At 44.4% G+C, this 70,818-nt stretch overlaps 1 protein-coding gene across 1 annotated transcript; it reads left to right on the top strand.

The window, feature by feature from the left end:
- The first annotated feature begins 26,730 nt into the window (after positions 1–26,730).
- Positions 26,731–62,390, top strand: LOC115457338 (transient receptor potential cation channel subfamily V member 6-like). The gene is made up of 15 exons (XM_030186754.1): positions 26,731–26,849; positions 49,796–49,893; positions 50,022–50,144; positions 51,226–51,366; positions 51,488–51,586; positions 51,797–51,969; positions 55,168–55,314; positions 55,822–56,034; positions 56,180–56,266; positions 56,362–56,438; positions 56,670–56,835; positions 57,020–57,086; positions 57,192–57,460; positions 59,561–59,667; positions 59,997–62,390. The coding sequence occupies exons 1-15, from the start codon at positions 26,731–26,733 to the stop codon at positions 60,319–60,321; spliced, it is 2,211 nt and encodes a 736-aa protein (XP_030042614.1). The 3' UTR covers positions 60,322–62,390.
- The last annotated feature ends 8,428 nt before the right edge of the window (positions 62,391–70,818 follow it).

Here is a 70,818-nt window from a genome sequence, read left to right as displayed (position 1 = left end):
TTTAGATTGTGAGCTCTTTGAGCAGGGACTATCTTTTCGTGTATGGTGTACAGCGCTGCGTATGCCTTGTAGCGCTATAGAAGTGATAAGTAGTAGTAGCAGCAGTCTTCCGCTTCTTAGAATAGGACCAGAAGAACTCAAAATCTGGGTTGGTTCCTTAAGGGAGCTGCGTCACTGGGGGACTTTGCTTAGTTAAAATTTGCCTCGTAGCTCCATAAAATATGCAGGGCTTCAAATTTTAGAATTTAACAGATCCAAAAAAAATGTTGAAATAGCGGGTCGATATTCAGCCAGCAGGTGCTCAAAATGACTGGTTAAGCCCCTAACAAATGATTTAACTGGCCAGGAGCCATTTCAGTCTGGTTAAATTGCTTTATTGCTTTGAATATTGACCCCGAAGTGTTTATTGTGTATAAACAGTAACCCCCCCCCCACACACACACACATAAACACACTTCCCCTAGTATCCTCTCACCCCTCCCCAGCTTATTTTGTTGCATCCACTCATTTCTTTTGTGCCTTATGTGCATTGATGAGTCTAAAGTGGCTCAAAATGGACCGGATTCCCCTGAAAATCTGCAAAACAAATAACAACCTCTTGAATGAAGGCGCTGATAAATACCAATGTTTTACACCCTCAAGGAACACCTAATTATCTGGAAAGCAAACATCCAGGTGTGTAATTTGTAAACAGCTAAGAATAGAAGCCCAAGACGTAAGGTGCCAATTTAGCTAATCCTGAATTCACCACTGTTGCATCTCTGAGACTCGGGAGTTCCAGCTCTTCTAGAGAAATTAGAACTCTTACTTTTAATTATTTCTGTAGCGCTACTAGATGTGTGCAGCGCCGTACACATTATACGCAGGTACTTTCTCACAATCAAAGTTTTTGTACCTGGGGCAATAGAAAGATCAGGGCTCTTCAGCTTGGAAAAAAGACGGCTGAGGGGAGATATGATAGAGGTCTATAAAATAATGAGTGGAGTTGAACGGGTAGATGTGAAGCATCTGTTCACGCTTTCCAAAAAATACTAGGACTAGGGGGCATGCGATGAAGCTACAATGTAGTAAATTTAAAACAAATCTGAGAAAATGTTTCTTCACTCAACGTGTAATTAAACTCTGGAATTCGTTGCCAGAGAATGTGGTAAAGGCGGTTAGCTTAGCGGAGTTTAAAGAAGGTTTGGATGGCTTCCTAAAGGACAAGTCCATAGACCGTTATTAAATGGACTTGGGGAAAATCCACTATTTCTGGGATAAGCAGTATAAAATGTTTTGTATATTTTTGGGATCTTGCCGGTTATTTGTGACCTGGATTGGCCACTGTTGGAAACAGGATGCTGGGCTTGATGGACCTTTGGTCTGTCCCAGTATGGCAACACTTATGTACTTATGTACAGTGAAACCTCGGTTTTCGTTGATAATCCATCCAAAAATAATAGGCGAAAACTGAAACCGACGAAAACCGAGGCAATAAGAAATTTTTTCTTTTACATGGGACAAACGACAAAATTCTTATTTGCAATCTGTTGTCTAAGAGCAGGCAGTGATCACACAACGAGAAACAACGCCGCAGAAGAACGCAAAATTAGCAGCATGGGCACGATGATGAAATCCGAAGCAACCAACGAAAACCGAGACAAATGTTTCGCTAATAAATTTGACGAAAACCGAAAGGGACGAAATCCGAAGTCAACGAAAACCGAGGTTTCACTGTACTTATGACTTGCCCAAGATCACAAGCAGCTTTGGTTGGAATACAAACCCAGGTTTGCCAGGATCAAAGCCTGCTGCACTAACCATTAGGCTAGACCTCAACTCTACTATGGACTATTGCAATTTACTTCTCACTGGTCTTCCGCTCAGCCATCTCTCTCCTCTCCAATCTGTCCAAAATTCTGCGGCACGACTTATTTTCTGCCAGAATCGCTATACCCACACTAGCCCACTCCTCAAGTCACTTCACTGGCTCCCTGTCCGCTTCCACATACAGTTCAAACTTCTCTTACTGACCTTTAAATGCATCCACTCTGCAGCCCCCCATTACCTCTCCACTCTCATCTCTCCCTACATTCCTCCCCGTGAACTCCGCTCACTGGACAAATCTCTCTTGTCGTCCCCCTTCTTCTCCACTGCTAACTCCAGGCTTCGTTCCTTTTCTCTCGCGGCACCTTATGCCTGGAATCGACTTCCTGGACCTATATGTCTAGCTCCGTCTCTACCTGTTTTCAAATCTATGCTGAAAACCCACCTTTTCACTGCTGCTTTTAGCTACTAGTCACAATTGCCCTCCCCTTGTCCCTTCCTCCCTTCTCACCCATTACTTCCCTCACCCGTAACTGTCTTGTCTGTCTGTATTATTTAGATTGTAAGCTCTTTTGAGCAGGGACTGTCTCTTTGCATCAGGTGTTCAGCGCTGCGTGCATCTGGTAGTGCTATATCCTCAGGAGCTTAACCGAGATTGGATAGCAGAGCCGGTAGTGGGAGGCGGGGCTGGAGGTTGGGAGGCGGGGATAGTGCGGGGCAGACTTATACGGTCTGTGCCAGAGCCGGTGGTGGGAGGCGGGGATAGTGCTGGGCAGACTTATACGGTCTATGCCAGAGCCGGTGGTTGGGAGGCGGGGCTAGTGCTGGGCAGACTTATACGGTCTGTGCCCTGAAGAGCACAGGTACAAATCAAAGTAGGGTATACACAAAAGTAGCACACATGAGTTGTCTTGTTGGGCAGACTGGATGGACCGTGCAGGTCTTTTTCTGCCATCATCTACTATGTTACTATATGTTACTATGTTACTATATACAAATGCTAATAATAATAATATGAGTGCACTGATGCAGTGGGGAAATCAAGGACTAGATCCACCCTTCCATGTGACGTGGAACCAGAGCCTACCGTAATGGTGCATTCTACAATAGTGCACACAGTAATGGTACATCCTATAACGGGGTACAGTAATGTCACGTTCTACCACAAAACATGCAGTAATAGCACACCCCAAACAGGGTAGAGTAATGGCACACTCTATCACACAGCACACCCTAGTGGTATCCTACGAAAGTGCATACAGTAATAGTATGAGCACGCTCAGTGTGCAAAATGCTTCCAAATAAGATGGAAGGGCAGGGAGTGCAAAGTGATGCATGTGGGAAAGAGGAGCCCGAATTATAGCTATGTCATGCAAGGCTCCACGTTAGGAGTCACGGACCAAGAAAGGGATCTAGGTGTCGTCGTTGATGATACGTTCAAACCTTCAGCTCAGTGTGCTGCTGCAGCTAAGAAAGCAAATAGAATGTTAGGTATTATTAGGAAAGGAATGGAAAACAAAAATGAGGATGTTATAATGCCTTTGTATTGCTACATGGTGCGACCGCACCTCGAATATTGTGTTCAATTCTGGTCGCCGCATCTCAAAAAAGATATAGTGGAATTAGAAAAGGTGCAGAGAAGGGCGACAAAAATGATAAAGGGGATGGGATGACTTCCTTATGAGGAAAGGCTAAAGCGGCTGGGGCTCTTCAGCTTGGAGAAAAGGCGGCTTAGGGGAGATATGATAGAGGTCTCTAAAATAATGAGTGGAGTTGAACGGGTAGATGTGAAGCGTCTGTTCATGCTTTCCAAAAATACTAGGACTAGGGGGCATGCGATGAAGCTACAATGTAGTAAATTTAAAACGAATCGGAGAAAATGTTTCTTCACTCAACGTGTAATTGAACTCTGGAATTCGTTGCCAGAGAATGTGGTAAAGGCAGTTAGCTTAGCGGAGTTTTAAAATGGTTTGGACAGCTTCCTAAAGGAAAAGTCCATAGACCGTTATTAAATGGACTTTGGGAAAATCCACTATTTCTGGGATAAGCAGTATCAAAAGTTTTGTACTTTTTTGGGATCTTGCCGGGTATTTGTGACCTGGATTGGCCACAGTTGGAAACAGGATGCTGGGCTCGATGGACCTTTGATCTTTCCCAGTATGGCAAAACTTATGTACTTAACAAGAAATTCCGCTTTCTTTTTCTTAGCACCTTCCTCACATCCGTTCAGAATGTTCATCGACAAAATTGCAAAAAAACTCATTTGAAAGCCCACTTTTTCCAGCTTGCTTTTGGATCCCCTGGACTATGATGCATGGTTGACTTGTGTAGTGGTGATGCAACTGCAGGTTTGTGGTACGTTGTGTTATCTATCTCTTACTGGTGAGTGATTGTGTTATTTTATATCTTAAATGGATTTCCTGTTTTTGTTTTATGATTACTGCTTTTTTTTTATAGATGTAAACTGCTGTGACCTGTGATTACAAATAGCAGTGTATCAAATCACGTAAATACACAGAAACATAAGAAGCTTTTGAAGACTCCTTCTTACTGTATAGATGTTTTCAGATGGCAATATAAAGAAGATTAAGGAGGCGGTAGGGATTTTGTTTGGTTTGTTTTATTATGTGTGTTTTTTTTTTTGTAATGCATCTAGGTTGTAAGAGGGCTATAACTTTTTTAAAATAAATAAATGCAGGCTATACAGAGTGAGGAAAATCCCCCTAGAGTTTTTTGCTGTTTTCTCAGCAACCGCTTGAAATTTCAATGCGAAATTTCACAGCTTTATTTGTTGTAACTATCTACGTTTTTGTGCCAAGTGGCATGAAATTAACTTGAAGTGCGTCAAAGTTACAGACTTTTTAGCGTTTACCACCCAGTGATTTTTGCATGTTCAAAAATGTTTGCACTGTAAAACTACTGTAACCAGGGTTATTAAAATATTAATTAAAAGCTTGTTCGGCTGGGCTGCCAGTCTGATGTTTCAGGGAGCTCAGAAGGCTGTGGCTGGAGTGATTGAGAAGTGTGTTTTATTAACTTCTGGAAACAGAATATTTTTTAGGGCGAATTCGTATTTTGATGTGCAAAAGCTGTATGCCTGGCTCTGCCGCTTTGGGAATTCTGTGCTGTTCACGTCCTATGCATAATCTTGGGCAGTGCAGTTCTGAAGTGACCAGAAACTACTGTTTTAATTAAAAAGTTCAGTTAGAGCAACGGCTTTAGAGGGTAAGGCAGCAGAAGAGCCCGGCTGTGTTTGAGAGGCTGGATTTGTGGAGTTCTTAAAAAATAGTCTTTGGAAAGACTTTAGATAGAGTGAAAGTGTTATTGTGCTTAGGAATTCTAAGGGAGAAAGGCTATTTTTTTAAAGTATGACTCAGTGACTTTAATTTTGTCTCTGAGAAAGAGTCTACAGCTCTCAGTTGGTTAAAATTAATTCAATCTATCCTAAAACAAAAACAGGTTATGGCCTTTGAAGACTGGGGCTCTTCAGCCTGGAGAAGAGGCAACTGAGGGGAGATACGATAGAGGTCTGTAAATGACTGAGTGGAGTGGGAACAGATAGATGGAAATCACTTGTTTACTCTTTCCCAAAATACTAGGACTAGGGGGGCACGCAATGAAGCTACCAAGCAGTAAATTTAAAACAAACTGGAGAAAATATTTCTTCACTCAACGTGTAATTAAACTCTGGAATTCGTTGCTAGAGAATGTGGTAAAAGCAGTTAAGAGTCACTGGCTGCCATGTACTCAGTATCAGACCTGTTAATATAAATACTTGGACATACCTTCACAAAGAATTTTTGTGCAAAGGGTGGAGGAACAGCAAAATCTGCCAGTTCTTAAGTGCTTCACTTGGTTAAAAGAGTTTTATTTTTAAATCTTTAAAAGTACTGACAATGAACTGCAGCAAAAAAGGAAATAAACTGTTTCTATCAAATTCTACAAGGAAAATGTGCATGGTGTTAGCAATTCTCCAGGGCAAATTGTTCCTCATGTTATATCACTATCATGTATTCCATTACCATGTAACCCAAAATACTTCTGTAACACCAAACGTCAATTCTCCTCTCATTTCCACTATCCATGATGTATTGTAAGCCAGATTGAGCCTGCAAAGAGGTGGGATAATGTGGGATACAAATGCAATAAATAAATAAATAAACAGGCAAAATGTCGACTTTGCTTTGGAAAAGGTTTATTATGAATTGGTAGAAGAGCCTTGAAAGAACAATGGCTCCCATCATTCAGGTACAAAATACCACGGAGAGAGGCAATGAAGGAAGCAGAGAATGCCACATGAGCGAAACACTGAGGGAAGCGGAGAACGCAACACGTGAAGCACTGAGGGAAGCGGAGAATGCAACACGTGAAGCACTGAGGGAAGCGGAGAATGCACCACGAGCAAAACACTGAGGGGAGCGGAGAATGCAACACGAATGAAGGACTGAAGGAAGCGGAGAATGCAACATGAGTGAAGCACCGAGGGAAGCGGAGAATGCCACATGAGAGAAGCACTGAGGGAAGCAGAGAATGCAACATGAGAGAAGCACTGAGGGAAGCAGAGAATGCACCATGAGCAAAACACTGAGGGGAGCGGAGAATGCAACACGAATGAAGGACTGAAGGAAGCGGAGAATGCAACATGAGCGAAGCAGTGAGGGAAACAGAGAATGCAACATGAGCGAAGCAGTGAGGGAAGCGGAGAATGCAACATGAGTGAAGCACTCAGGGAAGCGGAGAATGCACCACAAGCAAAACACTGAGGGGAGCGGAGAATGCAACACGAATGAAGGACTGAAGGAAGCGGAGAATGCAACATGAGTGAAGCACCGAGGGAAGCGGAGAATGCCACACGAGCGAAGCAGTGAGGGAAGCAGAGAATGCAACATGAGAGAAGCACTGAGGGAAGCAGAGAATGCACCATGAGCAAAACACTGAGGGGAGCGGAGAATGCAACACGAATGAAGGACTGAAGGAAGCGGAGAATGCAACATGAGCGAAGCAGTGAGGGAAGCAGAGAATGCAACATGAGCGAAGCAGTGAGGGAAGCGGAGAATGCAACATGAGTGAAGCACTCAGGAAGCGGAGAATGCACCACAAGCAAAACACTGAGGGGAGCGGAGAATGCAACACGAATGAAGGACTGAAGGAAGTGGAGAATGCAATATGAGGGAAGCACTGAGGGAAGCGGAGAATGCAACACGAGCGAAGCACTGAGGGAAGCGGAGAATGCCACACGAGCGAAGCACTGAGGGAGTCGGAGAATGCCACATGAGTTGTGCATACAAGCACCCCGGTCCCTAGAGAAAGGAGAAACTGGAGCAGAATGCCTCTCTCTCTCCCTCGGTACCCTCCCATCTTGACTTCACCACCCACCAGCCTCATATTTTGACAGTCTCCTTTGTCTCTGAGCTCAGGGATGGGCACCTTTTCTTATTTTGGAATCCACGAACCCGTTGACTCTAGTGGGTGTAGCCCTGGATGCATCACAGGTAGAAAATGGATGAATAATGTGCAAAGGTCTGCAGAGCAATAGCATAAGCCCAGAAGATCCTGCATTGCCAGGATGCTTAGGCCTATGTGTAGCAGTCTCCATGCAGCTTCTATCTTGGGGGGGGGGGGGGGGAGAGCTCCTGAGAATCTGTTAGTATGTGTGGGGAAAACTGGGAGAGAGTGTATATACATATGAGGGAGGGGGAAGCATGCATTTGCTGTGCATGCCAAACTCATTCTGTGATGAGGCAGTATGTGCTTATGAGGTGCAGGGACCCTTTTCCGATGCAGCCCAGCGCGGGCTTAACGTGCGCCAATCCAGAACTACCACCAGGCTAGCAGCGGTAGTTCCCACCCCTAGCATGCGACATGTCCGGCGCTACAAAAATATGTCCTATTTTTGTAGTGCCTGAACTTAACCGGTGGCAGCGACGATCCTAGGTCGGCTACCACCTGGGGCAAATCGCCTATGCGCACCCCTCCCCCCCCCCAGGTGCATTGGAGCAGCCGCGTGGCTCTCGGCTCCGCTGGCTCCCTCTGCCCCGGAACAGAAAGTAACCTGTTCCAGGGCAGAGGGAGCAGGGAACTAGCAGAGCCGATAGGTGCGCGGCTGCACCCCTCCAGCAGCGTGCACCTGGGGCGGACCCGCCCCCACCGCCCCATCCTTGGTACGCCGCTGACCGGCGGTAATCAGGCGTTGCTGCACATGCCTGGTTACGGCCAGGTTTAGTACAGGAGCCTTAGTGCCATCTCAACGGGTGGCGGTAAGGGGTCCCCCCGAAATGGTCACGTGGCAAGTGTTTCACTTACCGCAGGGCCGTTTCTTTTCCTCGAAAAAAAGAGAGTCTTTTACCTGCTGCGGTAAAAGGGGGCCTCGGCAATGCTTCAAAAACACGCACTGACGCTAACGCAGCCCCCCCCCCCTTTACCGCAGCTTAGTAAAAGGACCCCTAAGGAATTCTGCTGTCAGTGCTACAAAGATTCTCCTGTTTCCTTTTCCTCCAGGGTACAGGCTGCAATGAAACATGAAACTTTCCTGAGAGGAGCTGTCTTAAATTGTCTGTGAAAAGCGACCTAGTCAGGCCTCTCTTTTTTTTTTTTTTTACTTCACAATTTTTTGTTAGTTTTATGCAAAAATTAAATATCCAGCAGTTAAGCAATATTTAAAACATTTGAACAATAAAGTTTTGAAAACATGTAAAACACAGGGCCTCTTTTACCAAACCGCGCTAGCGAATCCCACGCGGTTAAGCCAACGCATTGCTACGGCGGGAATCGCTAGCACAGTTTAGCAAACGGGGTCGTCAAGTATTTAAACGCTGGAGGGAGAGCAGTAAAATATAATATCGATGTAAGAAACAAATATAGAATACTATCAATAATATGGAAAATTATTCTGCAGTCACAAAAAGTAAAATGTATTTCAAAGTAAAAAGAAATTACATTCGTAACGATGTTATCAGAACTAAGAGCCAACTGGGGCCCCTATTTTCTCTATTCCAGATTGTCTGTTGGACTATTCAGCGACTTAATATTTCAATTTATGAACCACGAGAATATTCATCCTCCAGAAAGTTAAATTTAAAAGGTTTACCCGACTTTCAATTGGCAAGAATCATTTGTAGTGTTAAAGCAATAGAAATCTTTACTATAATAAAAGGCACCTCCAACGTTGTGAAGCTGACTCCGTGGCTTCATTGAAGTGAAGGGTTCGTAAGGATCGTTAGGTTCGTCGCTCTGTAACCATCTCTCTCTGCCCCACCCTCGCGCCTCTGATAGGTCCGCCGTCCTCAACGTCATCACGTGTTGATGTCACGGACCTATCAGAGGCGCGAAGGCGGGGCCAAGAGATGGTAACAGACTGACGAATCTGATGAACCTTACGAACCCTTCACTTCAATGAAGCCACGGAGTCAGCTTCACAATGTTGCATTTGGGTGGCTGGAGGGGAAGGGGGGAAAGAGAGGGGGCAACTACCCTAGAACTGGGAGGGAGGGAGAGAGGGGGGGCAACGACCCTGGAACTGGGTGGGTAGGAGGGAGGGCGGACCCAGAAACTGGGAGAGAGGGGAAGGGGGGGGAAACGACCCTGGAACTGGGTGGGTGGTAGGGAGGGGGAGGCAGACCCTGAAACTGGGAGGGAGGGAGGGGACTCCCGGCACACAATCTCAATCTCTCACACACACACACTCGCACGCAGTCTCACTCTCTCTGTCACACACACTCACTCTCTCTCTCACACACTCACATATTCACTCTCTATCACACACTCACTCTCACACACACTCTGTAGAACACACACACTCCGAGGAAAACCTTGCTAGCGCCCGTTTCGTTTGTGTCAGAAATGGGCATTTTTTCCTAGTATTGAATAAAATAATGACCCGTTTGTTTAAACAGACTGGTAGAGCAAGAGAATTGGTATATAATAACGTTTGCTGCTAAACAAAACTGATTTAATTTCATCCCAAACTAAAGACCAGAAGTATTGATCTGTGGGCATAAATATATCCTGTGTAAAAGATCACCCATGAGTGAATTGCAGTGCCAAGTCGGGCCTCTTCTAAGCGACTGACGCAGTTCTAGGGGACACAAGTCCTGAAGAACCTCTTCCTAGCAATGAGAAGTTGGTTAACACCATCTCAGCTCTGCACTATGTCCGTGCAATGGAAAAGAGGCCACAACATCGTCCGGCTCCTCTGCCAGTTGACCTTCAGGGTGTGCCGCAAGGACTGCGGAGTCGTGGGGGGGGGGGGGTGAGGAGAGATCTGAGGTGAAAGTGGGACACACCTGACCTCATTAAAAGGGAATGGAAGGCATCTACAGGACAGTTCTTTTTGGCAAATGCAAGGCAGCTCTTGATCCCCCAGAAGGAGAATGGCAGGTGCTCTGCCCTCTTTGTAAACTCATTGACACCACTGGGTGTAGCACTGAAACCAGTTCAGACAGTACCTGGAAAAGTGCCACATGCACTCAACAGTATGCAGCGATGCTATGCTCAGGCATCTGAGGATTCATATGTGTAAGAAAAGTCTCTGAATACTAAAATTGTGCTCAACGTAATCATTATTAGACCCCCTTCCTCAGATGAGCAGTAAACAGACAGATCCAACACCTTCACTCTCCTGATTCTTCCTTTCCCCCCCCCCAAAAAAAAAGCCCAGTCATTGTAGTGATAGAGGCTACAGACCGCAAGTTTTTCTGCAACTCGGCCCCTGTGCACCCTAAGACTTGCCCAGTAGATGTCATCGGCATGGGATGTCTTGGTCTTTCTTCTATCCATGAGCCTACTGCATAAAAGGACACATCTACGCTGGACTATCAACATACAAATGGCCCAATTAAATGTCTAATGAATTTTGTTATTTTTTTTTATTTGATACTTATATTTTTCAACAAATAATCACAAAGAAACAATCAGTTGCTCAAAGTGAAATGCAGGTCTAGATAATGACTTATCTAATGTTGCACTAGGGCAACTTCTTTTTTAACTGTATAATTATTGTAAGTGGATGTTGTGATATATATATATATCCCTGTTGTATAATTGTACCTCAATTTTTATAAATAAAAAACTTCTAGGATATAAAAAAAAATAATAATAATTCCACCACAACCAAACATATAGGAAAACAAAACCAAAATATATAAATGAGAAACCAACATCAAGCAAATCCTTAAGAATTTTCAACGTACTGGAAATCACAGTGTCAACACCGCAAGTTTTGCAAAGAAAGAAAGAAAAAACAATTCCACAACGCTGTACTTCAAGTCCACAAATTGAGCGGGAGCAATTCACACAATTCCAAGAAATATAAAATAGAAAGAAAAGACAGAAGAACCTCTACATCCAATGTACAGAAGAAATTCTACGCAGTAGATGTCGCCACTTGGAGGTCAGACCTAGGCGGTGTTACAGGTATTTTGGAACTCAAAAAAGTTTTTAGGTGGTCGGGGGGGTCAAAGAAAATATATTTTATGGAATTCCACTTAACACATTTACACGGAAAATTCAACCAAAATAAAGCTCCCAGTTGTTGCACCCATGGTCTAAGAGGGAGGGATGGGGCTCGATATACCACCTTTCTGTGGGTTTTACAACCACATTCAAAGCGGTTTACATATATACAGGTACTTATTTTGTACTAGGGGCAATGGAGGGTTAAGTGACTTGCCCAGAGTCACAAGGAGCTGCAGTGGGAATCCAACCCAGTCCCCCAGGACCAAGGTCTGATGCACTAACCATTAAGCTACTCCTTCTCTGGGTGACCCCTACTTTTACAATTCAGAAATAAAGAACCTCTATGATGAAAAGGGAAGCTAACACCCAGTCACGATCTGGATCAAGTCTGAGTAAGATTTAAAACATTTAAAGAAACGTCTTCATCATTAGTTCCAGCCAAAGGTTCATCATTTTGCTATTTAAGGAAAGGTGGTATATAATATATCTGTGCCACGGGTAGATAAGATTGTTCTAGAATTCCTCTTAAAAGTTATTAATTGATGCCACAACCAAAACCTTTGGAAAGTTCATGAGCCGCAATCTCTCCTACCTAGCCAAATTTTCCGAGTTCTCAAGTTTCCTATGCCATCCTGTTAGAATATCAATGAAATGCTTTGATGTCCCCATGAATACCTCCTACCCACCCCCACCCTCCCACCCTGTCAGACTGTCAAAGTAATGCTTGGATGTCTCACTCATATATACTATCTGCTACCACATTTGCTTATTTCCGATCTGACTTAGAAACGCAACCTTCGAAAGCTAATCAAGAAATGTATTAAGTTATGTCCAATAAAAAAGGTATCTTATTTTCTTTTCCATGTTTTATTTTGTTTGATTTCTATTGATAACATGTAGAACCCCAAAGAGTAGCAAGATTCTAGAATTCTAAAGAATAACAAGATTCCATGCAGAATTTCAAGGAGTAGCAACGTTCCATGTAGAACCCGATCTGAGGAAGAAGGGCAACCTTCGAAAGCTAATCAAGAAATGTATTAAGTTATGTCCAATAAAAAAGGTATCATCGTATTTTCTTTTCCATGTTTTATTTTGTTTGATTTCTATTGATAACCTTAAGAGTGGACTAACACAGCTACCATACCTCTCTACCTATGCAAAAGCAAATTATCTTTCATCAGAGCCCAAGTTTCTCTTTAAGGCAGCTATATCACGCTCCACATCAGACGTTGTCCTAATCCATGACTCCAAAGTAGAAAAAGAATCCTTATAAAATTTAACCGTGGTTACTAGTTTAGTAGAAAAAGACACCTCCATTTTTTCCATGGTGTGCTGGAGCGATTGTTGAAGGTTTTTGAGGAAATGAGGACTTCATTAATTCTGTTTGTAGTTGAGGCAATCTCGTTACTCTGACCTTCTGGACTGCGTACTCTCCAGCCCTAATTCCTCTGGCAACAGAGACAGAAAAACTTCAAACTTCGAACTCAACGTTTCTTTCAGCTTCGCTGTTGCTGCTCAAGAACTCTCTACTTCCTGAGCGGTGGTTGAGGACCTCACCTGCGAGCAATCATCCCTCATCGCCAGCATCAGAGGAGGACTCCGCTGATCTGGGTTGAAAGTGACATCAGCCTTTAGCAGTAGGGTCTGCTCACCTCTCAGCAAGCGAGGAATCTTGCCCGGACATAATTGGTCCACCATTAAAGAGGGAAGTTATCAACGTGGGCTACCATTAAGACACAGTAACTAGATCTCATTGCATAAAATGGGACCTGTGGTAATATAGCACGTTAGTGGTAAAATAACCCATCTTTAAGCCTACATTGATAATTTCCCCCCTTAGTGTCTGGTAACCAGAGCTGATATTGCTGATGTCATAATGCCTCATTCCATCAATAAGAGCCAACCTCATCAGTGATGTCACAATGGTTTGATTGTCCTATACTTGGCTCACTTCTGATATTGTGATGTCATAATGCCTCATTCCGCCAATGAGCCAACCGCATCAGTGGTGTTACAATGGTTTGATTGTCCTAGTCTTGGCTCACTTTTATTACATATAGCAGTGATTTCCATTTCTAGAAACATGTATTTTTAGGGGAGAAATGAACAACATTGGCCTCCATTAAGACAGGATATTTTACCGTTAACCAGGGTTATTAGTAACTAGATCTCATTGTATAAGATGGGGCCTGTGCTAAAATGGCCTGAATTACTGGTACAATAACCTGTCTTAATGGTAGCCCATATTGATAATTACATTCCTAAAAGCAGAGAAAAAATATATAAATAAGAAATGAGCTTAAAGCAAATCCTGAATTCAGACCACCAATTGACGGCAACAAAAGAGGTATATGTACAGGGCTTTTTTTTGAGGGGGCACTTGGGGGTACTGAGTACCGGCTCCTTTTCCATTGTCTGCAAAAATTGACCCATGAACCCCAAGTTTTAATGAAAGAGTTCAGTCTCTACACACCAATTCTGCCTTGACATAGATTCTGTGACTAGTTGCAGGGGGGCCTGGCCATTGTGGGGTGGGTCCCTCAGTGATCACCCCGCCCCTGAAGGGTGGCCTAGCATTTCAGTACTGGCACCTTTTTTGGTAGAAAAAAAACGCACTGGTTATGTAACAGAGATTTATCAGGGAATGATCAGACCTCAAGCGCCCTGTATTTACGCTGAGATTGTACCATCTGGCCACAGAATTGTGAACGGTACTTCATGCCAAATGTGAAGCATCTCCTAACACCCATGTGAAGAATGGCATGTGGCCTGCTCTCTATAAACTCATTGACTTCAATGGGTGTAACACAAAAACCAGCTCAGACAGCAAATGAAAAAATGCCAAACGCACTCGACAATATGCAACGACTCTGTGTTTGGGCATCAGAGGGCAAGCGTGTGAGAAACAGTATGTTTAGGAGGGTGATACTATTCAAGTCTACGGAGGTGAACGATGTGGTTAGAAGGGTGATACCACTGACGACTATGGAGGCAAATGACATGTTTAGGAGGGCGATACCATTCAAGCCTGTAGAGGGGAATCATGTGGTTAGGAAGCTGATACCATTGAAGCCTATGGGGGTGAATGAATTGGTTAGGAAGATGAACCATTATAGTCTACAGAGGTGAACGAGATTTGACTTGATTTGCGCTGATGTAATTACTTAATATACCATTTAATACAGACAGGGTTTGAGGGTGAAACCACTGAAGTATAAGGAGTCATCAGGACTCAAACTAGAATCAGTTATCTGATCCTATATGTTTGCCTCTCTTTCCACTCATTCTCTTTTGAGAAGGGACCTCCAGTGTACCAGTATTAATATTTCTTTATATAGCAGTGTAATGGTTGAGGTTGAAGGCTGTCTGCCAATGCTGTCTGCTGTGTCTCTCGGGCATTTCTGGCTTATGGCTTCCATCCAACCACACCTACAACTACTGTACTTTTCATTTCCATGCTCACTGATGTCAATGAGTTTACAGAGCAAGATGGCTGACTGTAACCTCAGACTAAGGTGAGAAGTGTGTGGAAGGGAATATCACAGGCTCAGAGAGATTGAGAGAATGGAAGGAAGCTTTTTATCTCCTGGCAAGGCTCGGTACTGAGAGCTCAGGAATGCAATGTCATGGAGCTCAGTCGCCCTCTTGCCAGTCCATGCATTATCTCAGGTTTTTTTTCCTCAAAATGTCTGCAATGTGGAAGATGATTACCCTATGGGTCAAAGGCTTTGATTATCAAGAACTTTACACTCCATTGATAGATACTGTGCTATATGCCTCTTACAACTGACCCAGGCTCAGCCCATTCCTTCGATTATCCAGTCCTAGCAATGACAGGCTCTTTATCCCTTCACCCATCCCCTGAGCTCTCCAGTCCTAGAGGTGACAGACTGTCCATCCCCTGAACCCCTAGTCCTAGAGGTGACAGACTCTGTATCCTTGTGTCCATCCCTTGAGCCCTCCAGTCCTAGAGGTGACAGGCTCTGTATCCCTGTGTCCCTCCCTGAGCCCTCCAGTCCTAGAGGTGACAGGCTCTGTATCCCTGTGTCCATCTTCTGAGTCCTAGAGGTGGCAGACTCTGTATCCTTGTGTCCATCCCTTGAGCCCTCCAGTCCTAGAGGTGACAGGCTCTGTATCCCTGTGTCCCTCCCTGAGCCTTCCAGTCCTAGAGGTGACAGGCTCTGTATCCCTGTGTCCATCCCTGAGCCCTCCAGTCCTAGAGGTGACAGGCTCTGTATCCCTGTGTCCATCTTCTGAGTCCTAGAGGTGACAGGCTCTGTATCCCTGTGTCCATCCCCTGAGTCCTCCAGAATGTGTTTTAAATATGCTACCAGTTATAGGAGAGTGAGGAGTAAGAGCCTCAATAGCTGTTTACTTTTCCACTACACTCAGGATTTTATAGACCTTTATCATGTATCCCCTCAGCCATCTCTGTTCCATGCTAAAGATCCCTGGTCTCTGGAGGCTTTCTTCAAGGAGAGCCCTACCATCTCTTTATCGCTTCAGTCATTCTTCTCTGCACCTTTTCTATCTTTGCAAAACAAAATTTTTAGATGTGACGACTGAGTTGCTACAGAAAAATTCTGCTATTCTCCATTTTCCTTTCTGTTCCTAATTCCTAGCATTCTCGTTGCTTCTTTGAATTTCTGCCACGTACTAAGCTGAGGATTTCTTCTTGTCATATTCAGTGGTGATAAATCTCACAGCGTCCTCAGGAAACTCCTGAGATCAAAGCCTCTGCCTCCGGTGGAATGTGGTCAGGCAGCCCACTGAAGTGTTACATAAACCTGCCTAAGAACCTCATTCCACGATGGGTGGATGGGGTTGTAACTCCTGAAAGGGTTCCTGGGAGAAATGATCTTGCCATCCCTTCCTCTGCTGTCTTACACAAAAAAAATCTATCCCCTCCCCTGCCTTTCTGCTTGCATATACTTGTTGTTGTTTATAGATATATATATATAGTCTCAAATTCATTTTTATTCTTTCATAACTTTCTAGATCAGGGTTGGCCAACCTCGGTCCTCAAAGGCAACAATCCAGTTGGGTTTTCAGGATTTCTCCAATGAATATGCATTTACTATAAGAAAACAATATGGTGGTTACTAAACGGGGTATAAATGTGCTAAATAAATAAAAAATAAATATATTTAGATAAGTAACCAGTTTATATGTTGGAACTCAGAACTTAGTTTATTTCAATGAATATGCATGAGATCTATTTACATGCACTGTCTCCATCGTACACAAATAGATCTCATGCATATTTGTTGTGTCTTACTTCTAATGCCAGTCAGAAAATCACAAATTTCATTAAATTTTTATAATATTTTCCTCTTTACTGAAATATTTTATGCAATAAACACTTGTGGAAATATTTCCTGTTTATACTGCATAGACACAAATCAGCCTACATATGTATGTTATAGCATCATACTTACTAAACACCAAGCATTACCACCATTCATACTTCAATGGAGCTCATTGCCCCCACCCTTTCTTTTTACTAAAAATACAAACGCAATACAAAAAACCACCCTAAGCATAAACAAATGTCCTGAACCAATCTGTAACAAGGAGTCTTCTGAAAAACAGTGCTGCATTTGTAATCCCAAAAAGTAGGCTCCTTATTTTTCTATCGGCTTCATGGTTGGCTGAGGAACAGGGATAAGCCTCACAACCCAAGCTCTGTGATGTTGTAACACAGCCTTGTCTCTTTAACATAACCCTCTTCAGGGAATATTTCCACAAGAAAGTGTTTATTGCATAAAAGTTTTCAGTAAAGAGGGAAATATTATAAAGGTTTAATGAAATTTGTGATTTTCTGACTGGCATTAGAAGTAAGGTATAAATTGTATGCACAGTTTGGGTACGATAACTCATTTAGTATCGTATGCATATTCATTGGGGAAATGAATCCAACCTGCTGAGGGCCAAGGTTGGACACCCTTGTTCTAAATGACCCTGGGATCATAGGAGCCAACTTTTCAAAATTATTGGGGGTGCTAAGCCCAATGGAAATGACCTTCCCTGGACACATACAAGGAATTTTCTCAATATTGGGGGTGCTCAAGCACCCACAGAGTTGGCTCCAATGCCTGGGATTGAATTTTCAACAAAGGAGCCTCACTGCTCACACACAACATGATTTCACTCACTTGTGGGGGGGTAAAGGTTTGTACATGCTGGTGTTAACCTAATTCTTAGTTAGGGCAGGTGGCCTGAGAGCCAAGTTCATTTTCCACTGCATCTCCTTGTGACCCTGCTAAGTCACTTAACCTTCCAGGTAAGAGTAAGAGGATTTGCTATACTGCCTTTCCGAGGTAAAATTTTGTATTTATTAGATACCTTCTTTGTCCCTGGGCTCACAAGCTAAGTTTTGTACCTGGGGCAATGGAGGGTTAAACGATTTGTTGAAGCTTACAAAGAGCAGCAGTGGGAATTAAACCCACTTCCCCAGCTTCTCAACCCGCTACACTAACTATTAAGGTAGTCTTTCATCTATTCACCTTATTGTTCTCATATGTGTTGGGTGCTCAATACTGTTCTGAATCCCGGCCCTGTGTACGCTCAAAAGCTCATGTACTTGAATAGGATGGATAACGTTTAATAAACTTGTTACCCTGCCTTCCAGAAAACATCAATGTGGCAAATCTCATTCTCTGTGTCCCTCCCATATATTACTCCTCACTCCTCTAGGACTGAGGATATTCTGTGCTCAACCCAGGCTTTACCCCTCACCCCCCCCCCCCCCCAACACTGAGGAACCTCTGTGCTCAACCTTACCCCTCACTCCCCTACCATTGAGGATCCTCTATGCCTGTTCCAGTCTTTACCCCTCACTCTCCCACTGCTGAAGATCCTCTAAGCCTGTCCATGGCTTTACCCTTCACTTCCCCCCTCCCCTCCCCACTGAGGATATTCTGTGCTCAACCTTACCCCTCACTCCCCTACCATTGAGGATCCTCTATGCCTGTTCCAGTCTTTACCCCTCACTCTCCCACTGCTGAAGATCCTCTAAGCCTGTCCATGGCTTTACCCTTCACTTCCCCCCTCCCCTCCCCACTGAGGATATTCTGTACTCAACCCAGTCTTTACCCCTCACCCCCCCCCCCCAACACTGAGGAACCTCTGTGCTCAACCTTACCCCTCACTCCCCTACCATTGAGGATCCTCTATGCCTGTTCCAGTCTTTACCCCTCACTCTCCCACTGCTGAAGATCCTCTAAGCCTGTCCATGGCTTTACCCTTCACTCCCCCCCTCCCCTCCCCTCCCCACTGAGGATATTCTGTACTCAACCCAGTCTTTACCCCTCACTCCCCTACCATTGAGGATCCTCTATGCCTGTTCCAGTCTTTACCCCTCACTCTCCCACTGCTGAAGATCCTCTAAGCCTGTCCATGGCTTTACCCTTCACTTCCCCCCTCCCCTCCCCACTGAGGATATTCTGTACTCAACCCAGTCTTTACCCCTCACCCCCCCCCCCCAACACTGAGGAACCTCTGTGCTCAACCTTACCCCTCACTCCCCTACCATTGAGGATCCTCTATGCCTGTTCCAGTCTTTACCCCTCACTCTCCCACTGCTGAAGATCCTCTAAGCCTGTCCCTGGCTTTACCTCTTACTCCCCACCACTGAGAATCCTCCGCATATGTTACTATTACAGCTTTTGCCTTCACCCTAATCTCTGGGAGACCATTCTTTTACATCCATCAGCCTTTCTTGAAAAGTAGCATTTACTGCTCTTATACACTGACTAGTGCTTTACAGTTGCAAGTAGACCTGCCAAGATCCAGATTTGTCTGAGAGAGTTGATCCAGTCCTGGGTTTACCCCCCACTGCATGCAGGGAGCTGTAGTTCTGATTTCCCCACTGCATTCGCTAAGAAAAGCAAGACTACAAGTCTCTGCATGCTGTGTGTAAACCCAGGACTGGATCGACCCTGTTGGGTGACTCTGGATCCAGTTGGCAACCTTAGCTGCAAGAAGTGACTTTTCAAGGTTTAGCTTGAGCTGGTCTTTCATTCTACCTCGATGACTCTGGGAAGGAGCAAGAAGACCCCCCCTCCCCCAAGCTCTATAAGACTGGAGGCACAGAAATAAGGTGAGGACAGAGCTGCTAAGTTACCCATTCTACGAGGGAGACTTTCTGGCCATTCCTAGTTTTACACTTACATCCCAAAGCAGTGCAGTATTTGTAGTCCATGATTCTTTGAAATCAGTGCTCTAGGTCCCATAATGCACCAGGATGAGGTTGACAAAAATCTCCCTCCTGGAATGGGCAACTTGGCAGCTCTTGTGTTTAACCCAGAAGCTTCTGGAAGGCACAGAAGAGTTGAGCTTCAGTGAGCCAGGTGTTTGTCTATGTTCTGAAGCCGCCCTGTGGCCACCATGGGGTATTACACATGATGCCTATTCATCCCAAGCATTCGTGTTTATTGATTTTAATCTATATTTATGTTATGTTCTCTCTAAAGATGGAGTGTAAACTACTACTACTACTACTACTACTATTTATCATTTCTATAGCACTACAAGGCATACGCAGCACTGTACACCATACTAAAATTAAATTATCAGATCCTGGCACACTTTCCAAAATGCTAGACCTTAACCGCTTGAAAAATGAACATTAATCCTAATCTACAGTGGTTACCTAAATTCCAAAAATTCAATTCTTTTTTGTTTTTTCATTTAATTTTTTTTTAAAAATTTTATTTATTTTTGTCTTTACGTCATTCAAAACTAAATTTTGTGTATGTTGTTTAGAGATGAGATTTGAAGGAGGGAAAATGCCTCTGTAAGTCAGTGGTCTGTTTTGACAGATTCGCTGAACAGCCACTCTTCATTAGCAAAATAAAAAACCCTCTGTTTTCTTGTACCTCCTTCTCTTTATAATTCTTTACATATTTTTTTGCAGTGAGTATAGCTGAAGCAATAAATTCTATGGGCTTCTCTAAGTAAAGCATAAACAGTACAGAGGCATTTTCCCTCCTTCAAATCTCATCTCTTAACAACATAAACAAAATTTAGTTTTGAATGACGTAAAGAGACAAAAATCATTTAAAAAAATTAAGTAAAAAAAACACACTATCATTAGGTACCCACTGTAGCTTGGGATTAATGTACACTTATAGGCATAGCCAGGAGGAAGTGTCTAGGTTCTCCTTTTACTTATTTTATAAATAAATAGATTGGAGCTTCTATCTTGCTGCACCGTATGCCTGGAATAAATTTCATGAGCCGGTACGCCAAGCCTCATCTCTGGCCATCTTCAAATCTAAGCTAAAAAACCAACTCTTCGATGCTGCTTTTAACTCCTAAACCTAACCCTTCAACTGTCCCCTATCCCTGATATGTCCTGTCTGTCCTGACCCTTAATCCCTTACTTGTCCTGTCTGTCATAATTAGATTGTAAGCTCTATCGAGCAGGGACTGTCTCTCCATGTTCAAGTGTGAAGCGCTGCGTACGACCGGTAGCGCTATAGAAATGATAAGTAGTAGTAGTAATAGTAAAAGACAAATCTCATTTGTGACAAAATTTGTGTAAAGAAAAGCACTTACCTCTTGGCTTTGTTCCCAACGGGGGGACCTCTGTTTCACTTGTTCACAAGCTTCACCAGGGGACTTAAGTGCCCAGCTCATTATTATACTTAATACAACAGTAGCACCGGGGCTTCAATTATGACATCGTGTGTTTGCAAAGCCAGAGCTAAGTGCTTTTCTTTACACAAATGTTGCCGTGAATGAGATTTGTCTTATTTATAAAACGTTTGAGGGGTGCACAAGCAGAATATAAAAATTAACAGGAGGCTTTTTTTTTAAAGACCAATGAGAAAAATGGAGTCCAGCATACGAAGGCATTAATTCAATTATGAATATATAACAAGGGCATAGTCAGACAACAGATTTTGGGTGGGCCTAGGCAAGGCGTGGGTGGGCACCAAGTGTTCTCTCGTCCCCCCCTCCCCCCCAAAAATCTCTCAGCTGGCAGGAAAACACTTCTTTCCATTTTGGCAGTCTGCAGCAGGCATGCACTGAAAACTGAGCATGCGCCGATGCCGGTGTCATGGAGCGTAGCGTTTTCATTACCATCAGGGGGAAAACTTCAGCTGGCGGAGCTTGGGATCCCCACCAGCTACCTCTAAACGTGTGGTACTGTTGGGTGGGCCTGAACCCTAAGTGGGTGGGCCCCGGCCCACCCAGGCCCACCTGTAGCTACGCCACTGATATATAATGCCACAGTTGGTACATTTGAGGTCTTTTTTTTCCTCCTTTTTAATAATGTATAGAATAATAAGCATATATTGCTAATGTGAGATTTAATGAGAACTGCCTGTTGCTTCGGCTTAGAAGTGTGCACTACTGGCAACTTCAGTGTGTGGCCATTAATTTGGAAAACGGAAACGCGGCCATTTTTCAAGAGCAGTAAAAATGGCCTTAGCTCGCGGCAAGGACACTTTGGACCGCAGCTCTAAGAGACTAAAGTTGCAACAACCTTATCCCCCCCCCCCCCCCCCCGTATACGAAGCCACGCAAGCGGCTGCTGTGTGGCAATGCTGAGACACAGCTTAGTAAACAGGGGGGGGGGTGTTATTGAGGAAAGCATAAGAGGTGCCAGAACAGTCTCTGGCTGTCTTCAAGTCTAGGCTTAAAGCCCACCTCTTTGCTACTGCTTTGGACTCCTAACCATGACTCTCTTACTCAACACCCTCACTTATCACCCCTACTACCACTGCAATTTCCCCACCCCTAGCTGTCTGTTCGTCTGTCCGATTTAGATTGTAAGCTCTGTTCAGCAGGGACTGTCTTTTCATGTTAATTTGTACAGCGCTGCGTAAGTCTAGTAGCGCTATAGAAATGTTTAATAGTAGTAGTAGTAGTATGAGCCAAGTATAGGACAGTCAAGCCATTGTGACATCACTGATGAGGTTGGCTCGTAGGCATTATGACATCACAATGTCAGCTCTGGTTAAATCACCGCAGCTCCTCAGTACCTTTCCGCTCTCATCTCTCCCTACACTCCTCCCCGTGAACTCCGTTCGCTGGGTAAATGTCTCCTGTCGTCCCCCTTCTCCCCCACTGCTAACTCCCGGCTCCGTTCCTTCTATCTCGCTGCTCCCTATGCCTGGAATAGACTCCCTGAGCCGGTACGTCAGGCTCAGTCTCTGGCTGTCTTCAAGTCTAGGCTTAAAGCCCACCTCTTTGCTACTGCTTTCGACTCCTAACCATGACTCTCTTACTCAACACCCTCACTTATCACCCCTACCACTGCAATTTCCCCACCCCTAGCTGTCTGTTCGTCTGTCCAATTTAGATTGTAAGCTCTGTTGAGCAGGGACTGTCTTTTCATGTTCATTTGTACAGCGCTGCGTAAGTCTAGTAGCGCTATAGAAATGTTTAATAGTAGTAGTAGTAGTAGTAATATACCTCCTGCTTGGGGAAAAAAAATAAGCCAGACAGTCAGATCCCTACACAGAAACTACACAAAAGCAGATCCTCTCACCTCAGTCACTGGATACAGGATAAGGGTCTGCACATTAATATTTATTTACTTATTGCATTTGTTTCCCACATTTTCAATGTGGCTTACATATTGCTAAAAAGGCGGTCACAAAATTTAGATTTGTAGAAGTCTAGCACATAATACAGAAGTACAATAAACGCTTAGGTTGATATATTAGCATATTGTGAGAGAGGTTAATATTATTGTTTACGCCAACAGAAGGTAAGCGCTCCACTGAAGATCAAACGCCAAGTGAAAAAAATGGAGCCAAAAAACTTCTCTCAGATGGTGTCGATTTTACCGATTCGAATAAAGTCTTTGTTGTGGACACCATCTGAGAGAGGTTTTTTGGCTCCATTTTTTTTGCTTGGCATTTAATATTATTGTTTTCCATTTCTGAACTTTTCGTGATGTATGGTGTTGTGGGATTAGGCAGATCCGGGGGAGGGGGGGGAAGACGTCTTGAAAAGATGTGTTTTCAGGTTTTTTTCTGAATTGTAGGTAGTTTTCTGTGAGTTTCTGGTCTTTGGGTAGTGAGTTCCAAAGTTGTGTGCCTATTAACGAGATTTGTATTTTATATCTTTGCAATTGGGGTAGTGAAGAGTTAGGTAGGTTCTTGCTGTTCTCGTCACGTTTCTTAATGGTAGATCGATAAGTTCCATCATGTAATCTGGTGCGAGTCCGTAGATGATTCTGTGGACTATTGTGCATATTTTGAAAGTTACGCGAGCGAACAGGAAGCCAACGTAAGCTTCTTAGGAGGGGTTTCGAAGCGAATATTAGGCAAATAACATTTTTTAAGTACCTTAATGCATATGACTTCTGAATGCAAAATAATACGATACTTTAGGAATGTTTTTAAATGAAACATCAAGCATCAAATTGTCTTTGCTAAATTTATCCTGGTGGGGAAGACTAGATACAATGATAATGATATTAACCCCCAAAATCAACTATATATTAACAATTCTTCCTGATCAATTCTCTAAAAAATGTTATAAACAAATTGACTGTACATTATCTAAATTTCTCTGGAAAAGCCACTAGAGAAGCGGGTGGTATTAACGTCCCAGATTTTTGTTTCTTATCAAACTGCCTCTTTAATATATTCTGGTACTTCTTGGTTAACGTCTAACAGATAAGTTGGCTTCAACTTGAAAGAGAATCACTTTCTCTGAATCCATTAAGTTTTCTTCCAAATTGTATTTTGCCATCACACACCTTGGATCACAAATTAATTCTGGACACACACTCAGCTGTATATAACATTAGATAAACGTTTAAATATAGGTAGATAGAAAATCATTCAATATGTTGATTTGGTTGAACCCTAAATTTAAAATTGACCGTTCCATTACTTCTTGGCCATTGTGGCGATCTCATGGTATTTGGTCTTTAAAATAACTTCTAAATAAATTGTCTCAAAAATGTAATCTCCCATAGCACCTTTACCTGTCTCATACAGACCATTAGATAAAAGAATTGTTAAGTTCTTCAGCCCCTAAACGGAACCGTTCCCTGAGGGTTTTGCAGCTCAAATACATTACCCTACATTTTTAACATTAAACCTAAGCTGCCAAATTGCAGACCATTCTTCTACCTTCGCTAAGTCCTTCCTCATGTTATCCACACCATCAGGAACTGCAAGCACAAAACTATGCTTTCAAATGTGCATGACAGCACCCTTATATACGTTTTCTGAATGTCCAATTATTAATATATTTTGGCAGAAAAAAAGTCAGTCTATTAGACAACAGATTTCAGATATAAATTGCCAAATTTCATTACCAATTATCGTTTACAATGCCCTCTCTTCCTCCATTCAATCTTTCTGAATCCAGTGGATGTCTTGGTTTCTATCACTATTCAAATGATTCTTGGCTGCTGAAAGAATGCAAATCATTTAAATAATACCTTTTGGTGGCAAACCATATGTCAGATTGACAAATTTGAATTAGAAGCATTGGGGGGGAAAAAACAAGTACCAAAAAATATTTAAAATTTTGAACCCTCAAGACATTTTCCTAAGACAATCAGAAAACTGAACTATTCTTACATCCAATGAGAACATTTTGACCCTTGTTTTCTTAAATCTACTTTTAAAAAAACTTTTAAAAAACTAAAAGGAAATGAACTCTATTAAAAATAGGAAAGATTAATTCACACAAAGGCAGAGAAAACAGAGAGAGAGTCAGAATCAGCACACAGAAATAGACAAGGATTAACAGTGTTAAAGGTTCTCAAAGCTTATCTGAAGGCGCTGTAGTGGGAATCCCCAGGATCAAAGCCTGCTAAAAAAAAACATTAGGCTACTCCTCCACTCTTTTAAAAGTACTCAGCACTAAGGAAGAAAACCTCTGTTTTAGGGAGAAGCTCTCAGAACTTACATTTTTTTGTGAGGGTCTGCAAATTATGAGACAATGCTAGAGGCTTTCTGCTTCCTTAGCAAATTAATCAGGTTGGGATAAAGTTTCTGTGAAAGGCTGTGTTGTGTGTTTAAAAAGCAGAGCGGGAAGAGCTTGTGTGGAGTGAGGGGTAGCGCAATGGTTAAAGCTCAGAAGCAGGAGAGCCTAGTTCAAATCCCACTGCTGATCCTTAAATAAAATCATTTAGGGGGTCTTTTGCAAAGGCGCGCTGAAAAATGGGCAGGAGAACGTGTGGGTGGCCCTTTGTTTTTACAAAATTAGCAGCGCCGGTCACGTGGGCACGCTGACGAAATCTGAGGCAACCGACGAAATCCGAGACAAATTTTTTGCAGAAAAAAAATCGATGAAAACCAAAAGCAACGAAAACCGAGGTATTACTGTATCTACATTACCGTGCTCTGATTAATGCAGGATTAGCGCACTTCCAAAATGGGTGGCAGAAAGTGCTGACAAGCTAACTTTTATTAATGGTCATGCGCTAATCCCAACATAAGAACACGGCCGTTAACTCAACAAAAAAAAAATAGAAAACCAGCCATTTTCCAGCTGCAGGAAAAATTACCTTAGCACGTTCGAAAACCCCACATAAGGACGCACTAAGGCCGCAGTTTAGTAGGGACAGAGACAGTGCCTCATATCATAAATGTAAACTGTTTTAGTTGTACCACAGAAAGGCGGGATATCAAATCCACGACCCTTTACCCTTTGCTTACTATGTCTGAACGTACACCACTTTGATAGCTTTTGGGATTGCAGGTGATATATATCATATAAGCATTTTGGGATACAGTTTGTGTGAGAGGCTCTGTATCTGTACATAAAGCATTTTGGGTTAGGGCTGGTGTGAAAGACCCCTCTCTCTGCCTCAGTGTATCTCTTTGGTAGAAGGTTTCCTGGCCAGCAGCTGGGGGTGGGGCTGTCAGAACCCCTCTTCTTGGTGAGCTGGGTAGGGGGGTTGGAGGTGAGACCTGGAAATATTTGGCTTTCTTGTAGAAACCCACTGATTGGAAGTCTGCTGCCTGTGGCCTGAGCTGCTATCTCTTTAAGACAAAAGGCAGGTTTGGGAAGAAAAGGTGTGTCCCAGAGGTGGAAGGTGCCCAGTCCTGTCTTTGCCTTTCTGCTCTGGGAAGTCTCTAGGAGGGCGGTTATTAGCCGGGCATATATTTAGCCCAGCTCTTGGAATCACTGACAGCTAGCATGCTTGAAGAGTTTATAAGAAGGGACAGGTTCTGTGACTTGACACACACACACACACACACACCTGATCACAGGTAGCAGCTTCTGCAGACTATATGTGTGGATAATCCCTCAAACGTGCTAGGTTTTGATCTGCAGCACCACAACAGAAGCTCCCTGACACATCCCAGGTGTATCCCAGAAGCTGCCCTCAAGAGTGACTTTCTGAGGCATGGTCTGGAGAGCTCAGAGCTGAGGTGGCAAAGGGATGAGATTTGCCCAGGTGGCAGAGCTGAGGTAGAAGGGTGACACTTTTGTTTCTGGCTTTGCTTCTCAGTGTCTGGGGGGGGGATCAAGGACTTAAGGATGTTCTTCATGAGAAAGCCTCGTACTGTGGTCTCCAACATCTGGAATGGGGTGAACGGGAGGATTCAAGGCATCCAGTGTGCTGATGTGGATAAGATCAACCTGCTGCAACAGCGAAGGTGAGTCCAGCTTTCCAATTTAGCTTCTGGGTGGCAATGGCTGCATCTCCCTCCTCCTTTCCTTTCCTCTCCTGCCCTGCTGTTTCTGCTGATTAGGATCAGTGGTCTCAGCTAGTTCTCTCTTGGATCCTGACATTCCCTGTTAAATACTTTTGTGTACTGAAAGGACTCCTGTTTCCTTATCTTTCTGTTTTTCAGACTTTTACTTCACCTATGAAGAGAAAAAGGGGTGGCTGACCACCTCCCCCCCCCCCCCCCCAATCCAAACCATCTTTATTATGGCAATAGCAGATGCACTGAGGTACCTAAAAGGGGGATCTGTATCTTTCATTTCCCCTCTTATATCACCCAGGTTATGTTTTAAAGCACTAAGGAAGGGTATTGGGGGGGTGTTTGCTCCTTACAAATTCCCAGAGGCTTAAACCTGAGACCTTCCACCTTACTTTGCTCTTGTTGTCAGAACTCAGTAATCCTGTAAATTTTAAAATTCAGTTGACCAAAAAGTAGGGGAAAGAGAGCAGAAAATCCTAGAAAAATGAGGTTAAAATGGACCTTGAGGCTGTTATCATAGTTAGAGAGATAGGACTGCAGGGGGGCTTTGAGGAGTCACAGGGGGGGGGGTGGCTAAGAGGGGTTGTCTAGAGGGGCCTGGGGAAATCTTGTCTATTCCCTTCAGACAAGATTGTCTCTAGATAATCAACCCCAGATAGCTGCATATCTAAACCTATTCAAGGAAGACCCCCTGTCCCACCCCCAATCAGGTAGCTCACTCTTTACAGAGGGGCTGATAGGGAAAGTGCAAAGTTATCGGGACGTGTACGCGCACGTTAATGGAAAAGCAGAAAGGCGTTAACTCGCACAGTACATATCAGCGCACTGTATATTAAAATGCATGGTAATGAGGCCCTTGGGTGTTCTGCCGTTATACACAACTAAACAGGGGATTTTAAAGGCGCACAACTGGAGACCACCAGGTCTGAGGTAGCACAGAACGGTTAAGCAAGAGGATGTTATGCCAGTTTTGGGGTTTACTGCCAGTTTTTTTCTCTTTTAAATGACCACAACAAGTTCCTGCAACGTTAAAAGGCAGACAGAGGTAATAACAGCGGCTTCACTGGATGTGTGGTCTGGAAAACATAAATACCAGCCTCCTGAACAGTTTATGTGCAAGGTTAATAGTTCTACACAGATGTGCCCTGCACTTTTGTTCTCTTCACACCTGCGCACACTGAAGCTGGCCTTACGGAGTTTAAGGGGGGTTTGGACAGATTCCTGAAGGAAAAGTCCATTGAACATTATTAAAAAATTATTTTTTGGGGGGGGGGGGGGGGGTTGCCAGGTTCTTGAAGCCTGGATTGGCCGCTGTCGGAGACAGGATGCTGTGCGTGATGGACCCTTGGTCTTTTCCCAGTATGGCGGTGCTTATGTGCTGCTCTTACAGCAGAACGATTTGTGTCTGTGGTGCATCTGGTAGGGTTTCCCTGGTTGGTGTGCAAGTTCTGTGCACTTTGAATTTGTGTCTCATTAACTTACTGCATCGCTGCGGTATGTACTTTCTTGCTAATCTGGCACATCTGCACTGCTCTCTCTCTCTTCCCCCGTAGGAAGAAAGTTCTTCCTAATTTCGAATCTGTTTCCATGGCTGGAATTTTAAGCCAACCGACCTCCCCCCCCCCCCCCCCCCCCCGACCACTTGCCCTTCTCCCAGGGCAAATGATGATCCTTTCTCCTCACAGTCGCTAGATAAACCCAATTTCTCCTGAATTCTCCAGGCCTCTAGTCCTCTCTCTCTTGCACCCTCTGCATTTCACTTCCTCTGTGTCCTTTTGAAGTGGAAAGAACTAAACTGGACAACTGAACACAGGGCTGACGCAAGACAGAGCATTTAAGCCAGTGTAAGCGAATCTTCAGACTTCTGCCCTCTCCTTTTTCTCCCCCTCCCCCCACCCAATTATGCAGTCTCCCCTGAGATTTTGATAACTAAATCAATACTCATGCCCAATCTGACACCACCCCTCCAAGAACATAAATCTTTGAAGCCCAGTGTAGTTAAAGCAACCGGGGAAATGCGGCTTCAAATCCTGCCTGGTGCCGCTCCTTGAGATCTTGGGCAGGTCACTGAACCCTCCGTTGTCTCAGGTACAAACTTAGATTGTGAGCCCTCCAGGGACAGGGAAATACCCAGTGTACCTGACTGTAACTCATGTTGAGCTTCTACCGAAAAGGTGTCGGCTGAATCCAATACAGACGCATTGTACGTACAAGGCCAATGTTCAAAAGCCATTTAACGAGGTAAAGGGCTACTTGAAAACTGCCCACCTTCCCTGCGGGTAAACGTTCGTACTGATGGTTCCTTGAATTTGTGGTTGTCAGGACGCTCCGACTCTTAACTGTTCTTGGCCACTCCGTCTTAGCCGCCACCCTAGGCAATTGCGTCGCCTTGCCTAATGATTAAGCCAGGCCTGACTGAACACCATCATCTGACAAAGGTCTGCTATTTATATTTTGCTGGAATATTGCCACACAAAATCAGTTTTATACCTGAGGAAGAAACACGTATCATTGATAACGACCCACCACCACGAATGTGCCGGCCACGTTTAGTTATTTATTTATTTTCAGCACTAGGTATACCCACAAGTGATCTCGGAGGCGAGGCTGCAGTTTTCAGTTTCTATTACAGGTACTTTGCATTGTCCCTAATGGACTCGCGGTGTAAGTTACATATTATACCTGGGACAGTGACTTGCCCAGGGTCAGACCGAGCTGCAGAGGGAATGGAACCTGGTTCCCCAGGATCTCAACCCACTGTGTTAAATGTGTTTCCAATGCAGCGGCTTCGCTAGGCTGGACCCAATCTGCCAGATCCCTAGATGGGTCCCGGTTAGCCCAGTTGGGCAAGTGACTCCGGAGCCCTAAGCCTGGCATGTACAGATCCTGAACCAGGATATCCCTAGGCAGGATTCCAGGCAGCCAGTTGGAGGCGTTCAGAAAATAGGACAGATGCCTTTTCTTCCAGACAGACAGACTGGAATGGGGCTTAATCTGAAATAGTCACCTTTCATGTCACTATTTAGGTACGATAAGTCTTTTCCCTGGCCCAAAAGAGAAAGGGTGATCCCATAACGCACATTATTAATAAGCAGGTCCCTTTGCAGTAAGTGTGTTTTAGGAAGTCTAGCAATGGAAAGTGAACAGAGGAACAGTAAATGGTAACACACAAATACTTGTATGGGCAGCCAGGTTTGTTTTGATTTGATTCTTATTTCCATGTAGCGATCCTCTGTATTTATCCCACGTGCTTTTGAATTCTGTCACTGGTTTTGTCCCCACCACCTCCACCAGGAGGAGATTCCAGGCATTCAACACCCTCTCCGTGAACAGAGTGTTTTCTGATGTTACTCCTTAGTCTACCATCCCGCAACCTCGATTCACGTCCTCTAGTTCTTTCGCGTCCCTGTCTCTGGAAAAGACGTGTGTGTGTGTGCATTAATACCTTTCAAGTGTTTAAATGTCTGTATCATATTTCCCCTGTCCCTCCTTTCCTCTAGATTATCGTTAAAACTCTCCTCATATGTCTTTTTTTTTTTTTTTTTACACAAACCTCTACCACTTTTGTCGCCTTCCACTGAGTAGCTTCAAGTCTTTAAGCTTTTAGCAAGATAGAGCCTCTGAGCAGGACCTGGCCATTGACTTGCACAGGGGCTTTAACACCTCTTTTCTTCTGTTGATTATGCCTCTCTTAAGCAGCCCAGCAACCTTTTGGCTTCAGCCGCTGCCTCGAGATACCCACTCTATCATCCCAAGGTCTCTCTCCTAGTCCACGCATATTACCCCTCCCCTTCTTTGGATTACTACACTCCCCAAGTGCAAGCGACCTGGCCAAGGTCACAAGGAGCATCGGTGGGATTTGAACCCTGGTTCTCAACCCATTGTTTCAACCACCAGGTCACTGCTCCTCTGGTGTCCCTGTGAGATGCGGGGGGAATGTCATTACTGGTCTTCCCTTCCTCCCACCTCTTCCAGTATTAAAGTGAAGGCTATAACTGCTGGGAGGGGGGATACAGGGGAGCCCAGCAGTGACGGACGCCTCTTCCATTGAGGTGATGGAAGTTTACCAAGCTAAGAAGGGTTGGGAAAGCTCTTGTTTATCTGAAAGGAGGAAACCAGAGGTAATTATCAGGGATTTTCTATAAATACATGCAGCACTGAAGACAATGGGTGGGTGTGTAACTTAATGGGAAAATTACTAGAATGGATTCTTTCCAAGTACGAAACGTGAATTGGACTCTAAAGATGGTGATTGGGGCAGGGGGGGCGTTATCCAGCCTGAAAACTGAGCTCTGTGTGGATCGTGGTACCTCTTGTCAGTCTGACATGAGACATATCTGGGGGGGAGGGGAGAGTGTGCTATTTACATATTTTGGCAACCTCATGTGTTCCTACTTTAGACAACTAATGGCTTCCAGTCTAGCATGAGGGGCTGCAAGTGGTCTCTCAAAGGTTCCTCACTAACCACATCCCCATCCACCGGAACACAGCTGGGTTGGGGGGTGCGACTGTGGAAGTAGGCGGGTTTGATTCCCACTGCAGCTCCTTGCAACTCTAGACAAGTTACTTAACCCTCCGTTACCCCAGGTACAAAACTTAGATTGTGAACCCACTAGGGACAGAGAAAGTACCTGCGTATAACGTGTACAGTGCTGCGTATGTCCAACAGCGCTATCGAAATAAATACTAGTAGTGGTATGAATGGTGGTGGGGAGGGGGAGATTAATGATGTTTGACAAATGTACCAGTTAAGGATGACTTTATAAACAACAACCAAAATAGGACTTCTCTGGTTTACTCATATTCAGACAGGTGCCCAGTTTGTTTAGCTTTTGAGGTTGATTAATTTTTATACTGGTTGTTTTGCAGTTTTAATATCTCCTGTTCATTCAGTGTGGAATAAATAGGAAGAAAAAAAAAAACACAGCTGGGTATTTTCAGGAGCAGACGAGGGGAGAGAGAAGATGTGAGCAGCCATCAAAAGTCCAAACCAGTGCCGGCCACATCAAATGCTCTATTAGTCCCAAAGAGGAGACAGGATGCCGGAGGATGGTGTTGTCCTTTCTATCAAAAAGAATTATTCTAGGGTAACAGATATTTGCCAAACCAGGTTGCCCACCTTGGCTCTCCGCTCGTCTTTCCTATTAAACGCTATATTTCATTCCCCTTCTTCCCTTGCAGTCTGTCGCTCTGTTCTCTTTGCAGAAGCAAGAAGTAGGAAGGGTAGGCTCTTCTGAAAAAACGGAGGAGACGTCTGTTGAGAATCAATTCTTAATTGCAAGAAAAACGAAAAAAGACTCGACTCAATACAGCTGTGTTTCGGCGCTACCACGCGCCTTCCTCGGGAGTCTATGAAACAACGTGTTTAAAAAAATACAAAAAAAAAAATCGATCAAAATCACCAATGCCAAAAAAAGAACATATGTTTGAAAGGAAAATATATAAGAATTCAATACATATATAAAAATGTTACATATAAAATAAATAAACTAATCCAACTTGAGTCCATAGATGAATGCCAAAGTAATTACACATATATATAGCAAAAGCACACCTTGAAAATATATAAACATCTGTAGATAAAGTCCATATTGATATATATGAGACAATCATAAATACATATAAACACGTTACCAAAGCTATCCATTTTTAAAAACAAAATATATAAATATCGAAAAATCAGTCACTGATAAAAACGTTCATGGATAAAAACAAATTTGTGTCAATAAACCGAAAGGATAGATGAAAAAGGAATGTAAAAACATTGTACACAAAAATGAATACATATGAACCTGCTCAGAAGGAAGGGATCCCCAGAAGCTTAGCCGAGATTGGGAGGCAGAGCCGATGGGGGGAGGCGGGGCTAGTGCTGGGCAGACTTACATGGTCTGTGCCCTGACAATGGCAGATACAAATCAAGGTACGGTATACACAAAAAGTAGCACAAGTGATATTATTTTGTTGGGCAGACTGGATGGACCGTGCAGGTCTTTTGCTGCCATCATCTACTATGTTACATTTAAAGACCTATTCAAATTTCAAAGAAAATGAAAAAAAAAAATATATATATATATATATATTTATATATCGCAAGACAATTTATGAGGTGTTTTATTTATTTATTTATTTTATTGCATTTGTATCCCACATTTTCCCACCTCTTTGCAGGCTACTACTACTACTTAACATTTCTAGAGCACTACTAGGGTTACGCAGCGCTGTACAATTTAACAAAGAGAGACAGTCCCTGCTCAAAGAGCTTACAATCTAATAGACAAGTGAACGGTCGGTCCGATAGGGGCAGTCAAATTGGGGCAGTCTGGATTCACTGAACGGTAAGGGTTAGGTGCCGAACGCAGCATTGAAGAGGTGGGCTTTAAGCAAAGACTTGAAGACGGGCAGGGAGGGGGCTTGGCGTAAGGGCTCAGGAAGGTTGTTCCAAGCATAGGGTGAGGCGAGGCAGAATGAGCGGAGCCTAGAGTTGGCGGTGGTGGAGAAGGGTACTGAGAGGAGGGATTTATCCTGTGAACGGAGGTTACAGGCGGGAACGTAAGGGGAGATGAGGGTAGAAAGATAGTGAGGGGCAGCAGACTGAGTGCATTTGTAGGTAAGAAGGAGAAGCTTGAACTGAATGCGGTATCTGATCGGAAGCCAGTGAAGTGACCTGAGGAGAGGGGTGATACGAGTATATCGGTTCTGGCGGAATATGAGACATGCAGCAGAGTTCTGAACAGATTGAAGGGGGGGATAGATGGCTAAGTGGGAGGCCGTTGAGGAGTAAGTTGCAGTAGTCCAGGCGAGAGGTAATGAGAGCGTGGACGAGAGTTCGGGTGGTGTGTTCAGAAAGGAAAGGGCGAATTTTGCTGATGTTAAAGAGGAAGAAGCGACAGGTCTTGGCTATCTGCTGGATATGCGCAGAGAAGGAGAGAGAGGAGTCAAAGATGACTCCGAGGTTGCGGGCAGATGAGACAGGGAGGATGAGGGTGTTATCAACTGAGATAGAAAGTGGAGGAAGAGGAGAAGTGGGTTTAGGTGGAAAGACGATAAGCTCGGTCTTGGACATGTTCAGTTTCAGGTGGCGGTTGGACATCCAGGCAGCAATGTCAGGCTCAATGTGGCTTACAATATATCATGAATAGTGGAACTAAGAAGAGAATAGACATTTGTTATTACAGAAGGATTTGGGGTTACATGGTAATGGAATACATGATAGTAATATAACAGAAGGCATTATTAAACATTACTGGGTATATGTGGGGAGATTCAGATGTGTTGATCTTTGTGGTATATCTTGTCAAAGAGATGGGTCTTCAGTAGTTTATGGAAGTTGGTCAGTTCATAGATCGCTTTTAGGTTGCGTGGCAATGCGTTCCAGAATTGTGTGCTCATATAGGAAAAGGTTGATGCGTGCATTAATTTGTATTTTAGACCTTTACAGTTGGGGAAATGAAGATTAAGGAATGTGCGAGATGATTTTGTAGCATTTCTGGGTGGTAGGTCTAACAGGTCTGACATGTAGGCTGGGGCATCTCCTTGAATGATTTTGTGAACTAGGGTACATACTTTGAACGTGATGCGTTCTTTGAGTGGGAGCCAGTGTAGCTTCTCTCGTAGGGGTTTTGCACTTTCGTATTTTGATTTTCCGAATATGAGTCTGGCTGCCGTGTTCTGGGCTGTTTGGAGTTTTTTGAGTATTTGCTCTTTGCAACCAGCGTAGAATGCGTTGCAGTAGTCTAGATGACTGAGTACCAATGATTGTACCAGATTACGGAAGACGGTCCTTGGGAAGAATGGTCTTACTCTTTATAATTTCCACATTGAGTGTTGTGTGCCAAGATCAATAAACATATCAAAAAAGATTGTCATGAAACTATTTTACACAAAAATGAAACCAAAAGTTAAGAACAAATACAGTATACGCCAACAGATATATTAACCTTACGGTGTATAGCTGAATGTATATAGTCGATGGTTTGTTTAAAAAAATACTTTCGCATAAGGTATATCAAAGCAGCAGGCTCGCTTATTATAAGAATCATTTTTAAATGTCAAAGTGCACAAGAAATGAAAACACAAAGACATGAAGTTCTCTGTGTCAGAAATATATGTATGTATATGTACCCACCAAATCTAGAATGTAGAGAATGGTCATATATAAAATGCATCTGTATGGAACAGTAGTTTTCTTTAAATGATGCTGGAGGTGAGATAAAATGTGAATGGTGAACTCCCTTATGGATACACATCCTAAACAAATAAGATTGTGAAATGCAAAAAAATTGTTTCCCTTTTTAAAGAAGACGATATTTGCATGCATGGAATAATAAATAATAAAATTATTATATGAGAGAGACGGTGTATCGTTTATATAGTGAACGCCTGACTGGATCACTGTAAGGGTGCTAACGATCGATATGTGTAATTTGTGTTCAAAAAAAGAGGCCTACACAATGAAGAAAGCCTGTGTGAGTGTAAAAGGTTTTGTCTGGCCGATATTAAAACGGAGGTGTAAATCTGAAAGAAAACAAAAACAAAAAACGAGACCTAGTTCTGGCTGATACTGAGGAGACAAGAAATACGGACGTCAATGTCGGACAAGGTTCTTAAACTAAAAACAGGCTCTGTTCTCTTTACCTTTTCCTAATTTATTTATTTATTTGTTACATTTATATCCCACATTTTCCCTGGCTCAATGTGGCTTACATAATACCGTAAAGGCATTCGCCAATTCCGGTATGAACAAATACAGTAATGTTGTGGTAGAATAAGGTTCATGTGTACAGACACATTAGGGAATCGTAGAGAGGAAGAGTTATTATATGTCCATTACGAGCTTTGGTTTCGTTGTGTCGCAGGGTACAGGCATTTAAGTTGGGTCGGTAGGGTATGCCTTTTTGAACAGGTTAGTTTTTAATGATTTCCAGAAGCTTAGGTGATCATAAGTTGTTTTCACGGCTTTTGGTAGTGCGTTCCATAGTTGTGTGCTCATGTAGGAAAAGCTGGATGCATAGGTTGATTTGTATTTGAGTCCTTTGCAGCTTGGGTAGTGGAGATTTAGGTATGTTTGTGTTGATCCTGTTGTGTTTCTGGTTGGTAGGTCTATGAGGTCTGTCATGTATCCCGGGGCTTCGCTGTAGATAATTTTATGAACCAGGGTGCAGATTTTGAAAGCAATACGTTCTTTGATTGGGGAGCCAGTGCAGTTTTTCTCAGAGGGGTTTGGCGCTTTCAAATCGCGTTTTTCCACATATAAGCCTGGCTGCCGTGTTTTGAGCGGTCTGACGTTTCTTTATAATTTGTTCTTTGCATCCCGCATAAATTCCGTTGCACTAGTCTACATGGCTTAGTACCATTGATTGTATCAAGTTGCGAAATGTTTCCCTCGGGAAGAATGGTTTCACGCGTTTGAGTTCCCACATTGAGTGGAAAATTTTCTTTGTTGTAGATTTCACTTGGTTCTCTAGTGTGATGTTAAGGTCGATTGTAACACCGAGAATTTTCAGGCTGTCTGAGATAGGGAGGGTATAATCTGGGGTGTTTATATTTGTGGGTTTGTTCGTATTGTATTGGGATGAGAGGATGAGACAGTGTGTATTTTCTATGTTGAGTTTTAGTTGAAATGTGTTTACCCATGAGTCCATGATAATCAAGCTGAGCTTGACTTCGTTGGTGATTTCTGTCAGATCACGTTTGTAAGGAATGTACATTGTGACATCGTCCACCTAGATGAAAGGGTTAAGGCCATGGTTGGATAAGGATTAGCCCTACATTGTAAGCCGCTCAAATTGATGGGCGGGATCCAAGCCTTTAATAAACTTGGAACTCGGTCTAAGGAAGAGTCCCCAGTTCCCCTGGAAATTTGCTGGTGACCCCAGTCTACCCTCTCTCTCTCTCTCTCTGTTCCCCTCGAGCTCTGCTTTCTTTTTCTGTGCTAAAAACAGAGATCATGCGTGACTTTCATGCAACCGCACATGACCATGGAACTTCTCAGCTAAGCCTAAGTACAGCACTAGAAAGTGATGGGTCCACCTAGCAATTAAAATGTACAGAGGAGCATGCACTCTACGTTAAGATATTGCATAAGCTGACAGTAAATTACATAAGAGAAACACCAGGGGATGGTTCTCTATTCCTCGCACTGTGTCAAGCAGCGAGACAGAAGGTGCCTTACGTCATGGAGCTCAGGACCCTGCGTGTTGCTTCATGCCTTGCATTTCCAGCTGCAAGATGTCACACGCTTTGCTCATTAACCTAGAGTGAGCTGGAGGGACTTTGACGTAATGGCAGCAGAGAGGCAAAAGATCACAGCATTGTCTTGTGCTGGGGCATATAACAACACATATCGTGCTTTGTAATCTACTTCTACTGAGCAGTGGCTTCTATGCAACAACGTGTTGCTGAATCAGAAAACTAAAGAGCCAAGGACTTTTTACTGAAGAGCATTAGGTCCAAATGCATGCTTTAGCACATGAAAAAACAGGTTACCACAAAGCACGGGATCTTTCCCTTATTCGCACATGCTAACTTGCATATTAGGTGTTTTTTTTAAAAGATATTTTTGAAGGGGTGTGTCATGGGCAGAGGATGGGCATGGAAGCATTAACCAGCTGGCACATCTGCGTTAGCTTCTGCTCACTGGCTAACGTTGGGTTAATGCTCCCACGTTAATTTTTGTGCAGGTAACACATGCTAATTTATTTATTAACAAGCCGTAAAGCCCATTAAAACGGGCGACATTTTTGTTGTGAAAAATGTAATGACATATCCAAAGCAAGAAATGAGAGTGGATGTCTACAGTACACTTTTATATATTACGACCCTCCTCTCTCCCCTGCCCCCCATACAGCCACCCATGTCCAGCGACTCTCCTCTCTCCCCTGCCCCCCCTCCAGCCACCCAGGTTGTCCAGCGAATTCCTCGGGGCAGGTAGGAAAGATCTCCAGTCTTGCCTGCCCGCTGCCGGCGCTGACCCTCCCCCGCTGCCAGATCGCTCTTCAAAATGGCTGCTGAGACATCCAGCAGCGGCCTCGAGAGACTTCGGTGGCCGTTTTGAAGAGCGGTCCAGCAGTGGGGGAGGGTCAGCACCAGCAGCGGGCAGGCAAGACTGGGGATCTTTCCTGTCTGCCCCGAAGAATTCGCTGGACAACCTGGGTGGCTGGAGGGGGGCAGGGGAGAGAGGAGAGTCACTGGTCATGGGTGGCTGGAGGGGGCAGGGGAGAGAGGAGGGTCGCTGGACATGGGAGGCTGGAGGGGGCAGGGGAGAGAGGAGAGTCGCTGGACATGGGTGGCTGGAGGGGGGCAGGTGAGAGAGGAGAGTCACTGGTCATGGGTGGCTGGAGGGGCATGGGAGAGAGGAGGGTCGCTGGACATGGGTGACTGGAGGGGGGGCAGGGGAGAGAGGAGAGTCGCTGGACATGGGTGACTGGAGGGGGGGCAGGGGAGAGAGGAGAGTCGCTGGACATGGGTGGCTGGAGGGGGGCAGGGGAGAGAGGAGAGTCACTGGTCATGGGTGGCTGGAGGGGGCAGGGGAGAGAGGAGGGTCGCTGGACATGGGTGACTGGAGGGGGGCAGGGGAGAGAGGAGGGTCGCTGTACAGCGCTGCGTACGTTTAGTATAGCGCTTTAGAAATGATAAGTAGTAGTAGGTGTTGCGGTTATGATCGGCTGACGTCGGGAGAGACCTGTGGCGTGTCGCTCATGCGCGGCACCTTGACAGCTGTTCCGTGAGTCCAACGCATGCGCGGAACGTTGATGACAGCTGCTCTCTACTGCGCATTTGCGGGTGAGTCGGTCACCTCTCATTTATATAGTTAGATTTCATTTCTATATCCCACATTTGCCCAATAAAATCAGGTTCAATGTAGCTAACAGATTATTATACTAAGAATACAAATTGAGTTCAATGTTATCTAACGTATTATTAAAGTTACAATACAAATTAGCCAGTGAGTACATCAGTAGAAAAGACGTAGGGTTGAATTAAACAATGATTAAATAGAGTGTGATAATTACATTATGAAGTATAAAAGAATGGAAACGGACACTTTGCGTTAGGATCTTTCCTTATAGGGGAATCCTAATATACTACTACTACTACTACTACTTAACATTTCTAGAGCGCTACTAGGGTTACGCAGCGCTGTACAATTTAACAAAGAGAGACAGTCCCTGCTCAAAGAGCTTACAATCTAATAGACAAGTGAACGGTCGGTCCGATAGGGGCAGTCAAATTGGGGCAGTCTGGATTCACTGAACGGTAAGGGTGATATGTAAACGGTAATATGTGAATGTTTGCACATTGTGCCACATTGAACCTGGGCTTAGAGCACAGGAAAGTCCTGGGTTACCATGGGCTAAGGCAGGTTCTAACATCCTTTATTAAAAGGGTCCCTAAATTTTATTCGGGTCAGTATTCAAAGCCATTTATTCATAAACATAAGAGCATAAGAACTGCCACACTGGGTCAGACCAAAGGTCCATCAAGCCCAGTATCCTGTTTCCAACAGAGACCCAGACAGGTCACCAGTACCTGCAGTATCCCCCCCCCCCCCAAAATAGCAAGATTCCATATTATCTACCCCCAGGGGCAGTGGTGGCCCTACCATTAGGCCAATTGAGGTGGGGGCCTCAGGCATCACTCTCCCCTTCCCTCCTCAACCCTCTTTCCCATGTTTACCTTATTTTTTCATTTTCAAAAGGCAGCGGCGACAGCGATTCCCATAGGCTGCCCTGCTGCTGGCACCGACCTCTTCTCCCTACTGCGGTCCGCCTCTTAATGTACTACTACTACTATTTAGCATTTCTATAGCGCTACAAGGCATATGCAGCGCTGCACAAACATAGAAGAAAGACAGTCCCTGCTCAAAGAGCTTACAATCTAATAGACAAAAAATAAAGTAATCAAATCAATTAATGTGTACAGGAAGGAGGAGAGGAGGGTAGGTGGAGGCGAGTGGTTACGAGTCAAAAGCAATGTTAAAGAGGTGGGCTTTCAGTCTAGATTTAAAGGTGGCCAAGGATGGGGCAAGACGTAGGGGCTCAGGAAGTTTATTCCAGGCGTAGGGTGCAGCGAGACAGAAGGCGCGACGCCCCCCCCCCCCCCCCGGTGAAAGACCCCCCCCCAGGTGCACGCCGCTGGGGGGGTGCCGCGCGCCTGCTGGCTCTTCGTCAGGCGCGCGGCACCCCCCCCCCCCGAGCGGCGTGCACCCAGGGTGGACCGCCCCCACCGCCCCCCCCCCCCCTTGGTACGCCACTGTAAAATAGGTTGGTTTTTAGTAATTTTCGGAAATGAGTTATGTGCTGTGTTGTTTTTGTGGATTTTGGTAGTGCATTCCATAGTTGCGTGCTTATGTAGGAGAAACTGGATGCATGTGCTAGCATAATGTCCATCTAGATGCTGCGAAATATCCTGACATACCGTTTCTGTGCTGTCCAGATGGTGCCAGGGTGGTGTGAGCGCAGAGCTGTCAGTTATCCAGAGAGCAGAGATATTCGGACCACAATCTGATCACGCCAGGACTGAAAATTGCTGTCCACGTTTGAGTTTTGCTTCTATGCGGACAGCAGCAGACTCGCCACCCTGCCTCTCGGTAGCTGGGTAGCAGTGCCGAATATCCATGTTTTATTGTATTGCTGTTTACGGATAATGGCGACCACAGTGGCTGAACACTGTCCTGATTTGCTTCTAATTATTCATACCCTGCAGCAGACTCTCGGCATTTTGTATTCAAATGTTGAGAGTTTGCTGTCTGGTATATCGTTGTCCGGTCCATATTATCATTTTTTTTTCTTCATCCTTAGATGTATATTACAGTACAATCTTCATTGGTTACACAGTTGTTTCTGTGGTTGATAAGATAAGGCTCCTGATGAAGGCAGGGAAGCCGAAACACGGTCATGTCGAGCCTTTCACATTTGACTTTACAGCATTTTTGGAACAACAAGGATCTGATCATTTGGACCAGCCTCAGCCTTCCTCTTCTTTTGTTCGCTCACCCTTGGCTGTTGACTGAAACAAAATATTTTCTGGCTACTCCCACTTCAACAAACTGGAAAGTCTTCCGGCTAATTAACAGGTGATCTACATGCTGACATCTGTATCTTAATCGCCAGGCTCTGAGCTCTTAATTAACAGGGTGTGTGACCACACGGTGAAGACAATGAGTTAAAAGGCAGTGTATACCAATAATTGCAGCATATACTCCTGACATCTCAGCCTCGGGGCACTCTCCTACCCCCTCCAATTCCCTTCCCCCCCCCCTCCATTTTCTGACTTTGGTGTACTCTCTCCTGCCCCCTCTCCCCGCACACACATTTTCTGACCTTGGCACACTCTCTCCTGCTGCCCCCTCCCCATTACCTTGGTGCTCTTTCTCCTGCTGACCTTGGTGCACTCTGCTGCCCCGTTCCCCCCTCCCCCATTTTGTGACCTTAGAGCACTTTCTTCTGCCCCTCTTCCCCCCCCCCCCCCAAATGTTCTGGTTTCCTGGCACTATCTTCCATCTCTTTCCTCTGTCCTGGGATATAAACTGCATTACATTCACCCTGCCAATGCATTTAATGAAAGTATTCTGTTGAATTTGTGGAAATGCACAGTCTCAAAATGCAGTTGAGGTGCCATGTCACATTTCCTGCGTGAATACCCTAAAAGCAGCATGTGTGTCATGCATGTGAGTGACATTAGGGCTGCCACATGGATGAAGGATTAGGTTCCAATTTGTGTGTTCATGTTACACGCCTCCTGCGTCACACTGCAGTAATGTGAAGTCCTATGTGGGAAGCACGATGTTACCTGTGGGGTACAGGGGTCAGGGATAATCGGTGTCCTGTACTGATATTGACACAGAAGGTCATGATATTGGTCGCCTTATAAGCCAATAAAATGCCGTCTTTTTAATGACTTAGATAAAAGGAGCTTCATAATTAGTTTTCTGGGATCTTGGGTCACAATGTTATCTCGATGTTACACTTTACTTATCTAACATCGCTGTATGAAGGACATCCCTTCAACCTTCCCCCTACCGGCTCCCCATCAACATCACACAATACAGTAATAAGTCACACATTCTCTGCTTTCATCCTTTTTAAAAGGATGCTTCTTTTTTTTTTTTTGTCAACCATTGAATTCTACCTCCGAGATCCAACATACTGCACAATGTTGTCTAGTGACCTGGTGCTGAAATGTGCCGAGCAGGACTGGTGTTTGCAATGATTGGAACTTGACAGATTGAGTTCAGGGCTGATGTCAGTGACGCCGGTGAATGACGTAAACATGTCACAAGGTTGCAATTGGTTTGGTAATCTGTGTTGGCGTTTACATGACACAAGGTGGGCTTGGGTGATAGTGATTCGTGTTGCCATGTGGACACTGGGCAAAGTTGGCGATGGTCTCTGTGATTAGCATGAGTTTAGACATGACACACATTTGAAATGAGTCTGTTGGTCTGTAACATGGTGCAGGGTTGGTACTTAGGCATGCTAGAGGTTTGGCGTTGTTCGCGATAAGTGTTGGAAGAGAAGTTCCGTCCTGTGTAACTGAAAGCACAAAAGAATTTGGAATGCGATATGTAGAAACTTTTTTTTTACGTAATAGATGGTTTCATCACAGGCATGTGTAGACCGTAGAGCGAGACAATTCTTACTCCATCCCCACTGGAAAGAAGACGAGGGCCGTTAATATGCTCTTGGATGCAGATGAAAGGGTGTCTCATGTTAGAATTAGGACACAAGGGGAGGGGAATTCTATAACTGGGTGCCTCCGGTTAGGCGTCACAATAACGCACAAAAGGAGCCTGTTGTATAATGATCCTCGGTGCTCAGGTGTCGTCGAATCCTTGCGTAACGTTTACAAGCCCTCAGTTAATATAAGTCATAGACCGGGCATAAAAATGCAGCTGAGCATGTCTGATTTACAGTATTCTGTAATGTTGCCTGTGCAACTGGGAACCTCAAACAGTGACATGCTATAGCGCTTTACCCTTATAGAATAGAGCTTAGGATGCTTATTGCTCACTTTTCTGCATTGACACAGCAAGGGGCATGAAACCAATGGCACCTAGTTATAGACTTACCCTTATGACCAAGAAGAAGCAAACATCTGTTATCCGATATTCGGCACTGACTTAACCAATAGACAAACCAGGCAATAGCTCAGTGGTTCCCCAACATTTTTCATTTCATGGCACCCTTCGTGTCCGAGCAATTTTTCGAGGTACCCCCCTCCCCCCAGTCACACTGATGGTCGCCCCCACCACCCAGACACACAGGTCTCCATCTTTTTCTCTGAACAAATATAACAGTACTAGGGTGTCCCTATAATCAGCCCCTCCGTCCAGGCCCACCCATGGCTACGCCCCTGCTGTATGCTGGACAAGCCAGCACGTAAATATAAGTGAGATTAAATTTTAAAATGCTACCGACAATAAAGAACGACAACATGGATGCAGCAGCTGATAGGTTTGCTTGCTTCCTTTTGAATAGTAAGGAAAAAGTCGAGGCTGACCTATTGGCTTCAACCTTTTGGCTTCATCTCGTTTCCTGTCACCTCTGCGAGTCCTGAAGGCTGTCTGCTCCCTGTCCCCAGTGGCCGCGACAACAACAAAAAAACAAGCGCGGTGCCGCAGCAGCCTTCAGGCATCCGCTGTGGGCTCTGCTGGTCCTGTGCCCCCGCTGACGTCAACTTCCAGTTCCAGGGGGCAGAGGACCGGCAGAACTGACAGCGCATGCCTGAAGGCTGCTGCGGCACTGCGCTTGTTTTTCTGCCCCTGCTGTCTGCAGTAGCAGTTCGGGCGGAAGGGAGGTCAGGATTTGCCGTGGCACCCCAGAGAGTTCGCTGCGGCGCACTACAGTGCTGCAGTGGTGTAGCCACAGGTGGGCCTGGGTGGGCCAGGGCCCACCCAACAGTAGCACACGTTTAATGGTAGCTGGTGGGGATCCCCAGCTCCACCAGCTGAAGACCTTCCCCCTGATGGCAATGAAAACGCTTCTCTCCTTGATACCGTCACCTGCGCATGCTCAGTCTTCAGCGCATGCCTGCTGCAGACTCTCAAGTTGGAAAGAAGCGTTTTCTTGCCAGCTGAGATATTTTTTTTTTTGGTGGTGGTGCGGGGGGGGGGGGAACACTTGGTGCCCACCCACTTCTTGCCTAGGCCCACCCAAAATCTGTTGTCTGGCTACACCCCTGCAGTGCTATACCACACAGTTTGGAAAAGCTGCAATAGCTTAAGGTGACAGCTTTGGGGGGGGAGGGGGGGAGGGAGTGGCAAAGAGCAGCAAAAGGTCCTGATGGTCAAACTCAAAGAACCATCAGTGTGTAGTGTATGACAAGGAGGGGTATTTTCAACTAGCCATTTATCCTGGTATGTATTCCTACAGGATTGTTCTGGAATGAGTGAGGTTGGGATAATCCTGATTGAGTTTAACTATGAAAGTCTCAGGGGAGGGGTCCTAGGGTCATGAGGTTCACCCAGGGTGTTTAATATCCTTGCACTGGCTCTGCCTCTATCTTGTGTCAACTAAAAAGACAATGAAGGCTCAATTCTCCTAACAGGGGGACTCAGAGGCCCCTAATGACATCTTCAGAAGAACAACAAACACAAGGAAATCCTACTTCACACAGAAGAGAGTTCTGGAAATGAGGGGGGAAGGGGGTCTTCTATGCATGATTGAAATTACATTAAAAAAAAAAAGGAAATCGGAATTCAAAATAAGAAGAGAGTCACAGAGGAAAAAGAAAGAAATCCCTTAGAATACAATAAAGTACGAGGGGCCAGAGGAAAGAAATATCATTTACGATCCGGAGGGAATGGGGCTTATTTTTTTGTCCTTCTTTTACACTTGTCCCTGGTCCAGCTCACCTGCAAAGAGTGTAAAAGTGTTACCCTGCTACTGCGGTTTCAGGTCCTTTTACTAAAGGACATTAAGCATGTGAACAAAAGGCTTTGCCGTAGAATGCAACTCAGCGTGGAACTAACCGGACAACGCAGAAATTGCAGGAGCGCTTCACACCTCCTAAATAGGAATCGGCAACTGCTCCTGCGTTAATATCTTTGCAAATCCCGTGCGCTAATAGAGAAATTAGCGCAGAACCTGCAAAAAATATTATTGCATTGAATCCGGACTTAGGGCTCGTACAACGCTGCCTAGCGATTCCCGGTACAGCAAATGAGAGGAAGTCCATTCAATTCCTACTGGCCTCCTCTCGTTTGCCGCACAGGAATGGCTAATGCCCTTAGGGCCCTTTTTACAAATCAGCGGGCTTACCGCGTGGCAACCCGTAACTACCGCCGGCTCAATGTGGGCAGCAGCAGAAGTTTAACACACACCCCCCCCCCCCCCCAGCACGTGGCATTTATGGCACTAGCGGAAATATTTTGGAAAAAAAAAAAAGATTTCCGCAGGGGGCAGCCCTAAGGGCATTAGCCATTCCTGTGCGGCAAACGAGAGGAGGCCAGTAGGAATTGAATGGACTTCCTCTCATTTGCTGCACCGGGAATCGCTAGGCAGCTTTGTACGAGCCCTAAGTCCGGATTCAATGCAATAATAAGGGTTAGCGCGGGAGCCCCTTACTGCCACCTCAAAGGGTGGGTGGTAAATGCAAACCCCCCCCCCCCCTCCCTCCCACATGCCTACACAGCAAGTGCAATCGCATGTGGCCATTTCTTTCTTTTTTTCAGCCTTTTTACCCGCTGTGGTTCCCTCGGCGCAAGGGAAAAACATTTGTCTTCACTAATGCAGAGCCCGTAAGTGCGTGGGACGCTCCCGTGTTAAAATGCATTAAACCCAGATTCTAACTCATTACTAGTAAATTGATCCCCACTGCGTAAAAAAGGGACCTGTGGTAAGAAGTACGAGTCGATGTGCTACAACTTGACCTTTGCCTTTCAGTAAATCTAGCCCTCGATTACATAGTAACATAGTAGATGACGGCAGAAAAAGACCTGCACGGTCCATCCAGTCTGCCCAACAAGATAACTCATATTTGCTGCTTTTTGTGTATACCCTACTTTGATTTGTACCTGTGCTGTTCAGGGCACAGACCGTATAAGTCTGCCCAGCACTATCCCCGCCTCCCAACCACCAGCCCCGCCTCCCAACCACCAGCCCCTCCTCCCAACCACCAGCTCTGGCACAGACCATATAAGTCTGCCCAGCACTATCCCCACCTCCCAACCACCAGCCCCGCCTCCCACCACCGGTTCTGGCACAGACCGTATAAGTCTGCCCAGCATTATCCCCACCTCCCAACCACCAGCCCCGCCTCCCAACCACCAGCCCCTCCTCCCAACCACCAGCTTTGGCACAGACCATATAAGTCTGCCCAGCACTATCCCCACCTCCCAACCACCAGCCCCGCCTCCCACCACCGGTTCTGGCACAGACCGTATAAGTCTGCCCAGCACTATCCCCGCCTCCCAACCACCAGCCCCTCCTCCCAACCACTGGCTCTGGCACAGACCATATAAGTCTGCCCAGCACTATCCCCGCCTCCCAACCACCAGTCCTGCTTATAGACCGCATCCCTTATAGACCAGTAATATAATACATTCCTCTAATCCTGATATCTCGCTTCCAGATCAACGCCATAAATTATTTCATATAATGTGAGCTCTTGCTTTACACCTCATAATTTGCAACTGGAAAGACAAACTCCAAGTTAAATTTCTCTGCATGGTGGATCCGTCTCTGTGCGATCAAGAAATATGAAACATCACAATTGGAACTCTAATTTGAGATCTTGGTCTCCTTTTAGACTATTTGTGCTCAAATATTTTAAATGTCCCAAACATCCAGCTTTTCATCACAACTTTCATATACCTGCAGTGAAAATTTACTTAATTTTGAGGGGGGAATCGTCAGATCTAACTGCAGGCACAACTCATATGAACAGTTTTCTTTCTTCAACAAAAGAAATGATTGTGTTGCACATCCTCATTAGATCACCCTGAATTTTTAAAATTTTCTTTGCTTTTCTTATTTTACATCTTTCATTTCTCATAGCTGCATGATCTAACAGCATTTATAAAAAAAAACGTGCAATCTATCAGCAACTTATCTTCATACGGCGGCAGCCTCAGACCGCAGGAGAACCTCCACCGACGTGGCCAGGTTTCGCAATTAGCTTCTTCAAGGCAGAGGCTCTCTGCAAAAATAATAAATCAATGAATTTGAAAAAGAAAACGCAAAGTAGCAACAAAACAGTGCTCATTCACGTCGCAGTATTTTACCATAACAACATTCCAGTGCTTCCGCATATAGAAAAAATGACTGCAGCGTCTCAGCTCGGGCCTTAGCGCTAAATAGGCTATGCTGTTATGGAATGTTGTTATGGTAAAATACTGCGACGTGAATGAGCACTGTTTTGTTGATACTTTGCGTTTTCGAGAACGTTCTCTCCGAAACTAATGTGAAAGAGGATGAGAGGAGAAGGGAGGGAAAGAAATTGATAGCATGAGACTAGCACAATGTATTGTCTGAGTACGCTACAGTTTATGGTTTAACAAGTTTTACTGATGACATGTCAAAGCAGTGCGTTTTTCTAGGAAAAAAGGTGCCGGTACTCAAATGCTAGGCCACCCTTCAGGGGTGGGGTAATCACAGAGGGACCCACCCCACAATAGCCAGGCCTCCTGCAACTAGTCAGAGAATCTATGACGACAAGGCAGAATTATTGTGTAGAGCCTGAGCTCTTTCATTAAAACTTGGAGTCCATGGGTCAATTTTAGCAGACAATGGAAAAGGTGCTGGTACTCAAATGCGAGGCCACCCTTCAGGGTGGGGTGATCACTGAGGGACCCACCCCACAATAGCCAGGCCTCCTGCAACTAGTCAGAGAATCTATGACAAGGCAGAATTATTGTGTAGAGCCTGAGCTCTTTCATTAAAACGTGGGGACCGTGGGTCAATTGTAGCAGACAATAGAAAAGGTTCCGGTACTCAGTACCCCCAAGTACCCCCTCAAAAAAAGCCCTGTAAAGTAAACTCATCCAACAAAGTGAGTAGATAAGAATTCAGATATCAAAACGTTCACAATAAAGACAAATTATTAAAGGCAGTCACCAATAGGGGGGGGGGGAACACATGGTTAAAATAAGTTGATGACGGACACTATCAGTTAAATAGGTTATGAATGTTATGCTGTTGGCATTCTGTTCCTGCCAGATGCTGTATGTTTTTCAGATGCTTTGTCATCAATACAAATGTTGAAACATAAAGGCAGTCATCAAACTTTTAACATTTTTATCCACCCACTCTTATGGTTCAGCACTTGTTACCGTTATTTTGGCATAACCAAATTCACATTCTCAAATATTACCATGCAGCTATCATGCTGTGAGCTGGGTCTCCCTTCCACGTGGTGGCCAGAGCTAATCCTGCTTAGCTTGGCTGACTGTTTCCCCGGTATGGGCTCCAAACCACCTCCTCGCTGCACTGCTTGTCCTGGTTTAACCGCCCCCCAGCTGACCTGCGCCCAGGATCAGCTCACGACCGGGACACACAAAACTTCAGCAGTCTTATAGTTCTTGAAAACCCCAGGTCTTTAGTTTCTCAGCACCTTTTAATACAGTCTTAATCTTCAAGCAGTTTCCTCATCAGCAATGCAAGAGTCAGTTCAGTTTTCCCACATTCAGTTTATTAACACAGTCCAATCTTAACTCCGAATATCACACCCAGCAAACCTTTGTCTTGCTCCCAATTGTAGCCTCCCCTCATCAGCACTATCTTCTACCCTTACATAGTTTATGGGTTAGCTTCTTCCACCAGTGGCTTCCCCACTGGATTATTTTCTCCTCTCCAAGTACACACAGCTTGGGCCACACTCCCGCCACCAAAGCCTTTACCTTTCCTGAGGAAGTTTGAGCAAGCCCTCCAACCTCCATGCACTCCTCCTCCCTGGGTTCCCTCAGCTGTTGCTCATTCCCTGGATCAGAACTCATTTCCCAATCATTCACCCCTCCCTCCAGTTCCTGAGAGTCCTGCTGATGCCCCAGTGGTTTCTGGGACTGGTAGTTTCTCTCCCTAACTAGTGTTTTCGCTGGGGCTTTGACCACTAGAGGGCGAACCTTTTGTCTAGAGAAAGGATTAGTGAAGAAGAATCATTACATTTCAAAGGAAAACCTCTTCCCCGCCCCGGTCTCAGCATGACTGGAACTGGACTCCTTTTAGAGTCCTCACAATGCCCTTTAACTTTGTTAAACTCTTGTGTCCCCCCCTCCCTCTCCCCAATCCCACTCCCACCCATCCTCAAGTACACCTGAAATTCTTAACACTTAGGGCGTCTTTTACTAAAGTGAGCTCACATTTTTGGCGTGCACTAAAATTGTAGGCATGCTAAACATTAGAGGCGCCCATAGGAACACATTGCCGTCTCTAACGTTTAGCACGCCAAAAACATTAGCTTGCCTTAGTAAAAAAAGACCCTCTTAGTGATTTTTCAAAGAAGATCTTCCAACATTTAGCACATTCTCTAAGGTAAATCTACCGTGCGGAATTGTGAATATTTCAAGGCCAAAGCATCCCTGTGAAACCTGTAATGGTTCGTTCCTGTAGGTCTTGCCCACAATATTCATTCCTGAGTAGCTTCTCTTCCGTGTCTTCATGCTTGGCGTATTGAACTGCAGATCTGACGATTTTCTCTTAAAATGTGCTCACTTTTATGAATTTGCAAAATTGGACAAGCCCATGGACCATTATTAAAATGGACTTGGGGAAAATCCACTGCTTATTTCTGGGATAAGCAGCATAAAATGCTTTTGTACTTTTTTGGGATCTTGCCAGGTATTTGTGACTTGGATTGGCCGCTGTTGGAAACAGGATGCTGGGCTTGATGGACCTTTGGGGCTACATTTCTGGAATTTCAGCGAGCTGGGCTCCTTAGCAACTGCTTTCTTATTTCAGGATATGGGAATCGCCGCTGCTTCTGGCGGCCAAGCAGAACGATGTCAAAGCCATCAGAAAGCTCTTGGAATGCCCGTCAACCAACATATTTGAAAGAGGTATGTGGACAGGGTTACTGTCTCTTCTTGCTCCTTACAGTTGCTCTGATCTCTAGGTGTAGCGAACAAGGTGAGTCTCTTGGGTTGGCTTGAGATAAATAAAATCTCTGTGTTTCTGTGGTTTTCAGGTGCAGTGGGCGAGACAGCTCTGCATATAGCAGCTCTGTATGATAATTTTGAGGTTGCCAAGGTCCTCCTTGAGTTTGCCCCAGATCTTGCCAATGAGCCCATGATGTCCAAGCTCTATGAAGGTAAACATAAGGAAAAGTGAGCTAAGGAGCAAAAGTTAGATCAATGGTGAAAGTGATGAGATGAAAACTTGAAATACACTTATTCAGCAGTCTTCAGTCAGTGATTTCTGGAAGGAGGCTGGGCAAGTGAGAGACCGAGCAGTGGCACAGCAAAAAGAGGAAGGCTCTTCAGTATAAAAAGGGAGAGAAATGTCACTTGATCAGATGCAGGGGCTAAGAGTGGGGGGAGACCTGATCATTTAGACAGAAAAGAGATGGTAACTGTATTCCAAAGATATACAAGTGTCCTTGTGCACCCATGCAATGGATTTAGAGGTATAGACTATACATTGAGAGAGAGACTTTAAGCAGATCAGCTAACACAATTTGGCTACTAGGCTACCAAAATCAGAAAGAGCTGGTTGAGAAGCTGTAGATGAAAGAGGTTGTGTCATAGAAGTAGGGAATCAATATGATGAATGACATCAACCATCTGTCTCAATGTGTCTTTCACTAACCCCAACTGAACAGAGAGCCTCATCACCAAGACGAGGGGGACCCTTTGCAGGTTCTGATCCCTTGTATCGAACCAAGATAAGAATTATCTGACGATGACGTAGGCACATAGATCGTGCAGGCCTAACACTGGGTTCTTCTTCAGATGTGACCTTAACAGCTATTCCAGTCGAGGTCAAGCACCTGGAGAAGAGACTTGTGTGCCAGGTATTTACAGCTGATGCTCGGTATCCTTTTTGGATTGAGTCTTGTTTGTCCTACACAAGGTATTGCAGGCTGCAAAGAATCCACTTTTCTGCAGGATCAACAGGAAATGAGGAGATGCTGTTGCTGGTGGGACTCAGGGAGATGATTTGGCTAGAGGAAGGGACACTGACCTGTGAAACCGGGAAACAGTTGAACACATAGGCCAATTAAAATTATGTCCAGTGAGGAGCACTGAGTGGTTTCTAGGAGAAAGTGCAATAGGTTAGCTAATAGCAAGTCATGGCAAAATGAGAGAGATGCCACTCTTTCCCCCCCCCCCCCCCCACCCCAACACATACACAGTGTTGGCCTAATCCCTCTTTGTGTTCATGTGTTACAGGGCAGACAGCGCTTCATATCGCAGCAGTGAATCAGAATCTAAACCTGGTGATGGAGCTGGTGAGGAGGGGAGCTGATGTTTCCTCACCACGGGCCATCGGCACCTTCTTCAGATATTGCCCTTGTAATCTCATCTACTTTGGTGAGAATGACTGCAGAGGGTACTCGTATCCTCTTACCCCTTGCTGTGGAGCATTCTCTTTCTGTAGCCCACCCTTCTGTTTCTTTCATATCGTAATTCTCTTCCCTTGATCTTTCTGCAGGTGAGACCATCCTGTCCTTTGCGGCTTGCATAGGGAATAGGAAAATAGTGCAGTTTCTCATCGAGAGTGGTGCTGACCTCCGAGCCCAGGACTCTCTAGGTAAGGAGGAGGGAAGAGTGTCCCGTGAGGTAAAATATGAGAGCACCTCAGAGAAGAACATTGTGGCATCGGGCAATGCGTATGTCTAGTAGCATTATAGAAATGATGAGTAGTAGTAGAAAGAGGCCATTACGTTTCCTGTGCCTCACTCGCTTGATGACTTTTGCCATCCTTCCCCCATGGATTTCTGACCTTCTGTTCTCTCCTCAGGGAACACGGTCCTTCACATCCTGACCCTCCAGCCCAGTAAAACCTTCTCTAGCCAGATCTATGACCTCATCCTGTCTTACGACAAGGAGGATGGGGGTTTAACACTGGACATGGTTATGAATAATGACTTCTTAACCCCCTTCAAGTTGGCTGCTCTGGAGGGGAATGCTGTGGTGAGTTCTGAATGTCTCCTCCCCTTTCCCCAACAACCCGTCTACAGGGCAGAGTGTCCCTGCAAAGTCTGCAATATATTTATTGGGATTATTGACCGCCTTTAAGAAGAGATTCACCCAAGGTGGTGTACAGCAGGTAGAGTTTAACATCAAAATTTACAATTTTGTTAACAATAGTAACATGAACAACTTGAAAGCAGCAAATATAAAGCTAATAATAGGATTACCGTGAAACAGGATCGAAAAAAATACACATTTAGCAGCATTGAAATTCACATAACAGAGATATAATACAATGTCAGCATAATAGTAATGGAATATCTAATAATTACACAATTAGAACATTCAAATAGCATAGCTACGATACCAACGCTTTTCTACGATACTGCTTACCATATAGCTTGAGGGGCCGAGTGCAGATATACAGGTGGGGATAAGATGGATGGTACAGAGTCAGTTGGGATAAATAGATGGGTGGCTGAACTAAAGGCAAATTCTTTGTACAGTTATGCAAGATATAAGGAACTGGTCTAAGTTAGTGTGTGTAGCAACCTAGTCCAGAATGGGTGTATAGCCTATTTAAGTGACCTGTCTTAACCACTCAATATATCCTTAACTCCCCAACCAAGAACACAGAGAGCCCTTTCCCAGAGATAAGTTGGAGAAGCAGAGGCGGCTGGGAGAGCTCTTCTATTGGTTGAAGACTGGGAGGGAGAGCAAACAGTTAGGCGAACCATGTTTAGTTCAATGTGTCTTTAATGTAGGGAGAATCTCTGGTTAGACATTTTTGTTTTGAGACAAAGAGGGACATAAGCGAATGGGGCGCCCAAGTTTTCATGAGGGCGTCCTCGCAAGATGGCCCCACGAAGGGGCGGGGAAACCTGTATTATCGAAACAAGATGGGCATCCGTCTTTCGTTTCGATAATACGGTCGAGCACGCCCAAATTTCAACATTTAGGTCGACTTTAGAGTTGGTCGACCTAAATGTTGAGATGGTCTTCCTTAGAGATGGTCGTCCCCGGTTTTCGGCCATAATGGAAACCGAGGATGCCCATCTCAAAAATGACCAAATCCAAGCCCTTTGGTCATGGGAGGAGCCAGAATTCATAGTGCACTGGTCCCCCTCACATGCCAGGACACCAACCGGGCACCCTAGGGGGCACTGCAGTGGACTTCACAAATTGCTCCCAGGTGCATAGCTCCCCTACCTTGGGTGCTGAGCCCCCCAACCCCCCCCCCCAAACCCACTCCCCACAACTGTACACCATACCATAGCCCTAAGGGGTGAAGGGGGCACCTACATGTAGGTACAGTGGGTTTCGGGTGGGTTTTGGAGGGCTCACATTTACCACCACAAGCGTAACAGGTAAGGGGGATGGGCCTGGGTCCGCCTGGCTGAAGTGCACTGTACCCACTAAAACTGCTCTAGGGACCTGCATACTGCTGTCATGGAGCTGGGTATGACATTTGAGGCTGGCAAAAAAAAAATGTAAGTTTTTTTTAAAGGGTGGGAGGGGTTGGTGACCACTGGGGGAGTAAGGGGAGGTCATCCCCGATCACTCCGGTTGTCATCTGGTCAGTTCGGGCACCTTTTTACGGCTTGGTCGCAAGAAAAAAATGGACCAAGTAAAGTCAGCCAAGTGCTCGTCAGGGACTCCCTTCTTTTTTCCATTATTGGCCGAGGACGCCCATCTCTTAATCATGCCCCAGCCCCGCCTTCGCTACGGTGCCGACACGCCCCCATGAACTTTGGTCGTCCCCGCGACAGAAAGCAGTTGAGGACACCCAAAATTGGCTTTCGATTATGCCGAGTTGGGCGACCCTGAGAGAAGGACGCCCATCTCCTGATTTGTGTCGGAAGATGGGCGCCCTTCTCTTTCGAAAATAAGCCTGACATTCTCATTCACAACATGAAAAATGCATTCAGATTCTGGAAAAAATCAGTGGTAATCAATATAATCCATGCTTGTTGCTCCTTCCCCCAACTCTCCCTCTGGAACGCCCTTCCTGCCCCTATTCACCTCGAACATTCCTACCCTAAATTCAAAGCTCTCCTAAAAAAAAAACCATTTTTTCGAGACCACTTTTTCTGTTCATGTAGATCCTGGTAATCTCCTCAGGATTCACTAACAATGAAGCCTCTGCCTCTCTATTTATCTCTCATTTCTTCATTGGTTCTCTTTCCTTTGGCATTCTTCTCCTATTTTCCTGTTAATTTTAGTAAGTTTTTATGTACATCGTTTTGTCATCTCTAGAGGAAAGGCGATTTAATTCAATTTTAATAGATCAAATCAACCTCCCTCCTACCTTGTCCTCAAAAAAAAAAAAATCAAATGTGGCCTCTTCTATCATACTGTCACCAGGGAGAGCGCTCCCGGTACAATCCAGAAACAAATGTCCACCAGCAACTTCAATTTTAAGACTTTTATGCCATGCAGGTTTCTAGTAGACCTGATACACGGTTCCAACAGCAGCATTTGCCTTTAATCTTAAGCACATGTAAGCCACCTGAACACGTGTGGCAAATAGTCCCCTTTAAGCAGTAGGCTGCCAGCACCTACCAGGATTCAATACAGGCTCACAGTCAGCTTCAGTCTGGGCTCTTTATCCAATGCACAGTAAACAGTAGTTCAATTCCCAAGACAAACAGTTCATTCAGTTCATCATCCCAGTTAAATCACAAAGCAGCCTTTACCTTCAGGAGGTTTCAATACTTTAGGGACTTCCTCACACCCAAGGGATTTCAGCCTGCTTCAGTACTTTAGGGACCTCTCTTGCCCAAGGAATTTCAGCCTGCAACTGCTTCTCTCCTCCTGAACTGAACTCCTGAGACTTCTTCCCACCTGCCTAATCAATCCCTGGCTTCTGCTCTCACAACCATTCATTCTCCTTCCACTAGTTTCCCTCACAGCCATACCAGCTGAGTTAAGCATTAGACTAATGAGGAGCTCCTGCACACAGGGTTTCCTATCTCTTTTTCCCCCTAGTGGCAGCCAATCTACACATCCTGCCAGCTTACACCCATGTCTTCCCCGATTGCAGCTAGGAGTCCAGTCCGGGTTCTTCATCTCACCCCCTGGCTCCTTGCCTGCAATGCCTTCTGGGACTTGTATTTCAAACTGAAACTGCCTTAACCCAACTATCCTGGATGTGACTATCACAATACCTACTTCATTCTTCCTTCCCTCTCTCTCCAGATGTTTCATCACTTGCTGCAGAAGAGAAAACACATACAGTGGACTTTTGGCCCCTTGACCTCTACCCTATATGACCTCACCGGGATTGACTCGTGGGATGATGACCTCTCGGTTCTGGAACTCATTCTCTCTGCAAAGAAGAGAGAGGTAGGAAGAACTAATGGGTAGCAGTAATAGAATTTGATATACTGTCTTCCTGTGGCACAATCAAAGTGGTTTATATCTTTATTATATGAAGGTACTTTCTTTGTCCCTAGTGGGCTCACAATCTTTTTTTTTTAACCTGAGGCAGTAGAGGGTTAAATAACTTCCCCAGAGTCACTTGGGGCTGCAGTGGGAATTGAACCCGATTCCCTGGGTTCTCAGCCCACTGCACTAACCATTAGGCTACTTCTCTACTAGCATTTAGCATCACAATTATCAGAAACTGGCAAGAAGACAGTTGGTGCTTCCAGGTGGAAGAGCTGGAGTGCATTGAGTTGGGGATCTCTAAGGCAGTTGTTGTGGAGGAAGGGCTCAGCATGGGGTCAGTGGTTATAGATTAATGATTTGCTCTTTTTTTCTTTCCTCACCCCTTATCTCCTTACTTTTGGACCCCCCCCACCCTTCCGTTCTTCTTTGTTTCCTCTCGCCGGCCTTCGTTCCCCTTGCCAGGCCTACCGCATCCTGGACCTGACCCCAGTGAAGCAACTGGTCAGCCTGAAATGGTGCAAATTTGGCCGTCCCTACTTCTGCTGCCTAGCTTTCTTCTACCTGGTGTACATCACCTGTTTCACCATGTGCTGCGTCTATCGGCCTCTGAAGCTCAAGGCCCAGCTTTCCAACAACTCCAGGGACATCACCATCTATGTACAGAAAAGCCTGCAGGTACATATTGTCTCCTTCTCCCCTCCCCCTCACCCCAGAAGGAGAGAGAATCAGTCACATCATGAAGAGACAGTGTGACATGTCCAACATAACATAGAGTGGTTTTCACACACTGGATACCATATTGTCATCCTTTTCCTAATAGGAAGCCTACATCAGCTACCAAGATGACCTTCGGCTAGCAGGCGAGCTGGTGAGTGTGATCGGAGCCGTTGCCATCTTATTTTTGGAGGTAAGATGCCCCTTCTCCACTCTAACATGAAACTTTTCCTACCCCCCCCCCCCCCCCTCCTCCACATCTCTACTCCTAATTCCCTATTCTCTTAGCTTCCAGATATCCTGCGGGTTGGAGCCACTCGCTACTTCGGACACACTGTTCTTGGGGGGCCATTTCGTATTATGATGTAAGTCAACATCTCCAGAAGGGATGGCATGGAAGGGGTCAACAGAGGGCATCCAGTGCCAGAGCAGACCATAAGTGAAGGGAAGGGAAAGGGCTCCCCATGTGTGGGGGGTGATGGAGATCGTGATGGGGTGGGTAAGAGTGCTCAGCATGGTGAGAAAGGGGGAGCATTCTGCCAGTTTTGCTCTTCTGTGCACTTCTCTCCCTCACTGCTTCCAATCTTCCTTTTCAGCATCCTGTATGCCTGCATGGTGCTGGTGACCCTGGTCATGCGTCTTACGAACACAGATGGGGAGATTGTCCCAATGTCCTTTGCCTTGTTGCTGGGATGGAGCTATGTCATGTACTTTACTCGTGGATTCCAGATGCTTGGACCTTTCACCATCATGATTCAAAAGGTACAGCCGGGAAGGAAGAAGGGAGCCGAGAGAACAAAAGAAGCCTAGACCAGTGACTGGGAAAGAAGAGGAAACGGAGGGATGTGGGTGGGAGGAGGATAGGGACACCCGGGATGTGTGCAGGGACTAAGAAATGGTATCGCACAATCTAGTGACTTTTTTGACGGTGCTCTTTTCAATGCAGATGATATTCGGAGACCTCCTGCGCTTCTGCTGGCTCATGGCCGTTGTAATACTTGGTTTTGCTTCAGGTAATTGATCATTTTTCTTTTTGTATCCTACCGACAGCAGAGGGTAATGTATCTGTCTCTGTTCCCCCAACCCCTCTCATTTGCCAATCTCCTTCCTTCCACCAGCTTTTTACATCATTTTCCAGACTGAGGACTACAGCCAGCTAGGGCAGTTCAACAGCTACCCCATGTCACTCTTCAGCACTTTCGAACTCTTCCTCACAATTATTGATGGACCAGCCAATTATAATGTGGATCTACCATTCATGTTCAGTATTGTCTACTTCACCTTCGGCATCTTCGCAGCCCTCCTCATGCTCAACTTGCTTATCGCCATGATGGGCGACACCCATTGGCGGGTTGCAAACGAAAGATATGAACTGTGGAGAGCCCAGGTAAGAGACCACAGCATATATGTGCCATGGGAACTCTGCGCAATGCTGAGAAGCATGCAGTGTTTTCCAGAATCGATATGAGCTCAGTCATATCAATAACTTCCTTATATGGGTACAACGTGTTTATACAAGCAGCTATGGCCCCGATATGCTTATGCTTACTAATCCACCTACTGCACTGTCTTTCAAAGTACGAGAAAGGAAAAATCACAGAAAAGAAGGTGGTCAAACTGATGGAAAGCTCTTCACTTAGGCAGATTTAAGGAAAGCCACTTCTGGGAATGAACAACAGGGAAGGAATCTTCTCCTTGGGATCTGCTGGCTGATTCCGAGAGACCTGAACTGGTCACTGTGGGAAATGGGATTCTGGGCTTGCTAGACTTTGGGTCTGCCCTCATAGGTGGAAGGAACTCCTTATGTTCTTATGGTGTTTGTAGCTTTGACTTCTCCAGTTGACCGTTTAAAGCTCTCAGTGCACATTGGCCCTCGGTCACTCTTTACAATACACAGCTTGATCACAAATTGAGTCACACGGATCCGTTTCCATTCTATCTGATAACGAGGTAGACATAATGGTCATGGAGAAAAACACAGGAAGGGCCTTGTTACCAGGAGTGTCAGTACCAAGCCATTCTTTACAACATTAGGACTTAGAGACTAAGACAGAATGACTGAAAGATGCAATTGGGACACTTTGGAGTTAATTTTATAAAGCTCGCCTAAAGCTCGGTGCTAAAATGGCTGGGTACTAAACACAAATTGTATATCAACATTACGCAAGTAATTGCTGTTCTAGAATAGGAGTCTTAAGCTGGCATTTTAATGCTTATCTTTAGTCGCAAGCATTTTGCCGGCATTTAGACAGCTGTTGACATGTCTGTTATATACATAACTGACAGAATTCTGTAAATTTAGCATGTAATTGTTTGACCTAGCCCTGACCTGTCCACGCTCCCCCGCCCTCCAAAAAAATTTGTATAATGAAGAAATTAGGCGTTAAGTTTATTGAAAAGAGTTACAGGGTCCTAAGTCAGTTACTCATGTATTTACAAATTAATACCAACACCAATTAATGGAACGTACCACCAATGAAGTGTCTATTTAGAACTCGTTCCATAACTGGGGGGCAACCTATAAAAAATTAGAGGGTTTCTGGATTGGGAGGCACTGGCCTGATTAATAAGAATTTCCATGGGTCATCTTTTATAATGTGACACCTAATTGCCTTTTTTTTTAAATATAAAAAGGACTCCCAGCTCCAGCCCAATGCCACTCAAATGCTGAAGCTTGAATTTACACCTGCTCAAAAGAAAGGTGTACAATGTGTGCTCAGATAATCCGCAACAAGCGAAGAACTCTAACGCCCCACAAGAGAATACAAATATGGGAGAGAGTGGGATGTTTGACCACGGAAAACCAAAGACTGGAGGGACGGATTCTTAAAACAGTTGTTTATTGATGAAAAAAGACTTGACACAAACGTTGTGTTTCGGCCATTAGGCCTGCATCAGGAGTCTCAGTCGACGGAGAACAGCTGATACAAACGTTTAGAAGCATGTGGTATGGTGATCAATGAGGTTGGTCTTTAAAAAGACCTTTTCCGAAGAAACTTGTGCATAGACAATTGAATTTCAGCATTTTTAAAGACCAACTTCATTGATCACCACATCACATGCTTTTAAACGTTCGCATCAACTGTTCTTTGTTGACTGAGAACCACCTTATTGATCACCATACCACTTGCTTCTAAACGTTTATATCCGCTGTTCTCCGTCAACTGAGACTCCTGATGCAGGCCTAAAGGCCAAAACACAACGCTTGTGTCGAGTCTTTTTTCATTAATAAACAACTGTTTTAAGAATCCATCCCTCCAGTCTTTGGTTTTCCGTGTACAATGTGTGCTCACATATTGTACAAATTAAAACAAATCCACTGCAACTCTACCCCTGCTTTGCCCATGGAAGGACAGCGAGATTGTCTTTACTATGTTACTATATAGCCAACGTCTCTGACTTAAGATCCTGCTCTGAGACCTGCAAAATAAACCTACCACAGAACACTAACCAGAGTTAAATTGAGTAATTTTCCTATATTTTACAGGTGGTTGCAACCACAGTAATGCTAGAAAGGAAGCTGCCACGCTGGCTGTGGCCTCGCTTGGGGATCTGTGGGAAAGAGTACGGCCTAGGAAACAGATGGTACCTCAGGTATGCACAGCCATTGTGGGCTCAACAGCCCGTGTACAGCATAATGCTGAGGTAGTTCGCTTCTCCAATCTAGTAGCTCAAGTTACACATTACTCTGGGAGCATGAGCAGAGTGGACCATTTAATCTGCGTATTCAGTTGCAAATTGGGACCTACTGTGCTAAGGTTGATTCAAAATCTGCAACAAAAATAACTTTGTAAAACAAATATTATCATGTGAGGTCTTTGTGGTGTCTATGACTGGCTAGTTGAACACAGAGCAAGCATGCACTCTAGCCAGGACCACTAATAATCAAGCCATTTATTCTCCTGCATCTCATTTTATGGCAGGGTGGAAGCACGCAGGGATAATACCAAACAGACGGTCCAGAAGTATGTGAACGCCTTCAGCCGCCCAGAGAGTCAGGAGAAGGCAGAACTGGAAGATTACATAGATCATCCATGTAGCGAAGAAGTATCCAAGCCAACTGCAATTTTGCCGCCGCCATCGCCAACACCACCACCAAAACCACCCCTCCTTTCTCGTAATACATCTGTGCAAAGGTCCAGCCGGGGCTGGAAGATCCTGAGGGAAACAGCTATTCACCATCTCCATCATCTCCAAGGAAAGGTCAACTATGCCATGGAAGGTGAAGAGGAAGTCTACCATGTTTGATCTAGTCTGTAAGGATTACTGGACCTTTACCAGAAGTGAGTGGTATCAAGGGGAAAAGATGCTTTTTTTGGTGCAAGGACATCTTATCTTTTTTTTTCCCTTCATACATACCGGACCTTGCCTTACTCTGCCCCACCTACTTCCTTTGTGGTTGGGATGATCCTTCACCAGAAAAGTTGTGAACATAACACAACCTAAAGTCTTCGGCATAAAATATGGTAACTTGTCCTCACCACTTCGTTATGTGGTATAATACTGTTTCTTGTGGTATGAATTCTGTAATCTGTGGTAGCAGTAATCCATCCAAAAACAGGAGTCAATTTCATCACATCATTATGTTATGAGGGAATCCGAGGACATAGAAGCACCGTAACCCTCTCCATACCCTTTTGGAATAGTCCTTCTACAGCATGGACAGCTGCTACAGCTGTGTTCTCCCTTCCTTGCCTGGTGGAATATACCTTCTTGTGCTATGGATGGACGGATGATAAAACTATTTTCTCTTCCCTTTACCTCAAGAACAGTCTTGATGCTATCATAGTGGGGCTGTTTTGCTATATCCCCCTGTCATTTGGTACTTGGATCATTACTTACTCTACCACAAAGATCACATTGCCATCAGTGTTTGGACTCGATGGAGGAGCTTTAACATTTGATTTTTATTATAGTATGCTCTACTTTTAAATGCAATATAATATGTGAAAGAACAATCTGGTACTGCTATACAGAGGCAAGCCATGGTTCTGTCTAGCAGCACCTTTTCATCTTTGCCTCAGTTGTATGAGGTGGCGTCATGGTGCTTGAGGGAACTTAGCCGAATTTTGCTGTTTTGCAGATACATAAATCAGCCTTCTTTAATGTGAAAAATCACCAGGGCACCTCTATAAATCAGTGATTTCCCTCTTCTTCTACTATTACCTCTACTGCCAAGCATCAAGCTACTCTATCCTGTCCCCATTGTCTTTGTGACGACCCCCGCCCCCTTCTCGATGAGTCTCCTGTCGTCAGGAACCTCTAAGAGATCAGATCTTACCCCGGTGGTAGTATGGAGGTGTTTCTCTCCCTTCTTCCTTTGTTTAATGCACTTTAATGGTAATTTGATATACAGCTGTGATGTTGGGGTGACCTTCAACATGTACGGGTGTTCCCATAATGTGTTCTTTTGTATAATAAGAGGCCATAGCAAGAACAGAAATAATCCCTGGGATATTGATGGGTCAGCCTTAGAACTAGGCCATCTCTCCTCTCCCTTGTGCTGGATGGTTCTTCCATAATACCCCTAGCAGTGAGTAAAGGGGGTAGACCTACTTGAAATGGTTCAAAGTCAGAGTCTAGTGGTTCTGTTTTTCTCTGGAAAGGTAGGGCCTTCCTCAACCCTGATGAATTGATGTGTTCTAGAGTCTTCCCCCTTCCCTACACACAACTCCCCATATAAGCAACTGGCAGTCATCTAACCCATATCTGATATGTCTTACTGGCACATCTCTTAGCTGCTCCCTCTGCCTCAGCCAAAGTGCTTGGCATCAGTGAGGGCTCATTAACTGGGTCCCCGGTTATTTGTTTTTATACTGGTTGAGTACTCCTAGATTATCTCTGTATACAAGACTGGCCTTATCAGAAGGGTATGAGTAGAGACAATTAAAAAACCAATGACATCCTCATATTTTTGACCTTGTCTAACACAATCTCCAGTATTGAAGACTTCAGTTCGTGTGGAAGAGTTTCCTCAACACAGGGTGAAGCTGAGGTCTTTCTTTCCTCAATGTTATCTGGAAATAGTGGGACCTTCAACATGATACACTGAAACTTGCTGTAGGGATTCTCATATTGCACTCAAGAATCACAAATCTTTGTAAGTTGATCATCAGTTGAGGGACTGGTCAAAGGTCACACATCCTGTGTATTTTAAGATATTATAAACAGACACTATTGTTGTATACTTGAATGTCTTGATCTATGGAAGGGGTGGATACTTTACCAGTGTTTGACCTTTCAGACTACTGGTATTGTTGGAAGATGCAAAGTGTGGTTTGCCCCTTCCAAGGATGGACTGTGTGAATCTGCAAATAACTGTGAATTCTCCTACAAATTAAAGTTTACTTTTTTATTTAACATGTTGAAGTTTGGAGTCTGGCTCTTCTGTTTCAGTCCTGGCTTGGCACCTTCCACTGATGCCATCAACATGGTGACACCAGTATCCATGCAGTTCACAGATGAAAAATAGTGGAGGAGTAGCCTAGTGGTTAGTGCAGCGGACTCTGATTCTGGGGAACTGAGTTCCATTCCCACTGTAGCTCCTTGTGACTCTGGGCAAGTCACTTAACCCTCCATTGCCCCTGGTACAAAATAAGTACCTGAATATATGTAAACTGCTTTGAATGTAGTTGCAAAAACCACAGAAAGGCAGTATATCAAGTCTCATTTCCCTTTCCGAGATTCTGTTGCTACTATTTGAGATTCTGGATGGAATGTTGCTAGTGGAGGAGTAGCCTAGTGGTTAGTGCAGTGGGCTTTGATCCTGAGGAACTGAGTTCCACTGCAGCTCCTTGTGACTCTGGACAAGTCACTTAACCCTCCATTGCCCCTGGTAGAAAATAAGTACCTGAATATATGTAAACCGCTTTCAATGGAGTTGCAAAAACCTCAGAAAGGCGGTGTATCAAGTCCCATTAACAAGATTCCATGCACAATCTCAAACAGTAGCAATGTTCCATGTAGAACAGCAAGATCCCAGAATCCCAAAGAGTAAGAAGTGGAGGAGTAGCCTAGTGGTTAGTGCAGAGGGGAATCCTGGGGGGTCGATTCCCACTGCAGCTCCTTGTGACTCTGGACAAGTCACCTAACCCTCCATTGCCCCAGGTACAAATAAGTATCTGAATATATGTAAACCGCTTTGAAGGTAGTTGCAAAATCCTCAGAAAGGCAGTATATCAAGTCCCATTTCCCTATTTGAGATTCTACATGGAATGTTGCTAGTGGAGGAGTAGCCTAGTGGTTAGTGCAAGGGACATTGGGTTCAATTCCCATTGCATCTCCTTGTGACTCTGGGCAGGTCACTTAACCCTCCGTTGCCCCAGGTACAAAATAAGTACCTGAATATATGTAAACCGCTTTGAAGGTAGTTGCAAAAACCTCAGAAAGGCGGTATATCAAGTCCCATTTCCCTTTCCCTCAATAGATCTATGGTGCGGCAATGTCCCAACCCCCACTTTCAGGAGGTATCCCTGAAAGCTTGTAGCAGACCAAGAGCTGTAGGATGTTCCTGACCTGAAAGTTATACCTTTCAACCTTTGCATAATACGTGAACCTAACACAGCATCTCTGGCCCTATGTTCCTACTTATTTCCTAACCATTTGCTGTATAGAGGGGGTATAATTTACTTTATGAGGGGAAGGGAGTAAATCTACTTGCCAGCTTTTTTCTTCGGTATGTTTATGATCATGTTTCCTCAGCACCTGCTCTACCACCCTAGGGCTCTTCAGCTTGGAGAAAAGACTGCTGAGGGGAGCGAAGTAGAACAGGTAGATGTGAATCTTTTGCTTTCTCGTTCCAAAAATACTAGGACTAGGGGGGGGCACACAATGAAGCTACAAAGTAGTCAATTTAAAACAAAGCAGAGAAAATATTTCTTCACTCAATGTGTAATTAAACTCTAGAATTCGTTGCCAGAGAATGTAGTAAAAGCAGTTAACTTAGCAGGGTTTAAAAAAGGTTTGTTCTTTTGGCCGCTGTCGGAGTCAGGGTGCTGGGCTCGATGGACCCTTGGTCTGTCCCAGCATGGCGATGCTTATGTACTTATATCTTCCTAAAAGAAAAGCCCATAAGCCATTATTAAAATGAACTTGGGAAAAATCCACTGCTTAGTTCTAAGACAGAGTAATGCTGCAGTTGCACTTGAGACAGTTACTTGAACTGGTGACTCCCCCTTGAAAAAGTAGCCACGAAACGGGGAGCTGTCAGGGTTTTAAGAGCACCAACTTGTTCAAGCTAAGTGCTGCATAAAATTAGATGATAGCATATTGATAAACAGAAATATATTTTCATATATAAGATTAGCAAAGGGTGGTGGAGGTTAAGTCAATGATTAGACAATACACACAGATAATACACCCAGTCATTGGGTGAAAAATCAAATAATTTTTATTGTGTGTTATATATGAGACTACTCCACTCTCAATAAGCTGAAGAAGCAATACACTTGTATTCATGTGTGTTTAAATATTTTGTTATATTTTGATGCTCGACAGAGCACAGGCACAATTGTTAGTTCTAAGATAAGCAGCATAAAATATGTTGTACTGTTTTGGGATCTTTCCAGGTACTTGTGACCTGGATTTGGCCACAGTTGGAAACAGGATGCTGGGCTCGATGGACCTTCAGTCTGTCCCAGTTTGGCAACACTTATGTTCTTATGTCATTGCAAATGACAGCCTATCCCTATTTCTTTGTCCTTTCAAAATGTATTTACCTGAGACCCAATGCCCCGTCATGATTTCCACAGGCCCTAATGACTCGGCCAGTGCAAAGCAATTTTCTGGTAGTTTCTAAATGAAACTAAACTGCATTCCCAGAATCCCAGGTGGGTAAATAACTGTGTACAGGTACATGCGGTTCCTTGGCATTACTTGAGTTTTCAGACTGGGAATATGGGGCTGGATTCAGTCAGGTGCATGAGATGAGAGACCCAAGCTTAGGACTGGGATGGGCCCCTGATGTACATTTTGACAACACTCTATTGTTAATGCAGATGATATTTGGGGGCCTTCTGAACTTCAACTCACTCCGGCCTTTCATAATAATACTTGGTTTCGCTGCAAGTAACTGATCCTTTTTTTCTGTATCTTATGCAAGAATGAGCTTTGCATGTTCAGTATGATTCTGCACCTCAAACCCACTCAACTTTTACAAATGTTAGTGTTGGACGATAAGGGCCATTTGACCCTACCAAGCTACTCATGGATTCCTATTATTACTATACTGTCACAGGTAGTAATTGATCTCTGGTCTTCTCCCTTTTTCTGTTAATAATGTCAGTTGGATCTACCCTAGGCATGGCTGAATTGTGTTTCTTGTTGTATCTCACTGAAGTAGCCTAATGGATAGAGTAATGGGTTAAGAACCGGGAAAGCCATGTTTGAATTCTCCATAGCCTCAGATACAAACTTAGATTGGAAGACCATTGAGCATAGGAAAATGCCTACAGTACATGGATATTACTGACCTTGGACTACTGAGAATTCCCTCCCTTCAATATCATAGGAAGACCTATTGTTCTAGGAAACATTCTACCCTCTGGTACTTTATTGAAGCTTCTTAGATCTTTGGCTGTTTGTTTCATATCTCTCTCTCTCTCTCATGCCTTTGGGAATTTATGAGATTTTTGTTCAGGTTCTTCTATCAGTTTTCCCAGTCATTAGCAGAACTTCCCTGTGGCTATCAGGCTGATATGTGTAATCCTGAATAGACCATGGACAGATGAATACAGATCTTTGGGACTCATGGCAGGAACCACACTGATTCATAAGTAGGGTGACAAAAGCATGAACTGCTGAAAAAATGATGGGAGGATGGGACCGGCCAATTAGCATTTCCTATCTACCCTGATATGCCAATGATCAGACACATGGCAATGGGGGTGGAGTCCAATCGGCATTCACACATATACCAAAGTCTTGGAATAGAAATGTAATGGTGTAATGGAGTGTTGCCTGTAGTGGGGTTCCACACAGATATTTGGATCTTTGGAGAACAGTGTCCCAAAATTCCTCACCTTTTGACCTTATACTTCCTATGTATATCTGAGTTATTTCTTGTCTGAATTCAAGGGAATGGCAGATGACCGGGAAGCAGCCCTATCTATTCAATATTCTTGGGATTAACCTCTCCCACTTTGCTGTGTCTAATAATTAAATTTCTTATTCTTTATCATGATAAAAAGAGACTGAGATCAACATTACGTATGCAATTTATTGCTTTTTGCCCATTGCAGCTTTTAGTTTGGAATTTTCGATGAGTGAAGCAAGAGAACCAAGCAGGAGAGTTAGAAAAGCAAGAGAGCTAAGCAGGACAGCCAGGAAGGGAGAGTCCGATGTGTTCCAGCATCCTTTCGCCTCTTCTATGCCTAAAATCCAAAACAAGGCAGAACATTTATTATGAGGTAGCTGTGGAGGGAGCTGAAAATCAATCCAGCCTATAACTATATAAATATTTCAGTAGCTGATAGGCTGAGCTCTGTTCAGGTCTACTACTTTCCAGCTCTTTCTAGCAAAAGCGACGCTGTAAGTGCTTAGATTCACCTGGGCAAAGCTAGGGTTGGTTCATCCTGTTAGTAATGCCATTAGAACCAACTGGCAATGCTGAAAGTGAGCGATCTACAGGAGTGCTCGGATTACTGTAGCTGTCAGCAAATAGTTAGACGACCACTTCCTCAGATCTTTTAACTTCTGAAAGACCTGTGCTCTAATCCCCCCCCCCCCCAACCCCTGTTCAATAGGTTTTGATTCTGTTGTTGGAGACAACTTACGTTTCATGACTTACACAGAAGAAACCAAATTTGGTTCTGGCTACAGTGGTACCCATCAAAGCTATCCTGTTGCTGCCTGTGGCCTGATTATTACAGAAAAGCGTGAGTTCTCCCATTCAGAAACAGGAGTCAGGCCCTTTATCTCTGCATTAGTTTCTTGTGCTGTTCCATAGACTTTTTCCTCCTATGTCTCTTCCTTCCCACTAAGATCCCCCAGTTCTGCTGCTTTTCTCTCTGTTTTTCAGTTATGCACACAGACATTTAACAAACCTATACTAAGTCAGCGCTTTTATTCCATCTGTGAAATTAATAGTTTTTTTTTTATTATTTTATCGCATTTGTATCCCACATTCCCCCACCTATTTGCAGGCTCAATGTGGCTTACATAGATTTGTTAACATTGTCGAATCAGGATATCAGATACACTTAGTAATGTGTAGCGATTAAGGAAGGGAAGAGGGAAGAAAGAAGAGAGTTGTTAGGGTAGTTATAGAAGGTGGGTGTTCATAGTTGAGTGGGTTGGTGAGGTGACTTAGTAAGGTTATAGGTTCTCGTTGTAGGCCTTGTTGAAGAAGAATGTTTTCAGTTAATTTTCTTCTTTGCCCCTGGTTGGCCAAAAGCACAATATTGTTGCACTGCTATGGATTCATTCACACTGTGCGCTTGGAATGAATCTGGTTCCTACATTCAAAATGTTCAGCTGTATTACTACTAAAAAGCTGACAAAAGCTGTACTATAATAATGACACTTACCAGAGATCCAAGAAGCCCTCCTTGTCCTCCAAGATCACCAAGTCGGTCTTGTGCCAAGTCACTAAGTTGGCTTCTTCTTTGGCTACCACCTTGTGCTTTTCTTTGGCCTCTTCCTTTGCCATCAACTTGGAGTTGTGCCTGGCCAACAGCTTGGACACGTTGTGCACCAAGTAGGCCTTGTTCCACATCACTAAGCTGTCCTCGTCCTTGACCACGACCTTTGCGTCCCTGTCCATCCTTGCCACCTTTTTTGCCTTCTCCGTGGCCACCCTGACATTTTCCTTTACCTCTTCTTTTACCGTTTCCATGGTCATTACCTTGACCTGATTCCTGGTCTTGCTCTTGATTTCTTCCATTACTTTGTTCCAGGTTTTCATTTTGGTCGGTGGGTGAATCGTTTGCCGGATTCTCAACGGGACTTTCTGAGGGGAATAAATTGCATAATGCTTACAGAAGAGAAAACCAATAAAGGGGATCTCAAATAAATACCTTCATATAGGCAAATATATACATATAATAGATAGGGACCAATATTTTTACAGGAGAATGCCCATACGATAAGCCTGTTTTATAAGGCAAACATCATTGTCTATGACCATTTATAAAATGGGCTTCCAGAACCAGCCCCAGTACAATACAAATGGCAAAACCCACATTTTCACCTAGCCTGAAGAAAGGATAAGTGTCTGCTTGTACTTTACACAGGTTCCCACATGTTTTATACAATAGGTTGTTAATGGCTCAGTAACTAATTAGCTTGTGCGCAGATCTCAAATTTGGACAATTATTGGCATTAATTGGTACTAATTTGGACTTATGCATGGATCTGCCTACATGCGATTCTATAACACTTTATGCTCAAATTGTCTCACACACAACCCAAAAGGGCATGGCCATGGGAGGGGCATAGACGGGTCAGGGGCATTCCAAATATTTTGGTACAGTGTTATAGATTACCAGGATTTACACCAGGTTTCATCAGGTGAAAGTCCTCATGTCAAGCACTATTCTATAAGGGGCACGTAATTTTGAGCAATATTTACTGAATCTGGCCCTGTGTATGTACTGAATAACTTTGAAACTTCTTTCTCTATTTCTCTGTCTCGGTTAACGCACTGGATGGAGAACCAGGGAAACTAAGTTCAATTCCTACTGTGGCTCCTTGTGACACTGGGCATCTCAAGTAACTTTCCATTGCCCCAGGTACAAACCTTAGATTATATGAGCCCACTAGAAACAGAGTAAATGTATATAATATATGACCTGCTTTGGTTGCAGATTATAAAAACCACTACTCTTTTACTAACCCAACCCTGGTCCTTTTCCATTATCATAAAGTTGGCACAGAAGATGCTGTAAGGCCAGAGCACCTTACTCGTATGCCTCCTGCCAGTGACTGAGAGGATGGGAAGAGGTAGGGATTATGCTGTGACTGATTTCTGTAGACCATTATAGAGGTAAAACTACTGGGTGAAGAGTGCAGGACACTGGAGAGTTGCCTCAGTTTTCCCCTCCCCCAAGGCTCCCCCTGCATCTGAGAACCTTCCTCTTTATTTCCGGAGGATGAAGGACAGTATAATTACATATATAGATATAGATACATATATAGAGATATATATTGGGAACATGCCCAGTAGCACTAGTGGAGTTTACTTTCAGAGGCTACAGTGTGTGGGAACAAGTTCTTGAGCATGGAGAAGCCTTTGGTCCAGCTAGGAGATAACTTACTCCTTGGTACTCTAGCAACTGTAAATCCAACGTGGAGAAGAAAAGACTGAACAGTAACACAGATGGTACAGAAAGAAAACAGAATCTGAAAATTCCAGATGTCAATCTTCCATGATTAACCACTCCAGAAAGAAAGTCGCTTAAAATCTCTAACCAAGATCTACCCAGACAAGCCCAGCATCAAGTTTCTGCTCCCAGTGTTCAATTCTCCTGAATCCTAGGGAACCTGGAGAAGGACTTGGTGTCTCTCCTCAGATTCATACACGACTTCAATATTTGTTTTTTAATAAAAGATCTCAGGACCAAAATTCTTCCCCTCTGGCATATGGATCCTCCTCACCCTCCTGGACACTGCCCCTCTGAGTTTCCTGGTGGTTCAATCCAAAAAGCAAACTGGACAGACAACCCCTCTCCTCCCCTCCCATGGAGCACCTGAGATGCAGCCCCCTTCACTACCTCCCTCTGCTCCCTAGTCAATGGCCAAAAACATGCAAGGCCTCAGAGAGCCCCCTTTTCATAATCCTGCCCCACCCTGAGGATGGGCAGCACCTCCTCAAACCTGTGTTCCACACTGTCAACCCTGCCTGGACAATTCCCTCTTTTATATCTACAAGACACTGAAATACAATGAAAGAAGCCATGTGGTCTACACACAAGCAAAGAAATACACATCAAGAAGAAAAAAAAACCACACAGAATTTACTAAATCCAAGCATTACAACAATGATTATTGTATATGTACCATATGCTAAACCTAATTCTATTAGATGGTGGCAACAACCATATAATTAAATAAAGCATCCTCAAGCAGAAAAGATTCAGGGAATCCTCAACAAGCGTTTTAGTTCAGAGACCTGTCACGGAAGGGGAGGGAGAAGGTATAATGAGTTGTAAGGGATACCCAAGAAGTAACTAAGGTATATTAAAACACTGACTCTCCCCAATGTGCCCATGTTTTTACTCCTGAGACATCCGCTAGAAGTCTAATGTCTACCACCCTCTCACTGAGAAAATATTTTCTCACAGTACCATTAAAATGAACTTTTGTCCTTAAGCCTCTAATTGTATGGAAAATGCTTCCTTCTGGTACATTATTCAAGCCAATGAGAAACCCAGAAACACTCTACTCTTTGGTTTAAAAAAACATTGGGATCCTTCTTGTTGTACTCATTTATATCCTATGTAGATCACGACAAAACATACATAGTATAAAAATAATTACAATATACAACAGACCTACAAAAACAACTAAAACAAAGATGTCCAACGAGAAAATACACAGAAAGGAAAATAATACCGGTAGATTTCAGTAATTGAGTCTATTAACCCATCACTATCCCAGCCCGGGGAAAAACTACATTCATTGAAAGGTACGATCACAACTCAGCTCAAAACCACAGCCAAATGCTTCTGTAAATAAATACACCTTCAGCTGTCTCTTAAGAGTTGTTGTCTCTTCGTAGTTCTTACAACAATGGAAGACTATTTATTC

The sequence above is a fragment of the Microcaecilia unicolor genome, chromosome 14 (genome assembly GCF_901765095.1).
Source record: "Microcaecilia unicolor chromosome 14, aMicUni1.1, whole genome shotgun sequence".
NCBI classification, from domain to species: Eukaryota; Metazoa; Chordata; class Amphibia; order Gymnophiona; family Siphonopidae; genus Microcaecilia; species Microcaecilia unicolor.
This window is presented reverse-complemented; position numbering and strand designations above follow the sequence as displayed.

What these genes read in the sequence shown, in the direction of transcription:
- LOC115457338 (XM_030186754.1), top strand. Translation starts at nt 26,731, where the DNA reads ATGTTCTTCATGAGAAAGCCTCGTACTGTGGTCTCCAACATCTGGAAT. An exon ending in AACCAACATATTTGAAAGAG is followed by an intron (nt 49,894 to 50,021) that starts GTATGTGGACAG and finishes TGTGGTTTTCAG; the next exon opens with GTGCAGTGGGCGAGACAGCT. An exon ending in TCACCATCATGATTCAAAAG is followed by an intron (nt 56,836 to 57,019) that starts GTACAGCCGGGA and finishes TTTTCAATGCAG; the next exon opens with ATGATATTCGGAGACCTCCT.